This window comes from Sander vitreus, chromosome 8, assembly GCF_031162955.1.
Source record: "Sander vitreus isolate 19-12246 chromosome 8, sanVit1, whole genome shotgun sequence".
NCBI lineage: Eukaryota > Metazoa > Chordata > Actinopteri > Perciformes > Percidae > Sander > Sander vitreus.
This window is the reverse complement of record NC_135862.1, coordinates 31596314-31657261: the sequence shown is the minus strand read 5'-3', so window position 1 is coordinate 31657261 and position 60948 is coordinate 31596314. Positions and strand designations below refer to the sequence as shown.

Here is a 60948-nt window from a genome sequence, read left to right as displayed (position 1 = left end):
CGATTCATCAATGAAACCTTGTTTTACACACTACGCAATTAATACCTTCAGTGCATTCATAAATTCAGCTATTAAACACTAATTACAAATGTAACTTAGGTATATCATGTCATCTTTGCAAAATGTTGTTTCTTCCGGTGAGCAAACGCATGGATTGTGATTTAAGTCGGGTCACTTAACTCTATCAACAAAGGACGAATCCAAACTCTTGTAGTGTAGTGGACTGACGTGCGTATCGCCGAAAGATCCGAGGCGGATATTTCACAGAGCATCTTAGAACAAAATGCTGATGTAGAACTAGTGACTGAAAGCCTCTAACTGGAACAACCGACGCCGGGAACAGATTCAACCACGTTCAAATCCTCGTCGCAATCAGATATACAGAATCAGAGCAGCAAATTCAGTTTCAGCACCCGAGTTCTCCTGCAGCTTTGCAGTGATCGTTACAAACACGGCAAGGCTCGAGAAGCAACAGAGCTACCAGAGAAGGTGTCTCCAATGACAGAGGAGTGACGGTACTCAAATACACTACGACTTCCTTCTGATTATTGAGCCAATTTCTGTCAAACAAAAAGGCATTTTAAAGTAAATCATTATTAATGAGAACAAAGATTTGACTGAAAAAGAATGATCCTTTTAAAAAAAAAAAAAACTTTTTATACGTTAGTTGCTATTGTTTTGACATTTTTTGGAAGAATTAGTAAAAGTAGTTGGGGGGGGGAAAAAAAAAAAAAAAAAGCATCATTTGGATTCAGCCAGGCAATCATTTCTGGAGTAAAGGCCAGCAGGATATACAGGTAAGATTTTAAAAGGGATAGAGATGGGCAGCGCTGCTTTAATAAGAGCAATGGATTGAGATTAATTCAGCCTAATTCAGCGTGTGTGTGTGTGTGCGTGTGTATATATATATATATTTATTTATTAGGTATAATACATATCTGACGTGTCTGAAATAATCTGAAAACTACACAGTTATAACTGCCCATCTATATAGCTTCTAAATCTTGACCTTACACATGCCTAAAGGCGTTTCCTCTTTAATGTGGTTCGCTGCAAAACTGAAAGTAAAGTTGTGTCTACTATGCCAATATGGCTTTTGGGGATTTATAACCAACGTTAACGGTCACTAACAGTGATTTTATGATGCTAAAGCCAGTGATCTGGGGGGGGGGGGGAGAGACCCAGTGGTACTCCTGTTGACGACTCCAGACTGCTGAAACTGCTCACTGACATTCGAGTTCAAGAACCTGGTACTGCCAATCAGTGAATTCCCCGTTACAGACCAAGTGTATAACGAATAATGTTGAAAACATAAAAACATGCAAATGATAGCCATAAAAAGCTCAGAGCTTGTATGTTCAGAGAGTGTTAAGAGTCTGATGGTAAACATTGGAGCCAGACCGTCACCAGTGGGACCAGTTCACTGTTGTTGCTCCAAAACATTTTCTCCCACGTTCAAGGAACATCTGGATTGTTGTCAAGGACCTGCAACAATGTATGACCATCTGAACAATATAGACTTTGCTGCTTGACAAATATGGCAATTTGTTAACATTTTCGTTCTGTAGACACCAGAGTTGTTTACCTTAAATCGATTTCAGAGGGGGGGGGGAGGGAGGGAAGGGAAATCATTAAAAAAATAATTTTTGCCAATAGCAGCTAGTTTGATGAACAGTCTTCGTGTATAAATTATATTCAAATCAAAATCAAACTTCCCGTGCCCTCCAGACTGGAAGAAATGGTAAAATAAATTATTTCGATGCGTGACATGTATATTCTTGCATATGTACTGTGTGTGTGTGTGTGTCTGCGGATTCTCCGGGCGGAGCCAGTCATCTATCCCAGCAGCAGGCCAGACAGGGCGTTCAGGTCTCTCATGTACGGGTTGTCGCTGAGGATGCGGTCGATCCGTTGCTTCTGGTCGGGGAAGATGTCGTACAGCTTCCTCTTGAGCTCGGACGTTTCCCCCGGCGACCGCTGGGGAGGGGGCGAGGGCGAGGGGGAAGGGGAGCGGCGGGGCGGGTGCCACTCGGGTGGACCCGAGTGGGGCCAGTGTGCCGTGGAGTGGGGCATCAGGGAGGTAGGGGGCCGCGGCGTGGGGGCGGGGGTCCGGGGAGCCGAATGGAGGGCCTGGACGTAAACCGGCTGCTGCTGCTGGAAGGACGGCCGGAAGTCTGGGGGTCTCAGAGGGAGGGTAGTGGCTGGAGCCATCCTGAGAGGAAGAAATAGAGTGGAGACGGTGTGAACAGGTCAGCCATGTACTGCAACATCCGTACTTTTAAAGACGCAGCTCTTTTTAAATCTAAACTCAAAACTTATTTATTTAGGATGGCTTTTAATACATATTATACCATGGTCTGGGTGAATACTCAATTTTGATTGGCTGCAGGGTGTCCATAAAAAAGTGTTCTCAGACATATCTATGTACAGGACACCTACTAAAGGAGTTCCGGTGAAACTGACTGTTTACCGTTTTAAATGAATGCCCTACATTAAAAGAAAAAGGAAATGTGAATCTGTTATTTCCAACAGTGTGGCGCATCAGTGCCTCGTCCTCTTAACACCACAGGATGGCGCTAACACACAAGCTGCAAGAAGTAATTTGCACTAACTGTCTTACGCACATACCTGGTTACGCCTGAGGGTAAGGGGATAGAGATGGGCAGCGCTGGTTTAATAAGAGAAATGGATTGAGATTAATTCAGCCTAATTCAGCGTGTGTGTGTGTGTGTGTGTGTGTGTGTGTGTGCGTAAAGCACGTACCTGGTTACGCCGGAGGGTGTGACTAATACCTGGAACAATTATTCCAATCCCATAAGGTTCTTATGCAATTGTTTTATATCTATGGTCCTGTAACACTGACACCCTGCAGCCAATCAGAATCATGGGTTGACCCATGGTACAAGCGGTTTTATGTTTGGTCCTTGATGTAAAGCACTTGGGATACCCGCTGGTTGCTGTAAACAGCTATATCAAATTAGGGCTGTGTATTGGCAAGAATCTGGCGTGATACGATACGCATCACGATACATGGGTCACGATTCAATATATTGCAATATATTTCGATACTGTGCGTAAGGCGATATATTGGGATTTCTTTTAAAGTATAATTTTAGAAAAACTAATATTTAGAAAAAGACATGATGTTCATAAAAGTCAAAGACGTTTACTTTAGGTAAACAATTCAGTAAACAGAAAATCAAACTGCCAGTTTGGGATATTGGTTCCCAGGTTCTTAGTGAGCTAATGTTTATATGCTAAAGTAGGCCAAAGTTCAGCCATAGCTACGTTGTTAGCTTCTAGCAAAAAGTCAGACACTGTTAGGCGAGGACACTAGTGGTGCGTCTCAGCATAGCCATCTAGCGGTACGGGGTTTAAACACAACATAAACGTGAACCACTGTCTTACATGAATATTTTTGAACATTTTAAATAATAATAAAGATATTTCCTTTTGAAAATCGATACAGTATTGCAAAATAAAATATTGCGATACTCAAGTGTATAGATTTTTCTTACACCCCTAATATAAATAAATGCTGATTGATTGATTGATTGAGCACAAGCGCCAACAATAGCTCAACATTTATTAAGTCACCGTACGTATTCACACACATCTGCAGGCAAAACATACTTGTTGTCTTTACGCAGGAAGAGGTCTAGATGAGGTCCGTTTTTCCCAAGAGGGTCATCAGGGATCATGAAGTGGTCCTCCACGAATGTAAACTGAAGCAACCTATTAGTGAAAAGGAAAGAAATATGACTATTTTTTAATACAATACAAATGTTGGCTTTAGATAGTAAGGGCACAGGATGAGGGACTTTGTATTTTCTTAATCTGAACTCCTCTCCGTCTATGACCAGATTAGTGCAAGATCTGAGCTGTTTTTAAAGTGGCAAATTACAGGGCCACTACTAAAGTATTTGTTTAGCACTTAACCGTCTTGTCAGTGCTTACTCCCAGGCTGTATATAGCACCAAACAAGCTCTGTCTATTAAAATGTTAGCAAACCATTTCACAGCTTCAACCTTAAAAAGAGACAGTTTGGATATTTTCATGTGGGGTTGTATGAGGTACTTAACCATAGTCATTGTACAGTATAGAGCTGTACTCTACCTGACCTGGCTTCATTTAGGACATAAAAGTCCCTCAAAAACATTCAATAAACAAATATCAACTGATACAGGAATGATTTACCTACCAAATTAAAACCACTGCGCTAAGAATACTGCATGCTAAGTGTTGAACCTACACTGTCCAGTTTTAGTGGAGTTTTTTCTTTTTTTAACACTGGATTAAAACTTTATGTAGAGCATTTATCTCATTGATGAGTTACTACACATTGTGATTACCGGTGAATTCTATTAACAACTGCATTCTACAGTTGCAATTTTTAAACATGATGCCTATTTATAGCAAAATAATGTACTGTACAGTACAAAAACCTGTAAATCGCGAGCAAATTTTTAACCTCTTTCAGAGGTTGTTGAACACAGAAACGCAAACCAATCGGCCTGAGCTAGTCAGACTAGTCTAACCAGCAATTAACCTGTGACAGCAGCGTCATGTAGCGTGACACGTTTCACCCACAGGTTGAACCAATGGACCTGGTCTCCTGTAGTCCCTTCGAATCAACGCCGAGAGAGTTGCTCTAATTGTCCTAGCAATATTACCATTCTCAGAATAGAAAAAAACAAAATGAACCTGCCAAAAATTATAGTGATCTTGAAAAGGCAAGATATTTTTGTAAGGTTTTTTTTGTATTTTATTTGAACTTAAACAAAAAAATCAATCTTCTTTCTATTAGCATTAGGGGTGTACAGCAGAAGCAGAATGTTACTTTGCCCTTGAGGTTCTGTTTGTTCTTTTTTTACTTAAAGAATGTCGTTAAATCGAATTAAACTGGCAGTAAATGAACACTACACCCTTAACATTTGTCATCCAGCTGGCAGTCTGCCTCCATGGGACTTTCCACTATCATGTTGGGTAATGGAACATATACTAAGTGAATGAATGACTAACTGAGCTGTGTAGACGTCACACAATCACCTCTCTTGAATGATCTTGCGCCAGGTGTCCGAGGTATTGACAAAGTCCCGCAGGTTGTCATTGGTTACGATGATCCCGTCTGTTTTTTCTGCTAGGTGGAGCAGGAACCTAACAGAGAGAGAGAGAGAGAGAGAGATAGAGAGAGAATATGGATTAGACACTGTGGATTTTCCCTGCGTTTAAAAGGTCAGATTAAACTGGTTGCCAGCTGGGCCGCTGCAGCTCACAGAGGGGAATCCACCGGCAGAGGAACACCTTGAATGCTGAGTTTATTTTAAAGTCAATTCATTTTCACTCACCACAAACACAAATAACCTAATCCATCTGTGAGAACGGATACAGTTGCTGGTCAATCTTAAAGTTGCTGAGAGATGTGGCTTTCAAAACTCACTTCATCTGGCCTAAACACCAAAACAGAGCAGTTCTTACAGTATTTTAAATCATTATAGAACACTTTTTTTTCCTAGACATCTGTTGAAGCTGTCCTCTAGTGAGGCTACATTTACATTGCTACGTTTTGGTTTAAAAAGCCAATATTCTTTTGCTACGTTTACACCTCGCATTCACACTGCTCTGGCATTTCAGAGCCCCAAAAAACGGAGACATTTGAAAACACTTCCGACCCCGTTTTGGTTTGGAATCGGCGGGGTTGTGTTGCGGCCTCAACGGCCGCAAACGGAGACCTTTGGCTACACGGACGCCAACGTCTTGCTGTCTGATTGGGTCTCGTTCTCTGAGACTAAGCTACTAGCGTTACCATGGCAACTACCAGCAACGGGCGGGGTGTACATGCTGCCTCCTATTTGCCCGGCACGCACTTGCCCGGTATACGAGAACGTTGATGAGACGTGCGGTTTGGGCGTGTTAGTGTAAACAGAGATTAGTTCTTCTACGGGAGCTAAGAACACTTTAGGAGTTTTCTTATGGCTCTAGTTTAATTGCTTCAGACGAGACGAGACTAAATATGTTCGTCAACAAACTTTTTTTTTCCATGACGAGACGATGACAAGACTGCGCCAATGTCAAAAAACGCTGACGACGACGAAATTAACATGCATTATTGTTGACGAAAAAAAGACGAGACTAAAATGTTTTGCATAAAACAAAAACTAAGATCAAACCTCTCTTCATTTTCGTCTACAATCGTCTACTTTTTCATCATGAGATGAGAAAAAAACAAAAAAAACAACTAAAATGTTTTGACTAAAACGTGACTAAGATATATTGAGTTTTCTTTTGACTAAAATTACGAGACTTTTAGTCAACTAAAACTTGACTAACAAAAAAAAGATATGTGAATGACTAAATATGACTAAAACTAACAAGGACATTTGGCCCGAGACTAAGTTCTAAATTAAAAATAGGTGACAAAATTAACACCATATGGCTGAAAACTCATCTTAAAAACCAAAACGTAGCAATGTAAATGTATCCTTAGTGAGCTTACTCTTCTCTATTATGAAAATGCAGTATGACTGTAGTTGGAGATGGGTGCGGTGAGAGTGTCTAAAATGTTTATGATTATATGTTTTATGAAGATATTTGCGTAGGAGGTTGGCTAGTAGTTGGTAATGGAACTGAAATGCGCAGAGATAACTGAGTTCCCCCACTGCTCTACGACTCAATCTCTCACGTCTAAACTACTCTGTCTGCGTGGTTTTCAGTTGAGAAATAAAGCATTCAACATTGGTGGACTCTCTCCTCAAAGATGTCTGGTAAAGTTTAAGACTGTGTGTGTGTGTGTGTGTGTGTGTGTGTGTGTGTGTGTGTGTGTGTGTGTACCTGTCGTCGTGTGAGGATATCCTCTGGCCACACACCTCTCTGGAGGGAGTGAAGGAGAGCAGTCTCAGGTCTTCTAGCTGGTTTAAAAAATGTTGCTCTGCAATAAGAAAATAACAATTGTAGTAATATTACATGATAATAAAATAGAAAAGCAAAAAACAAAACAAAAAACAAAACAAAAAAAAAACCCGCACACACCTATTGTTCAGGTCCTGCATGCTCAAACATGCACGCATATAGATTGTTTGAAAAGTTGATTTAATGGTTTAAAAAATTGTCTAGTATTTATTACCAGAGGCCTAATTGAAAACAATTAGTTATTATATTTTCACTTTCAACTGGATACAGTAACATGTAAAGAACGTATTAGGACAGTTTGGCTCTGTAACTGAACACGGTTATAAAAAAAGATCTGTAACCCTTTTAAAACCCTTAAAGCTGAAAGTCAGTACTTCAACCTGCTAATCACTCTTTCATTAGAAATACAATGTGAGAGCAAAGAACCAAAACAATGAGAAACATATCACTGTTTTATTACTTGACTGCCCTGTACACACGTGCACACACAAGTACCTGTTGTGAGTCGGTCTCTCTTCTGACGCCACTGGGGGACAAATACGGTGATCTCCCTGTGGCCCCGCCTCCAAAAGGTCTCCACAGCCAGCGCTATTCCTCGACAGGAGAAGAACCGATGAAGACCGTGACTGGAGCGATGGGGAGGAAAAGAAGAGGGACACGGTGAGATCAAGGAGCATGTGGAGAAATCAGTGATACGTTTCAGTTTGCAATGTCTGAACTACTGAGGTCCACGACTGATGAGCAGCGTCTTCAGTGATACGACTTGGCATGGTAAAAGCTGTATCAGTAAGGAGAAACGAGGCTGTATATTAACAGCCACGCTACATAGATCTGGATCAATATATATCGCTTCAGTGATCAGCGATCCAATATAAATTGATGCAGTGAAAGTATTGATACACATCTGTGGTTTCAATGGTGTCTCTGGCAACAGAAGTAATGTAATGGCAAACCTGGCTGTTAGTAGTACTCAACACACACACACACACACACACACGATTGGTGGTGGTGACGTGAATGCACCTTTATTTTGAAATTGCCACTTCATATTTATTCTTTTTATTAAAAAGTGTGTTTTTCATTTAAATGTCTGGAGGAGCTCAGTAATAAAATTGTCAAATCATATTTTAGTTTTTTGGTGAGCTGATATAAATGTAACTGATTGTGTTATATGGGCATTAATGATATCGTCTCATATTGATCACAGGCCCCTGAATGAAATTGAATCCAAATCATTTCGTGGCATTTTGAGCCGCGGCGGGAGACAACGAATAATAATGAAACGGAGCAAAAACAACAGGGTTCTACCCCTTCAGGGTTTGAACTATGCTTCTACATTTGCACAAACGTGACACACCGGATCAGTATCGGCACCAATATTGACCCTATCAAGCAGCTTGGGAATCGGCCATGATGTGACTGAGCCACATTAAAAACTGCTTCTTTGTCAATGTTGCTATAGAAATTCAGTGCTTCCGCTATCAGTAGGCCAAGTCAGTCTGTAGTGCCACGGCAATCACTGGCCTCATACTACTCCAAACATCCAATGAGTTCCACGCAATGAGGTATACAGATTTTAAAATGTGGGTAAAAGGAAGAACTGGAATCATATTGGTACTCGTATTGGCAGACAGTATGAGTTGAGTTGGATCAGTCCATCCCTACATACATCACCTCAAGTCAACGCGTCAATAGTAACAGAATAGCTCTGGGTATCAGAATAAGGAAAAAAAAACACATTTGGAAATAAACTACAGAATAAGGCAGTGCTGCAAGTAGTGCCAAAAGTTCAGAATATTTAAAATTCTAGCAGGACAGCACTGAACGTCAAACTGGTTTCAATGGTCTCCCTGGCAACAGAAGTAATAACAAACCTGGCAGTTATTTTGGTAGTACTCAATACAAAACAGCACACACACACACACACACACACACACACAAAATCAGCTGACCCATATTGTTGGTGGTGACGTACAAAGTCTATACACGCACGTCAGACAGCTGTTGGGACAACAAATGGGTCACTAGGACAGAGAACCACAAAACAACACAAACGACAACAAACTCCCCGAGAGCAGCCTGTCTCACCGAGCAGGAAGCTGGCTGCTGCTGCAAGCAACACTCAAACCACTAGAATGATTTGTTTTCAGAGTATTTATTCTTTATTTGATGGTCTCACGTGTGTGTGTGTTAAAGGAAATGCTGTCTCATTACTACACTTCAAAACCATTGATCATCCCCTAATAAATCAATAGAGCAGACATTCAAACCTCTCTTTTTTTATGCTGGGGGGATCCGTTTGTAAACAAGATTATTTTCAGGAAAAACTCAAATTACAGTTGCAGTACATGAAGAGTTTTGTAACCATTTAGCAGCAGAAAAGCATAGCTGTCAAAATACCCTGTGTTCTTCAACAGTTTCACATTTTGACACAACCCGAGACTCATGATGCCTTATAAATGGAGCTTCTGTTGACGCTTCGTTTTTCCTTGTCACGTGTATTTCTGTCTCTACTGGTAACTTCCCTGTGCACTGGGTTACGATCTTGATAATCATTCTGGCCTCACCATGAGCTGTGGCGAAGCACAAAAACCTTAAACAATGGTACCCCTGGCACAAAAAACCCCCACTGATCCATTTCCCTAAACTGTAATAGCACATGTAACTGAGCGCGCGCACACACACACCCCCGTGTTTGTTTCACTATCTTTGTGGGGACCCTTCATTGACATAATGCATTCCCTAGCCCCTTACCCTAACCATCACAAATAAATGCCTAACCTTAACCAAGTCGTAACCCTCAAACAGCCCTTTAACCTTGTGGGGTCCAACTGTATTCCCCGGTTTTTGGACCCCACACACACACACACACACACACACACACACACACACACACACACACACACACACACACACACACACACACACACACACACACACACACACACACACACACACACACACACACACACACACACACGGCTTGCGGTCAGAGCTGCAATGCAAACTCAGGGGAAGTTCCACCGATTGCTGAAAGAGAAGGTGATGAAGGACTCGACAGCAGGAAGACATTAAGCATGCAGTACAATCACCGTGGAAACCCAGGTGTAACCTGACAAGTGACAACATCTTGGAACTCATTAGGATACGTTTACATAAGCTAATAACCTCTTTCAAACCTGCACCAGGGACATCATCATCAATTTGAAGCAGTTGTGGCCTGCTGTTGTCAATGAAAATAAGCAAACAAAACACTGGATAAAAAGATCCAGGAAAATGTTTAGAACATGTTGTTGTCTGGAGTACTGTGGTTTTAACAGGCTATCAGACTTAGAACTGTGTGTCTCACTTTGCATTACCTCATAAAAACAATAACGACATTCATCCTGTATAACAGATGTTGAGTCAGAGGTGACCTGTGCTTTCATGTTTAGGCATACTTCTGGAAAGGAGGGAGTAAGGACGAAAGGGAGGAGGGAGGGAGAGTCGGAGTGACAAAGTGTGAAAGGAAGTGTTTGCTAAAAATGAGTTCATCCGGGATGAAGACTGAGACGACACATCATCAGAAAGTGAGGAAGAAAAAAAAAAAAAAAAAAAAGCTGCACTCTATCCTGCCTTTGTTGCACAATAACTGGATAAAACAGAAACTACAGACACAGATTTTTATGAGAAAAGGCATTTCTTCCCCAAAACACCCCCGTAGTGCTCCCCCACTAATAAAGCATTGTTACAACTGCTTTCACTCTGCTGGGTTCACACACACACTCACACAAAGGTGATGAGTAACAACACTGTGTATGCGTGGGCTACGTTTTGGTACATCTACACAATAACAGTTGTAAGCTGCGACCTACGCACTGAACACAGGTAGTTGATTGAGAGTATGACTGAGAGTGTGTGTGACATTGACTGATAATGATGGCGATGTTGATGGAAAGGGTGATGGCTTCATGTGTAAAAGGAAAAAAAGCATGGTGCATATACCACAGGTGTGGTATTAGAATTCTCATCACAGGAGCTACAATGTTTTTACCCTTCTACCAGTAAGAGATGCTGCATCAGAGTAGGAAGATATAGTAATGTGCTCTGATATTTACTGATGCACTTTTAGCACCTTTTACCAGGTATTTTGTCTTTATAATGTTCAGAGGAACTGAGGGGTGATTCACATAAAAAACATCTCTTAAAAAAAAAAAAAAAGTAATCATCCCAGACACAATGAGGCCACTGGTAATAGTTATATAGATACTTGTGATTAATCCTCCTGTTGTCCTCGGGTCAAGTTTTCTATATCAGAAATGTGGGTTTCTTTCAACAAAATTGCTCAAAAAACAACATGGATGGTTCAACGCAGCAATCTTCGCGAATGAAATGTAAAAAAAGAAAAGAAAAAAAAAAAAACACGTCAAAGAATGTTGACGAAAATGACAAAAGTGACAAAAGCACCAAAAATGTTGGAAAAAAGCGACTAAAGGCATTCAAAGTCTAGAAAACAGTGGAATACAGCGTCAAACAAGGCACTAACAATGTCATAAAAAGCGACAAAAACGTTAAAAAAAAAAAAAAGCAGAGAAAAATGTGTCGAAAAAAAGTGTTGATTTTCACTTTTTTTACCCACTCTACACCCGTCTTGTGGCCTGTCAATGCAAAATTTCTATTTAGAATTGCTATGGTTACAGGTCCCGCTCTAGGGGTTCGTCATGCCTTGCAAATTGATACCAAACCTGGGCGCCTGGGTAGCTCACCTGGTAGAGCGCGGCCACAGGTTTGACTCCGACCTGTGGCCCTTTGCTGCATGTCATTCCCCATCTATGTCCCCTGTCATGACTTCAGCTGTCCTATAAAATAATGCCCCAAAAAATTATTTTACCAAAAATTGATACCAAACCAGAGATTCAGCAGTAGACTGTTTTCCTAAGTGTGTTTCTTTTTGAAAGAATGGTGAATTCCATAAGTATCCTGGTTCTGATGCTACTTTTTTAAACAAGTTAAAGCCACCTACATGTTCTCCTTGGTAAAACCGCTCTGCGCTGGCTGTTCTATTGATTTACTATGGGACAGCGGTGCCGCCCAACTACAGTAGGTGGAACACCACCCTTGCCATTGCGTACCGCTCGGAATTTCTGCGCTCAAAGTTCAAATTATTGCAACTTTGACCTCTGTTAGAGAAAAAAATAACTACAACAACAACTCTTCTTTTCTTCCTCTGTCTGTTAAATTAAACTATTTGCATAGTAAGAAACCATAACATTACTTGTCCCCACAAGATAACATGGAGTCATTGGCTATCTTGACTGGGGCCCGAGGACAGAACATGCGTCTCTCTAACCAGATAAAGGGGACGCCATCGAGTGTACCGTATTTTCCGGACTATAAGTCACACTTTTTTTCTCCATACTCTGGCTGGTCCTGTGACTTATAGTCAGGTGTGACTTATATATCAAAATATATATAATTTAACATGTTTTTAAATGTTATTTCATGCTGAAAACATTACCGTCTACAGCCGTGAGAGGCGCTCTAGGCTTGTGACAACTATATGCCTCTCCTAAAGACAACTGAGAAAGAAAAGAAGCTGTAGGCGACTGCAAGTATTAAAATACGCAGCCGAAAACGGTAATCCAGCAGCAGAACGAAAGTTTGGAGTGAGTGAGAAACTTGTGAGGGACTGGAGAAAAGGTTAGTCTTACTGCAATGAAGAAAACAAAGAAAGGTAGTCGCGCGCTGAAATCCAGATGGCCAGAGCTGGAGGAAGGAGTCCACAGATGGGTGCTTGAACAACGTGCTGCTGGGAGAGGCTCGTCAACAGTGCAGTTACGTTACGTTAACATACCGGACACCTACCGTATTCAGCCCCTTGTTCTGTGTGCTGTTGTGTAGTTTAATAACTTGCCTTTCCAGATTAAATGTCTGTTCTTGGATTTTGTGAAATTAATTTCTAAATAAATGCGATTTATAGACCATTGCGACTTATATATGTTTTTTTCCTCTTCATGACGCATTTTTTGACTGATGCGACTTATACTCCGGAGCAACTTATAGTCCGGAGTATAAAGTATAAATATAAATAAGCTACTGTTTGAGGCTTACGTCACTTTCTGTACTTATGCTGTGAGTGCTGTAAACTGACCCTACTTGCAAGTCAACAAACTTTGATATAACTTCAGTGGTTCCGTCTATCCTTTGATAATGAAATTATTCCAACAACCTCGTTGCAGCTGACGTATGACGTATACCTGCGCCTCTCTGCTCCCTATCTCACGGTTTTTAGTCTAAAAGTACCAGAAGCGAAACCAATATCCTCTGAGCTGAACTGATATTATGTGCACTGCAGACACTCAAACTAAAAAAAAGAAGTGTGATGGGTGCCCAATCACATAGATGAGAGAGATTTTAACAGATCAAACTCCAGGACGACAGAGCACGTTGCTCTCTCTGAGCTGTCGAGTCTCTCAAATCACAGAGACATTATTTTCATGTTAGCTTGGTTCTTAGTTGTTGAATCTAAAGCATTGCTTTGGTTGAAGCCTTATTTCGTCATATTGGAATCCACAGCAAAGGTTCTGATTTTTCTGCCACAGGAAAGTTCACCATTGGTGTGCAACTTCCATGACACACATTAAATCATTTCTTTACATTTCTTAACAATGTTTGGTGTGAATAGTCCTGCCTGATGTAAAAAGGCCATTGAGGACTAACCCTGCTTTATGTTAGTGCATTGTTTCTGGGCAAAGACAGCTTATATTGGGGCGACTTCTAGCTCACCCAGTAGAGTGCGCACCCCATGTGGGCTGAGTCCTTGGCAGCGGCCGTGGATTTGAATCCGACCCACGGCCCTTTGCTGTTACATCCCTCTCTCTCCCCCCTTTCCTGTCGTCAAGCTGTGCTGTCAATAAAGCAGCATGAAAGCAGCAGTTTTCCTTGGATTAGGGTGGCACCTAAATCATGGTTGCAGCTGTCGCCATGGTCCTGCTCCACGCCATGCTACACCCTGCAGTGCTCTGCTACACCCTGCTACGCTGCTATGACAGCTTATATTTGCTTATCTGTGTGTGTGTGTGTGTGTGTGTGTGTGTGTGTAGACTCACGCCATCGCCACGTTGCTGCCATCTATGATGATGTGTCTGAGCTCCTGACGTCCCGGCTCGTTTGGCAGCTTCAGAGTGTAGGGAGTCCTCAGCGACTGATGGAAACGAGCAAAGCCAGTCACGGGGGGCACTGGGGGGTCGTTTGCAGGGGGAGCCCTGGCTCCGAACCCATGAAACCCTGTGTGGCCGATGGTCTGATAGGAAGAGGCTGAGGGCCGGGCGATGGGCTGAGCTGACTGAGGAGGAAAATAAAAAAAAGAAATGGACTTGTTAAAAAATAACAGAAAGACAAGGAAGTGATTCACGACATGAATCAGGACAACACCCATCTCTCCAAGTCTCCACCATGAGTCCACACGTTTAAGACCGTTTTCCTTCCCAACATGTGTGTTGGGAAGAGCTTTGTGATATTGTAAATTAAAAAAGAAAAAGAAAAAAGAAAAAATATCATAAAATACACATGGATGAACAAGTAGATTTCTTTAGTGCCCCACATGTGTGTATAGTGTAAGTATCAAGGTTGGGCAACCAAATAAAAACACATGGAACAGAATTGAAAAAAACATCCATATTTATGACAGGTCAGGTTTATTTATGACAAGTCAAGGGAAATCCATTGATTAATACTGGGATTCCTTTGAGGCATTTTTGTGCCGTCCACTAGCTCAGCTCTTTTTTTTTTTTTGAAGATACAAATACAGTACATTTTGTCTAATTTTGTTTCGTTATTCATCTGTCTCATCCAGAAGTAAAACTATTTTTAAGCATCTAGTTGACAACCAGAAATGATTCAGCAGTAGGAATGCTTTGTTAAATTCCCTGACTTTTCCTGAATTCCAAAAAAAAAAAAAAAAGAATTCCAGTCCAGTAGGAGCCTTGGAAACTACCCCCTTAATTAAAAGGAGAATTCCGGTCCATTTCAACACGTAGCTCTGTTGTTTGTAAAGTTGGAGTGCTGTCAGCAGCGAGAAAAACGAGAACAATCGGTGTTGCCTACACCGTGTTATCCTCCTGCTACAGTTTGCACCCAGGAGGCTGAAACCGGGCAAGTTTTAAACGTGTTTTTAGCCTCTTAACATGTTCGAAATGTCATTACAAGTGCCTACCCATGTGAAGTGATTCCTCCCGAGTGAACACAGTGAATCTGACTCCCGTAGATGTGAAAGAAATGCATAAATGTTGTGCTAACTCAGCTCTGTTTAGTTCCGGTGTTGAGACGGCAAGACTTAGGGACCGTCTACAAACTACAACACCGAAAAGAGATAAAAAAATATTTTCAAAAATAGGCATATGCTTGTTTTTTAAAAGTAAGTAAGTTATAATTGAGGTAAGTTTGGAGACACTACCGTGTTTAATCATTAAATTAATAAATGTTTTTGTATAACTTTTCGGTGTTGTAGTCTTCTAGTGTCAAGCTCTGCACATGTCATCATTCTGCACAGTTAATGTCAAACATCCAAGAGAAGTAACAAAAGACAAACTCCATTTATGAGTGGGGGGGGGGGGGGGGGGGGGGCTTTAAGGTAATACCTACACTGGGGGTCGAAGCTAAGGATGTGGTGGTGGCGGTCAGCCATTGAGGCGTGCTGCGCAGCGCTGTCACAGTCTCGACCTTCACTGCTCCTCCCAGAGTCTGAGTCCCGCCCCGCGACAAGTAGTCCCGCTGTCCCCCTCCCCGCGCCAGGTAGTCCGTTCTGGATCCTGACTGGGTGTCCAGGTGTGGCACTGTCATCATCCGGGACGTCCTACTGTCCGCTGTTTTCGTCATGGGGATGACATCTTCGTCATCGTCAATGGTAATAACCTCGTAGCTTCCTGCTCCCCCATGAGCACTGGAGCTCCTCTTGATAGTGATGGCCTAAAATGAGATTTGATAAGATTTCTTTATTTATTGGCCCAATGTTGAATGGCATTTAAATATCTCTTGTTACGCAAGCGTCGAAACAAATTAGTCAACGCCATCAATTGAAAATTATATTTTTGTCATCTTTATGGCATGCGTTTCTTAGCAGATATTATCGATATGACGACTTGATGATGATGACAACATTAAATCTACCCATGTTGTCAAGCCATCAGTGTGAAGTGAGATACATTCGAAGTGACACGAATCGAAAACACTCGATGAGCTGAAATGAGCAAATATATGAGGTGACAGTATGTGGTGTGATAACAAAAACAACATTGAGTCATAAGGTATGAAGCAAGTTATTGGAACGGATTTGAGATGAAAAGATGACAGTTCAGGACAGAAGATAAAATGGGGGAGGAGGCAGTTTTAAAGAAAACTTAAATGTGTCACGGGAGTTAAGATATGAGATGGAACTTCGATGTGGGGCGATAGATTAAATGTGGATTGACAGTGGTGAGATGAAGTAAAAAGATAGTAGAGTACCTCATGTTATATGAGCTGCAATGTATCACGCAAAGAAGCAACTTAGTCTACATCTGTATTGCTCTGCGATTACAAACCTTCAAACTTAAAGCGGAACTCTCGCCAAAATGCAACCTAGGGTCTTTTTGTGAATGTACCCCGAGACAAACTTTGGTTTTTAAAGCATATTTAGGACGCAAGTGCCACTTTTAAGATTTACCATATTTTCTTTTTTTTTTCGGTCAAATGGCCTTTTGAATGGGAGTGCTAGGGGCACCTTCATGCTAGCCTCAAAATAGCTATTTTTAAAACATTAAGAAGGCTCGACACAACATGAAACTTTCCTCGAAGTATCACCAGGGGCTCTACACCTCGACGAAAGCATTGACATTGTTCGTGTACCCAGAGTTTACTAAAAAATAAGGTTTTGAACAACTCACCGTAGCTCTTGTTGTTTCCGGCTGCTACCACCTCGGCAGTCAAAACGAGTCGATATCAGAACAAGTAGCCACAGATTTAGTATATCCCTTGTGCACCGGTGTAGTTAAGGTGTAGAGCCCCTGGTGATACTTCGAGCAAAGTTCCATGTTGTGTCGAGCCTTCTTAGTGTTTTAAAAATAGCTATTTTGAGGCTAGCATGAAAGTGCCCCTATTACTCCCATTCAAAAGGCAATTTGACCGAAAAACAAAAATACGGTAAATCTTAAAAGTGGCTCTTCCGTCCTAAATATGCTTTTAAAACGAAAGTTTGCCTCGGGTACGTTCGCAAAAAGACCCTAGGTTGCATTTTGGCGAGAGTTACGCTTTAAGCCAGGAAGATAAAAATGGCGATTTGGTCTTTACCTCATCTCAAGGTCCAAGGGGTTAGAAAATATTTGGGTGTTTTATCAAATGAGAAATAATGTTGAACTGAGAAGGGGTGTACGGTACCTGCTGCGTGCTGGTCTCGCTGCCGCTGCACTGCCTCCGGTGCCCCAGGCCGTTGCTACTGCCTCCATGCTGATTGGGCTTAATGTTCTCTTTGGACCTGGCCGGGTCTACCAGCGCTCGGCTCAGCTCGCGCTCCTTCTCTCTGAATCGAGAGACCGTAGACGAGGAGGAGGACGACGACGACGGAGTGTCTGGGGAGCGCACAGAGTTCAATTGTCTCTCTTTTGCCAATCCTGTTGACCCCTCTTCACAACGCTTTGTTTCCTCAACGATTTTCTCCAGAACGAGGAAGGTATCTTCCGTCTGTCCCATCTCCTTGACGACACGCTCCACCACTTCCTGCTGGTAACCCATGGTTCTAAAGAAAATTGGTTTCAACAATGTTTAATTTGGCAGTAAGAGAGGTGTGGCAGAGTTAAAGGATAGATTCCCTTTTTTTTTTCCTTTTTAAAGCTGTCTTAAAACAATGCCCACACTATGGGCCCTATGTTAACGATCTAAGCACACGGCGTGAAGCGCACGGCGCGGGTGCGTTTAGGGCGTGTCCAAATCCACTTTTGCTAGTAATTTGACGGCTGAAAAAAGGGTCTGTGCGCCAGGCGCATGGTTCTAAAAGGTTGTACTTCGTGTCTTCATTATTTCATAGGTGTGTTTTGGGCGTAACATGCAAATAAACCAATCAGAGTGTCATCTCCCATTCCCTTTAAAAGCCAGGCGTGTTTGTACCTTGGCTCATTGCTATTATGATGGCGGATTTGCACCGTAATGTTTTTATTTGTAATCTTTTGCATATTTGTGTGCTGCTGCGCTTCCGTGTGTGTGTGTGTGTAACAAGCATAGTGTGCGCGCGTTGTGCGTGTACCTAGGTGCATTTTACTAATGCGCTGTTAAAATAACAATGAAATGCTGCGCTTTTGACTGTAGACCAGGTTTTTGTTGGTCAATGGTGCCGTCACTTCCCACTGCCTCAAGATAGCAATACGCCAAGAATGCACCTGAACACACCTCCATGTAAGACCAGCACGCCCATGGGCGCAACGGGGTGCGCTGGTGCATTTGCTATTTAAACGACGCGGGCGCTGGACGGGAAATTGACAACTGTGTCGGTCTTAAACTAGCAAAGAGACTTGCGTCGGGCTTTGTGCTGCGCTGCGCCGGGTGCAAGATAGGGCCCTATATGTACAAGCGTTATTGGTGGATGTTAATGTTCCACTTGTACATACTGGTTTTGAAGAAATATCTTCCTTACGCAATTCCAATGTACGGGTGTTTTTACACCTATAGTTCATTTGCGCCGGTCCGAATCAGTTGACGAGTTCATAAACTTGGAGCGATTTCCCCCTGGTTCAGTTTCGTTTCACAGAGAGAAAAATCCAAGCGTCCCAAAATGCGTCATTACAAAGCACGCAATGCCGACTCCGTTTATTGGTCACATAATGGTCTGGGGCGGGAGCAAGAAAGTAAATACAGGAAGAAGGTCCTGTGTTGTGGACTAGGGCATATTTCTTCCATGGTCAAACCATCTCAGTTTATTTAAATAATGGCGACATTGTTTCGCGAGCGACGTTACTACGTCTGCTCTGCTCACAGAGACATCGCTCTGCTCTGCCGGCGTCTTGTCTCCAACTTTGGCGGCGGCTGGTTTGACCACGGAAATGCGAGTGACGGCGAGCTTGACCACAGTCTATTTCTGTTAAGAGAAACGTTGCAAGCTGCTACAGTTTGATGCTCTGCTGCATTGCAGACTGCAAAGCACACCCGACTACAGGAGACGTTTAGCACAGACTTGCATAAAGTAGTTGGGGCGGTTCGAGGTCGGATCACTTTCTCACCACAAACGAAATGCTCCAGAGTTCGATTAAAAGCGCACCGACACCACCTTATCAAGGAGGTCTCAGTATACTTGTTTGGTCCATACTTTTTTATACTTTTGGTGCACAGCCGAGTGCGATTGCCGCATTCTCACCTGTCCAAATGAACCGCATTAAGGGGGAAAACGAACTCTAGTGCGATTCAACCCAACTAAATGAGGCAGGTGTGAAAGCCCCCCCTTTCACAGTTTCATAGTCCTTATTTTGTGCAAAAATCATGCTCTAATTTTCAACTAATGCCAACACGAGATTTAAAAAGCCTGAGTTAGACCAACCAGGTGAGTATTTTCCAAAGTTATGGTCTTGTTAGTATTTCACTATCCCACCACTGCTGTTCAGCAAACACAAGGAAACGTCACACTACAAAAAATACATAGGAAGAGGGCAACTTGATATGAACTCAGTCTCTTGAAGCCTCATATTAGCTTCAGCTGAACATTAGAATGTGTTTTTGCACAGAAAGAGGACTGTGGCTTTTGACCCCCGTTTAGTCTTTCTATGTACATTTGTGGTTTAAAGTGCTCATATAATGCTCATTTTCAGGTTCATAATTGTATTTAGAGGTTGTACCAGAATAGGTTTATGTGGTTTAATTTTCAGAAAAACACCATATATTTGTTGTACTGCACATTGCTGCAGCTCCTCTTTTCACCCTGTGTGTTGAGCTCTCTGTTTTAGCTACAGATTGAGGCATCTCACTTCTGTACCATCTTTTTTGGGAGTCGCACATGCGCAGTAGCTAGGTAAGGAAGGACTACTAGCCAGTCAGAAGCAGAGTATGAGGGCGTGCCGCGCTAGCAGCTAGGCGAGCATTATAACGTGTGTTACAAAGTGACGCACGTTCGTCATGGAAGTAAAGGCTGGACTACAATAGAGCTGTTTGGAGCAGTTTATGAACAGTGTTTTCTGTTGGAGATGGTGAGTCCCTTTGGGGTGGACTTTGGGCTTTTTCACTTTGTAAACCTATAAACGTGCACAAAAAGATATATAACACAATAAAGGAAAGGGGAAAAGCCAAAAAGCATAATATGAGCACTTTAAGCATTGTTTTAAAAAAGAAAAAAAGATGAACAATAAGCCTGATACAAAGAAGAAAATATACAATTTTAATACCAAGTCAAACGCCCCATGTCTACAACTACATATTTGGTTAGCAAGTAATTCCCCTAATAGCCCTTATGTAGTGATTCATTCCTTTGAAAACATTTTAAACTATTATGACCTTTACCTGAAGAAATTGACCAAGCAGCGGAGGTTGGTTTCGGGGCTTACCGCCTCCCCGTCATCTGAGAGTTCACTGGAGTCAAACATGATCGCACCGACTACTGTGTTTGCTTTTCCTGAGGAGGAGGAGAGGGATGATGAGGCAGAGGGGGTTTTGGATCGACAGCTGCTACTGCCCCCCCGGCCTTCTCTGTCCCTCTGTCGCTCCCTCTCTCTCGCTCTCTCCGGCGACTCGTCCCTCCGCTCCAGAGAGTACTGTCTCTTTGTGTCGCGAGTCTCGCTCTCGGACGAGCGCCGCTTGTGCGAGGGCCGCGTGCCGTTGAGCAGGACGGCCTCGGGACCGAAGCCTATCGCTCCGCCTGCTTTACCACCGCCGCCAATCGATGCCGCTGCGGTCCCTTTCTCCTCGAAGCTGGTGCCCAGGATGCGGTTGGAGAGTTCTGTCACAGGGGTGCTGCTCTGTGAGCGGTCCTGGTCCACCTCTGCCATGCCGAGATGCAGCGTCTGGTTGAGCTGAACCTGGCAGAGGAAACACAACATCACATCAGCGTGGTTAAGAAAGTACAGTAAGGGCTCCTGCACACTGCCTGCGTGGCGTGAGCGTGTCCGCTGCGTGGCGTGTCCGTTTTTATTTCGGCTCCCATGTTACCAGGTTAGAGCTTGAACACTGCCTGCGTGACACGCACGTCTCAGCAAAACACGTGCATGCTAGAAATAGGACCGACGCCCATTTTTCACGCAACATGCAAGTGTGTTGGAAGCGTTTCTAGGCAAAATAGAATACGAAACGATGTGTATATGCCATTTTGACAGACAGACAGAATAAACATTTGGGCAGGCCTGTGTTTGTTTGTCTTTCAAAGTCTACATTTTCTATGATCCTACTGCTATCCCATTTCTTTTAAGGTGATACCAAAACAACAACAAAAGAAACATAAAAATGTCTTCTTCTAACTGCGAAAACTGTAAAAAAAAAAGTAAAAACTGTGTCTGTCCAGAATGCTATTCCAACATCTGCTGTAGATTTCTGTTGATCTTGATGCTTGATGATTTTCACGGGTAATTTCCCCTGCTGTATAGCAGCAATATCCCAGTTAGTTACAGTATGTCATGTTTGATCATGAGCTACTCGGCGAGCTTGACGACTTTGACAATATCGCCGTCGGTGTTATCTCAGAACTTTCACAAATTCAGTCTTGAAGATCTGCTGTAGGAGAGCGTCAGCTGCCAGTTTATTCTGACCACTTCCTTGTGGAAAATCAGCAAGTGCCTCCAAAAGCCGATCCAGCAGCATCAGCTTCTTACGGTCTGATCCAGATGTAATTTCCAACCTTTCCACCTCCAGACATTGTCTGTTGGGATGCATTTGTTGCTGTCTGTTGTGAGAGTTGCAGTGTACATAAACTGCACGTTTCAGTGTCGGTCTTAAAAATGACCTGCACCCCCACCCTATTTCCTGACATAACACATGTGGCCACATTTTTATGTGCAGCAATGGTCCAGACAGGAATAGAACACTTCACCTTTTAAAACCTAAAAGCTCAAAGATAGATAGGTACAATTTACTGTCTTTCTAACTTTGCTGCGGTTATCCAAAAGGCACTCTAGGGAATTCAAGGTTCAGCTCCACAAAGTGGTTATGCTGTAGTAATGAATTATATTTAAAAAGGACATACACTGACCGGGTAGGATGTGTTTGTGGTAGTGGGGCTATGAGCCAGTCCCAGTAACTCTTCCTTCAGGGCACTGGGCAGCAAAAGAAGCTCCATAGTGTACTTATCATCCCTTTCCTCCACAAAGGACTTGAACGCTCGTTTCACTGCCGGCTCTCTGTCGCTCGGTAGACTTCGCTTTTCCTGGATACACCCACACCCCCACACCCACACACACACACACACACACACACACACACACACACACACACAGATTTTCAATGGGATTCAGACGATTGCTGTAAAGCCTTCTCCAACAACAAGATTTACTGACAAAATACATATTACAGATGTAGAGAAAAGTGAAGGTGACGGAACAGTCCTCCACTAAAGCTCTCAGGTTCATCCATCTATTAGACTAACCTTATGTATAGTATAATAATGTGTGTGATCACATATCATATATTACATATCGTCTTCCTCCTCCCGTACTCTCTCTTTGTTTCTTTCTTTCTCAACGCTCACACTGTTGTGTGATGGACAATCATTTTAATATAAAACTGGACATGTATTGCTGCTTTTTCTCTATTGCACTTCGCACTTTAAGTATATTTATTTATTATGGGATATGGCATTGTGTGTACTTATTATATTTCTTTTCTACTTGTCGGAACTACTCCTCGTGCTTTTAAATTGTCCCCAGGGGCTAAATAAAAGGTATTTGAACTGAACTGAATGAGTAACCCTACCTGGAATAGTGCTACAAATTGCTGAACTCTGCTCTGGGCCATCACTACGGGTTCGGCCCGGCCCAACAACCGCAGGCGGCCCGGCTCAGGCACCACAACTTCAGCACTTGTGTCCCGTATGAGCCTGTCCAGGAAGAGGCCCCAGGCACCAGCAAAGATACAGTGCATGTCCACTGGGTACCTCTCTTCTTTCTGCAGCTCTGGGTCACAGAGTCCTCGGACATATTCCTGCACGACAAGGCGAAGAAAAAACTGTTATGGCACTATAATTATTATATTGGACGGTGCTTTTGCAGCTTGACAAAAAGAGAAAAAAAAAGCAAACAAAAGCACACACTCTCTAATAAAAACGATCTGGTAAAAACTACAGAAGCCAAACGGGGATCTACCGTACAACAATTATTAGTGACATGCTGCTTAAAGTGTATCTGTGATTTCTGCAAATTTCAGAATGAAGCACAATAAGCAAAATGAAATGTATACATTTTATTTAAGCGAGCTAGTGCCAAAATTGCTTGTATGTGCTCCCTTTTACCACTGTGGAAAAAAAACACTGATCTATTTCCCACTAACTGTCCTAGTACATGTAACTGATTATAAACTTGTTGTCTGTATGTCACACACATACACACAGACACACAGACACAGACACACACACTGCTGTAGAGCAGTAGAGCGGACATGCTGAAACTAGACACTTCGTCCCTGATTCAGGGACTCTCCTGGCTATGGGAAATGTTCGGATGAATCAGCTGCAGGTGGGTGTGGTAACTTCCTTATAGATACTGTGTCACATTTCTTTAGCATTAATGTGTAAAAAAATGACTGAGAATGTAAAATGACTCAACAATGACGCAGTGGGATAGAAAGAAAGAAAGGATGTCAGACTTGAAAGAGAACCAGATCAAAAATATTTGGGTGTGGCTTTGAAAATCAAACAACCAATACAAGTGGTTGGTAGGTATGGCCCTCTGCAATAACCAAATGGACTGAGTTAGTGCAGCTGCTGGTACTATAACTAGAAATGCAATTCAAATGGAAATCTGGTTTTTAGTTTGGTTTACATTTTTGGAACCTAACTCTACTTGTTGTTGTAGTAAATCTTAGTTTTCGGACTTTTAAGCATACAGTATGATTATGTATGCAGTGGTTAATGACCTTTAAATCTACATTGTGTAATTTCTTTGAGTTGATTCTTAGCAAAAACCCCTTTGTTCTTTCACAAATATGTACTCATTCATGTGTAATTGCTTCCACCAACTAATCAAAGTATTCTCGTAAGCGTAGAATCTGACGTTCAGAATCATTCAGAATACATACGAGCGAGTCGCTCGAATGACGACCGCCATGTAGCGCCTCCATCTTTAAAATACATTAGCCAAAGAGGGACAAACCTCCGCATTTCGCCCTCTTACACCTATTGGCACCGTGACGAATGCCAGGGGGAGATTACTCGCCAGGGGGAAGCGAGAAAGAATTAAAATAACATCGCGACAGGCAAAGCAACAAGACCAAAGTTCATATTGGAGTGGCTAGAACAGCTGCGTGTAAACGATGGAGAGAGCTAATGTAGGGTTCGGCCACCGTAGGAGGAAGGGCTAGAAAGTCATATTCAGTTGGTTGTCATATACAATTTCACCGCTAGATGGGAGAAATTCTTACACAATGTAGCTTTAAGCATACCAAACAACTTTCTCCATTTATTCCAAATTATATTAAACAGAAGCACACAGACAGGCAGTCACATCTGCCCATTACACATGAAGTGCTAGAGCAATGAAAGAAAAAAAAGAAATCTGCATTCTGGGTTGATATTTGTCTTTTGGCAGTTAGGGACTGTCATAATGCACCAATCAAACAGGGGGGTAGGTAGCTCTAGCAATTACATTCTGGTCAGAGACTTTATGGCTATAGAGGGGAACGGAGTGGCTGTATTTTAGCTTTATTTCGAGTTATGCAAGACCAGCATTGCCATCTCCACAGCGCTGGAGTATGGTTTGGCTACACCGCCTATCTATTCTGGGATAGGGGGAAAAAAAACGATCTGGTTTGTTTGTATTTCTTTAAACCAATTACAAACGCCCTGGGCAGCGCTTAGCCCCGATGGCAGAGATAGCGAGAGGGGAGGGAGACGCGCCAGATGCATAGACTGTAAATATTAATGGACAACACATCGGGTTCGGCGAAGTGCTGCAAATGCGGAAGTGCCTTAAACCTGCATTCTATCTGAATTCCAGCAGGGGGCGACACGTGCGGATGCAAAAGGAGGTCGGTTTCTGTAGAAGTCAATGAGAAAGTGACCCACTTCTCACTTGATTTATTACCTCAGTAAACATTTTCATAATGAGTTTATGTTCTCAATCTCTAGTTTGAAGTCTTCTGCAACACAGAATGATGTTCATTTTTTTAATTACGGTCTCGCTGATTTTGAAATCTGCGATAAAGCAGGGGGTGTTTTAGGGCGTGGCTATGATGGGATTGCCAGGGAAAGTGTGTAACGTAGAGTGTAAGCAGCTCCTCCCTCACTCCTCCCTCTCGTCTAAAATCGTCACATCCGCAACCAGGATGGCTGCGCCCGTAACGGCAAACTCAACGACGGATAGCAGATCTCCACAAACCTATGGGTGACGTCACACATGCACTGCCCATTGATATACAGTCTATGGTCGGATGTCAGGCTTTATCCTGGCAATGCACATCCGTTGAGCCAGACTGGAGTCATGTTTTAAAAGTGATGTGACTGACTGGACAGAAACTAATCTGAAAATTACATACTTTTCCTTTCAGTAATGTCATATTTACCATAGGGGCCTCCGAGTCTGAGACCTAAAAGCTACTTGCATCAGTCTTCGTCCATTTAGTCAAAGCCAAAATACACTACGAAGCAAAATATGACATTCAGAAATAAGAAGCAAATACTTGGCTGCCAGACAGCACTTCTTTTTTTTTCTCAATTAAACTAAATACAGTCAGTCAAAAACAGTCAGAAGCAGCTTCAAAACTGTGGCAGATTGTTGAAAGAGAAAATAACAACCCAGGAATAGTTCAATCATGTGCTCATTCTTAAAGTTAAATGCAAACTTGTGAAACTACATTACGAGAAAGGTTGTTATGGGAATAACGGCAGTGATTTCCCAACCTAGTATGGTTATGCAGGGAGCCACTTATGACTCTTTCATCATCCTTATCAGCTGAACAGACTGACAGTAAAACTACTGTTTCCACATCACATTTTTGGGTTGACTGGCAGAGTTTGGAACAGCTGGTTATAGGGGGAGCAACTTACAAACTAAAGAGAGACTCGTGACACAAGATGCAGAAGTGTGACAGATGCTCTTGTATGGGAAATCACAAATTCCACAGATGCTAACAGCTATTTTGCATGTGTAAGTGTAGTGTATAATGTCTAAATGCATCACAGAACCAGGTGCCTTTTAAATTGAGCGCTTGTGTTTTGAGTGGACTTTTGTGTCAGATGATGTGATTTAGTCACACTGAGCATTATTTTATTAGGAGTGCTGCCACATTGTCACATGAGTGTAATGTCAAATGTGATGGTTCTTAACCAAAGTAGACAAGGAATCCCTGAAGCGACTTGAGATGGTTCTCGGGAAAATTAACGAATGCAATGCAATCTATTTCATGATGATTTGATTACTCCTTTAAAAAATTTTAGTAAATATTTCATTATATCTTTTAATGGGACAACACTGAAGAAATTCCACTTTGCTACAATGTAAAGTATTAAGTGTACAGCTTGTATAACAGTGTAAATGTGCTGTCCCCTCAAAATAACTCAACACACAGCCATTAATGTCTAAACTGCTGGCAACAAAAGTGAGGACACCACTATGTTAAATTCCCATAGAGGCAGGCAGATTTTTATTTTTAAAAGCCAGTTATTTCATGGATCCAGGATACTATGCATCCTGATGAAGTTCCCTTGGCCTTTGGAATTAAAATAGCCCCCCCACATCATCACATACCCTTCACCATACCTAGAGACTGGCATGGTTTTATTTCAGTTAGCCTAATAGCTGGTTTGATTTGCATTGAGAGATGATTTTATGGAAAGTATCCCATGCCAATGGGTACTTTACAATGATGCGGGGCTATTTTAATTCCAAAGGCCAAGGGAACTTCATCAGGATGCATAGTATCCTGGATCCATGAAATAACTGGCTTTTAAAAATAAACACCTGCCTGCCTCTATGGGAATTTAACATAGGGGTGTACTGTTTTTGTTGCCAGCGGTTTAGACATTAATGGCTGTGTGTTGAGTTATTTTGAGGGGACAGCACATTTACCTTGTTATACAAGCTGTACACTTAATACTTTACATTGTAGCAAAGTGTAATTTCTTCAGCGTTGTCCCATTAAAAGATATAATGAAATATTTACTCAAATGTGAGGGGTGTACTCACTTTTGTGAGATACTGTAACTATTGTAATCACCAGTTCATATGTATCTTTATATTTATTTATTTTAAGATAATTTTTTTTGGCCATTTCCGGCCTTTATTTGGACAGGACAGCTGAAGACATGAAAGGGGGGAAATAGAGGGGGGAATGACATGCAGCAATGGGCCGCAGGTCGGAGTCGAACCCGGGCCCGCTGCGTCGAGGAGTAAACCTCTATATATGGGCGCCCGCTCTACTAACTGAGCTGGCGCCCGTTCATATGTATCTTAATGTCAGATACAATTCTACTATAGACCAATTCAGCAACCACAAACTTCCCATATGGACATCCCAAGGTAAAACATTTTTTTTTTTGAAGTAAGGGTTGTGTAACTAATACTCGCACAATACATTGTCCTTGATAACTAGAGTACATCATAACAATGAGAGAAATGTTACCATAATAGAGTAGAAAAGTCATACAATATGTTGTAATATATCTGTGCACCTAACCGCTGATATTTATCATATCTATGATAGAGAGAAACCTAACCCAAAACAAATTAAAACACAGCAATATATTGTGATTTGTTCATACATTATGTTTGCTTCTCAGACTAAATGTAATGAGATACCACTCTTATTTTGACTGTACTGTATTGCGATTTAGCCTCCAATTTGTAACTACACTTTTAAGTGCGTTCTGTTTCAAATAATTATATAAACTATAAAACCGTTACAAACTGCACGGAGCCTGAGCTTTTTTAACATGAACAACCGCAACATGTCAGTATGCCTATATTTAAATGTACAGTACAACCACATGAACGAACAATAATCTGGAAATTGCAATGATCCGTCTATGTCTATAGGTGATATCTATGTGTGTGTGTGTTCATGATCATTTGGTGACTTCTTTGTTAACACTTGGCCAGTGACAACTCTCAGGCCAACTACACAATGACAGAAACAAATGTCGTGACATTTTTGACTATACCACAATGTCAACAGTGTGGTGATATATTGGGAAAGTTATGACTGCTACTGTTTTCATAGGACATCTGATCTAAATTATGGTGGGTGATATTATGTCTATGAAATCACCGTTTGTACTGCGGATGTGGTGGCTAAGAAGGAAGAGATATTCATTGTTTAACTATATATCTAGGCCACAACAACTTCGACAAAGTTAACTTTGCGTCACAGACGTTATAGACCAGGAAAACACAAACAAAACTGAAAATGTGTAGGCCATATCCAACTCAATACGACAACTTCTCCTAGCTACGTTATAAAAGTAAGGTAATATAGTATGCTGCTGAGACGTGTGATACAGTAAAACAGCAGAGACAGGTGCCTGATACACCTGTTCATCAGCCACAAACAGGCAGACAAGGAGCGGTATTGCCAACGGGGTGGTTAGTTGGTCTAATCTTTGATAAAAAACAACTCTGTCACTATTGACGTATCGATAGCAAATGCAAGTGAAACAGTACAGGACCTGACCTTTGCCTTTGACACGTCGTCTCTGTTTCCCCTGAGCTGCAGCCATATCTGCCGTGATGTTTTGCTACCGTGCGGCTGTCCCGTGTGGTCCAACAGACCGATAATGGTGAACGTTACTTTAAAAACCTGCTCCACTCGAGGCTTGGCACATTTCAGCTCATCTTCTTTATCCTCTAGCACTGTAAACTCATCCACGGTAGGGGTCTCTGGCTGCTGCTTCCCGGCTGACGCAGGGAGCCTATTGGTCGGCTGCTCCGGGCACGCTAGCTCGGTGACTCGTCTCATTCCGAGGAGGGGCCGCGTTGTTGACATTCCGCTTCTCAGTCCTACCGTCGCTCCAGACAACAACGTCTCAATATTCAAACCTTTCGGTGCTGTTAGGATCCTTTGGCGTTTTCATGGTCTCTTTTGGTGTTTACTCCAGGGCAACGAGGCGACGTTTACAGTGTCAAACGACATGAACACAGAGGTAGAGCTAGCTTAATAACTCGGAAGCCCCGAGTGACGTATCCGGAAAGTCCCAGTGATGACGTCATCAAAACACGACAGTTACGCGTGCTTATGGCATGGATGTATTTAAGAGGGGCTTATTTTGTTTTGAAGGCAATGAGATGGAAAAAGATGTTGTCTATTTTGTTCAATTAATCGTGTTATTGGGAATATTCCACATTTACAAGAAGAAATGGCCGGACTTTTTTCAAGAACTGCACCAATACACTCAACAGAGACAACAGAGACATTACGAATAATAAGCCATTTAAGACTGGAATTGTGTTTGATAAATTTCTCATGTACCGATGATACATTGGACCTAATATCATTTGTTTTTTACCTTTTTATTTATTTTCTACATATCATTTTTCTGTATATGCACCTCTGGTATTGACATACTGGTGTTGTACCTATGTTCTTTACTAATAAAAAAAACTAGAACTGCAAAAAATAAATAAAAATAAGAGAGGCTTATCTGCGGCGGTGGAAGAATTTCTCAGCAGTGGCGGTGTGCACCTAAAAGTTGTTTCCAATCCGCCATTAAAGAGTAGAAGAAGTAGTACTCGAGCAGGTGGCCCTCATTGTAAAGGAGAGAAGTAGATATCCATAGAATTGTTTTTATTATTTATTTGCTGCTGCTGCACTGATTGCCACAATAGACAGTAAAAGAAATGGACCAACAGATCCCGTTGCTCTGGACGAAGACCAGTGAAGGCTATTAGAAGCACTTTTCCGGTGAGCGCTGAGCGTTACTGCGCAGCCTCCAACTGAGAGAGACAACGTAAATGTGACGTGAGCAACCTGTCTGAAAGTTGTAAGTCTTCTGGTAGCTGTGCCAAGAGAAATCTCAATCATTCAGAATATTGCAGAAACGGAGAGCATAGGTATGTAAGGAGATAACATAGACACAGGCTAATTATTGCTAACTAAAATGCTAGTTAACATTAGTAATTAAACTAAAACAGCTAATGTAAGTCAAAACTGCCTGCGAGCTTCTCCTGTACTGTACGGTAATTCCTCTATGATGCGACAGTAAGTCGCGTGGTTATGACACAATCGTTAGCCTATTTTTACAAAAACGTCTGCTACGGACCCATAACGTGAGATACAAGGTAATGGAGCCTTTTATACATTGTCGTGTTTCTTTAGAAATAAACAATGGACAAATAAAGTCTTTAAACGCTTCAGATGTAAAGTTATTCACTGACAAAGTGAGGCGGGTGAGTGCTTGTTAGCATCAAAATGGCGCCATAGGAGGTACGCTATGTGGAGAGAGGCTTACCCCCTTGATTACCACGAACGAAATTTCGACAATAAAGTATCTTGAATCTTGAATGTTGAATAATTGGGGAGAGTGGAACTGAGAGAAAGAATTAAAGAGGGTGTAACAAAAGAATGGCAGAGAGAGTGGGAAAATGAAGTCAGGGGTAGACACTACTTATACAATCTGAAGTTAGGAACATATGCTTTTGTAGCCTACATCTCTGTCTACACATCTCTGACACACCAACCCGACGGCCGACCGTCGGCAGAAAAGGCAGTCGGACTGAAGGGTCTCGGAACACAGCGAAGCGACACCGACTTGAGCGTACGTTTTGTGCGCGCGCGAGACGTAATACGTCTCTGTATTGTCGGCCAAACATTTTTAACCTGAAATGACGGAACATCTCTCTAGACCATTGACTTTACAGAGCATGCTGTCGTCAGTCATTGTTTTTATCAGAGAGTGTTGATAGTAGTCAACTGGCGTTGTCAGCTCTCGGGCTTCTTCTTGTGGAAGAAGCACTGATTCGCTAGTCAAGGGCTAGCATACCAATCAGATTGGTCATTGAGTCCGACTGCCCACTGGCCGTCAAAATGGATGCCGACGGCTCCTCCGACGGACGACGGCACGGAACACACCGAACAGACTCGAGTCACCGACCTCGCCAGACTGTCCGACAGCTGATAATAGGGTTGGTGTGTCAGGGCCTTAATACATCCATGGCTTTGTCACTGAGAGGTGAAATGGCGCAGGAAGGAGTTCAGCTGGACTGGGAAACCTTCCCTTGTTCCATCTGTCTGGATCTGAAGGATCTGGGGACTATTCCCTGCGGACACATCTACTGCATGAACTGTGAAAGCTTCTGCGATGAGAAGAAAACCCACAGCTGCCCTCAGTGCAGCCAGAGCTTCACACCAATGTTAGCAGTTTTAGTGGAGGAGCTGAAGAAGACTGGACTCCACGGCGCTCCTGCTGATCACTGCTATGCTGGAGCTGAAGATGTGGCCTGTGATGTCTTCACTGGGAGAAAACTGAAAGCAAGTCCTGTCTGGTCTGTCTGGCTTCCTATTGTGAGAAACTGATTCAACATGATGACGTTTTATATAAACCTTTTATTGTTTTTGAATTGGAGGGATTTTAGTTACAATGTGTCTGATTTAAAAGGCTTATTCTGTACAGAACTAGTGTTGATGAACTGACCAAATAGCCGGTTAATTAACCCGAGTCGTGTCACTGAACAGGTGTATGCTCCGTAGCTGGTCTTCTTCTGCTACTGTGTGTGTAGTAATCTAGCTCATTAGCGCCTCCACTGGAGCTGTGGTAGAATCAATCAGGAAATGGGTTACCTCGAGCAGCACGATTGGACCGAAAGAGTTGTTGAAGAGTTGTAGAAGAACGGTTGCGGTGAGAGCTACTCGGTATGACTGTTCTCGGTGACTGTTGACTCACTTACTGAATGCTGTACTACTAACGTTGAGAGCCAATCCCATGAGCCATTGTAATGTATCAGTGCATCGAATACTTTGCGAAAAAAGGCTGTGATGTAATTGTGCTCTTTAATGTAGCCTATGTTTGTGTTTACAAAATCACCACTTTGCAGTATTTTGTGCATGATAGCGATGGGAAAGAATTATAACCTATACAGTACAAGTAGGCTACATGTAACGCTAGGCAATCTTGGTAGTTACGTTTGATATTAAGAAGGTAGGCTGTAACCGTTCAACCACTCGAGTCTAATGTAATCAAGCGGTGTCTTGGTTCTCGGCAAGTTTGAGTTATTAACCAAGCCTTGTTTCTAGTGCATCTTAGATGATTGTGTTCATGGCAATTCACACATTATCGATGGGGAAGTACATCACATGAAAATACACGTCATGTTATCTTGGTAGTCATGTTATCTTGGTAGTCATGTTAAGTTAAATGTTAGAGAAGTGAATGTTGCTACATGGTAGGTAGACTGTCACGAGGAGACCGCGCACCAGGCTACTGAACGAGACCGTAACCGAGGGTACTGCATGAGTCTAATGTAATCAAACGGGTGTCTAGGTTCTCTGCAAGTTTGAGTTATCAACCGATCCCAGAAGCCTTTATTTCTCGTGCATCTTAGATGATTGTGTACATAGAAATTCATAGGCTACATTTCCGATGGATATCACATACATATACACGCCATGTTATCTTGGTAGTTATGTTAAGTTAAATGTTTGTTACATGGTAGGTAGGCTGTCACCAGGAGGCCGCGCACCAGGCTACTGAACGAGACCGTAACGTTGCCTAATGCATGAGTCTATGTAATCAAACGGGTGTCTAATTTCTCAGCAAGTTTGAGTTATCAACCGATCCCAGAAGCCTTTATGTCTCGTGCATCTTAGAATTGTGTTCACATTACCAAGGGGAAAGTATTATATCACATAAAAATACACGTAATGTTATCTTGGTAGTTATGTTAAGTTAAATGTTAGAAGTGAATGTTGCTACATGGTAGGTAGACTGTCACGAGGAGACCACGCACCAGGCTACCGAATGTAACTGTGGCCAGTGCGTGAGTCTAGTGTCGGTCAGTATGAGTGTATGTCAGCCTATTTCAGAGACATGGAGAGCAGGACATTTGCAGTTTGAGGCTATATGTCTTTCAACATTCTCAAACACAGCAAGCGCCACTCTGTCCACACATTTCCTTATTCCCTCCTCTTCAGACCAACAGTTTGCAGATGGGTATAGCCAACATGGTGGTGAAGTGACACTGACAGGCACAAACGCATGCTGTTTTTAGATCAGAGCTCAAAGATTTAAGAATCCTTTTATTGTCAATCTGCAAAACACAGAAATGTAAAGCATGAACGAACGAATTACTTTTATTATTATAACTGTATTGAAAACAGCGTCTTTTTGCTGAAAGGTGACAATTTTGCACCCGTGAAATGAATAATTTATTATTTTCTTTTGTATTTTTTGTAATATGTACAGTATGTTGATGTTGTCTAATGTCAAGTCTCCATTTGATCATGTGATGAGACAATAAAAATGGCAAACCCTAACCGTAAATGCTGAAATTTATCATAATGATAGAACAAAAAATATATATTGTAATTTATCAGTACATTATGTTTGCTTCTCTGACTGCCGACAAATGAACTCTCAACTAATTCATTTTGGTCACTTGTAGCTTTTGTCTGTTTGTGGTCTTGACATTTAAATGGTGGACAAACACTATGCACTTTGTAATAAAGTGTTTTCAGTTCAGTTGGCATTAAAATTAAAAGTTTTTTCAGTAGGTTTGGTGCAAAATCTGTCAAAACTGACTGAGCATATCTGCAAGCCGAATGCCTGCCCAGACACACACACACACACACACACACACACACACACACACACACACACACACACACACACACACACACACACACACACACACACACATTTTGTTAGTGCAGTGTATTTGTTTCACATAAAACTTTGGACACACTTTTTGAGGTTTTTCAACATTATTTTGAGTTCCCCCAGCCTGCCTATGGTCCCCCAGTGGCTAGAAATGGTGATAGGTGTAAACCAAGCCCTGGGTATCCTGCTCCGCCTTTGAGAAAATAAAAGCTCAGATGGGCCGATCTGAAATCTTCCCTTTATGACGTCATAAGGGGAAAGGTTACCTCCTCTTTCTCTGCTTTGCCCGCCCAGAGAATTTGGCCCACCCATGAGAAAGAGAGAGACATCATGGCTTGAAAACAAGCGAAGCATGGCAGTTGGTCAAGGCCACACCCCCACCCTCCACCTTGCCCCCCCCTCTCTCCTCCTCAATAGCATTTAAACAGACACAGAAATGGTACATCCTAAGGAAAGCTCATTGTGGGACTGGCTCTAGTGGCTGTAATTCTGCACCAAGGCTGAATTTTGGGAAAGAGAATTCAGATACAGTATTAGGGGACCACTAAGGCCTATATAAAAGAGACTTCAGATACAGTATTAGGGGACCACTAAGGTCTATATAAAAGAGACTTCAGATACAGTATTAGGGGACCACTAAGGTCTATATAAAAGAGACTTCAGATACAGTATTAGGGGACCACTAAGGCCTATATAAAAGCATCCAAAAAGCATCATGTTATAGGACCTTTAAGTTACAATGTTCATACGTGCTGTGCTGTGTTTCTCAAGTCAATTTTAATGATCATAAACATGAATCAAAAATGGTAAAGTCTTGTTTTGGAAAAGTTTGTGCAGTACTTGACATACATAATCAAAAGCCAAAGTCAAGACGTCAATTACAAGACGTGCTATTTTACCATTGTCAGTATGTAAAAGTGAGATGACATTGATATCCATGTGTTTATTGCTGGTTTAATGTATTCTGTTTGTATTTTATGCCTGTGTGAGTTATGTACTTTATTACTTTATTTATTCTTTGGTCAACTTTGGTTGTTTTAAAGGGCTCTATAAATAAAGTTGGATTGATTGATTGATTCATGTAAATGATGATGGAGACACCCCAAGAAAACTGACATGAAATCAGTATAATTATTCAAACTTATTCATACATTTTATGATGGTAACCTCTTGTAACACGTTTCACAGCTTACAAAGCAAACAAGCAGCAACCACATTTTCAACATTTAGAAGATGGAAACAGAAACAGAAGCCAAGTGATGACATTTTATATGGAATTCCTTTTTGAACTGTACAGCTGCCAGAAATGGTAATTAATTCTGTACCAATTTAAAGATGCTACTATAGCAATTTTGCAGCTCTAAAACCTAAGACACCATTTTTCATATAAACCTTGTCCTATGTTCTCCCATCTCCTCTTCTGGGATCATTCTCTGTTTGTTTTGACAAGCAAGAATGATAAATGTGGCCCTTGTTATCAGACAGTATGTCCTCTGAAGAAGTAAGCAAAAGTGAAGTTGAAATTAAGCAGTTTGGATGATGGAACTGGAAGATGTTATGATAGTAGAAGTCTCGCATTGCCAGACCTTCCTCCCCAGGGCTGCGGAGGAGGGTCTGGCTAGTCCACACAGCATTCCGGGATGGGGGAAAAACGTGCTCTGGTTTATTGGCATTTCTTTAAACTCGGGAAGGAACTTTTGTTACGTTCAAAAGTTGTTTTAGTCGTGCGACAGAAAACTCAGGACAGATAGTCTAGCTAGCTGTCTGGATTTACCCTGCAGAGATCTGAGGAGCAGTTAATCATAGTCCTCATAAATCCACCGGAGTTTAAATTCCAACACAAAGAAAGCAGACGGTAACGAACATCTGGCCGATATGAAAGACATCTGGCGGAATTTCCGGTGTCACCTGAACAATCCCAGAAGTGGAACGTCGTGGATATAGACTAAGATAGTAGTAACATGTGGCCGAGTTAGCTCAGTTGGTAGAGCTTGCTCACACATCTAGAGGTTTCCTCCTCGACGCAGTGGCCGCGGGTTCGACTCCGACCTGCAGCCCTTTGCTGCATGTCATTCCCCCCCACCACCTCTCTCTCCCCTTTCATGTCTTTATCTGTCCTGTGGAAATAAAAGCCTAAAAATGCCCCAAAAAATAATCTTAAAAAAAAAAAAAAAAGATAGTAGTAACGTAACGCAAACCATGTACTCATCCATCAATAATAAACACCTCACTCAGCCTCTCTTCAACCTACCATGTGTCAAATCTTCTACTGAATTGAGGATGGGTGTCTTATTGCTTATGAATTTCATAAATTGAAAAATATGATATTTCTAAAGCTGTTTCTTAGCCTAACTTTAAAAGAAAGGGTAGTAGGGTGAGGGAAACTATGCATTTGCCACACTAAGTGTCATCCCATATGTTTTATTCAGTCAGGTTATCACAAAAGGCTAAATTTAAAAAGAAATCCTTTTTTTTTGGTAAAACCACATTCTCCACTAAATACAGTCAGAGCCCAGAAGCTCGTCATCACTCTGCTGAGACTGCACCTACACTTACAGTAGGCAGACTCCCACCTGTTTCCACCCTTACCATCACTCTTTAAACATTTGGGCCATGAGAAAATTTGACCCTGTTGACTTGAAATGTTTTTCATTTAAAAATCTAACTGCATTACCGGTATGTATGCACTTTTAAAAAGATCATCACACTCATGAAATAATGGCAAGGTACAAGAAGTTCAAAGACCATTGAAAAACACTAAGAATGGAAGGCTCTGAGCATGCACTTCCAATGCAAGTATTTTATAATAAAGTCAAACTTTTAGTCATTAGACCTTCATCAGGGCCAATATTCAAAAATACAGTTATTAAAAATAGTCAATTTGCTGCTGTGATATATCCCTTCTGCTCCTATTGCCATGCCATTATTTGTTGCCACTTCCTAAGTTCGAAACATTTCTTAAACATTTATTTATAAAGGACAACACATACCGTTTTTTTCAACCTGGACCATATTTTTCTATGTTTTTTTTTTTTTGTCTAAGTGACTGATGTGAACAACAATCTTTGACTCCAGTATTGAGCAAGATCGCTGCAGTCGGCAGCGGCGAAACAAGCTACAATGTAAGTTAATAGGGCAATTGTCCAGCTTGTATTTACCTTCACAAAAGTGCTCATTTTGCCGCTGACAGGCTCATATTAATATTCTAAGTGTCTGACGAACATTATGGAAAGGATTCCTTCAGAGATAGACCTTTAAAACCTCTTTGAGACCTTTCTGATTAACCAGAAACAGCTCTGAAGTTGCTTGCGCTAAACCCACCAGACTCCATTTAAAAAAAGCAATCCTTTTAGCGTGTATAGAGCCAACATATTTTCACATGTAAATCGAACTCTGTGTTTATTTCAACCAAAACTAGAGTTGTGATGGTTGAAAAAGTGGAAAGACGACCCAAAACGGCTTTTCATAGTTTTATTTAGTTTCTGTCGCCTTTGAATGAAGTGCATTTTATGATGCTAAAATTACTGTTTATTTACATGGAGTCTGGTGGGTTTAGCGAACGCAATTTCGCGGATGTTTTTATGTTTAAAAAAAGGATCTTACTCTTGAACAGAAATGTCGACCTCCTTAGAAATCCTTTCCATAATATTGTCAGACACTTAGAATATTAATCTGAGCCGGTCAGTGGCAAAAACGAGCACTATTGTGAAGGTAAATACAAGCTGCACAATTGCCCTATTAACTTGACTGTAGTCCTTTGGCCAGATGTAGTCCTTTGGCCAGATGTTTTGAGACCAGATCAGAGGGACTGTACAGACATTATTGGGGGGTTGGGCAGAGTGGGTTCAAAAAAGTAGGAGGATTGTGTATTAAGTCTGAGGATAGTTGGATTTCTGTGGGTGAGCAGGGGAAGGTCTTTTTTTTTTATTTTTTATTTCATTTGTCTCTTCCTAAATTTGTTGTAAAAGAGATCAAAAATAACATAAAAAAATAGATCTATATCAATATATATCAACATCGACATGATAGCTGTCTGTGCCCACGGCTCATTCATTCTGTGACAGTGGTAGTCGAATAACCTTTCATTTACTAGTTCAAAAATAGAGAATGGCAGGAATAAACAGGACATGCTGTTTTCTCTCACATGTTATGTTTGCCATACATTTAAATCAAAATAATACATTTGGCAATTTCACGTCCTATTATTGACCCTTTGGGTCTATCATTTCATTAAGCAGATAATGCTTAAATTGCTTTCTTAGATTCCTTATGCTTTGGTTCTTTCTCCCATTTGTCTGTCCCCCAACCCAATAATTTACCTACAGTCCCTAACCCATTAGTTTATTTTTTTTTCATGTGAATAATAATAATAAACCACCATGCTACATATACTACGATATTGCCGCTGTCGGGCAATTTGAAAATATTTGATTGAGCTTTTTATCTCAGACGAAATACAAATTGACTTGTCGCTGTTTAAATATTTGTAAAACCCACAGACAGACATAAAGTTAAACCAAAAACATTCATGAAAAATAATTAAATTGACGAAATATGGAGATACAAGGTTTTTGCCCGACAGTGACGATATATTGCTGATGTTTCCAGTTGACAGAGTGTAATTACTGTCAGTGATATTCAGCACTGGTATGTTGCAGCCTATAATGTAGCTGACAGATTGAAGAACATTTTCCATCTTTGTGTGTTATACTTTCTACAGGAAGCTGTGACATGCATAACTGCTGCTCAGGGCCTGGAGGCAACAGCAGCAAGGGGACAGTGAATTGTGGCTAAAACTGGTAATCTTGTGGTGAGTTGAATATATCCTTAAACAATCACTTCTACAGCATTTTTTAACAAACATGTCCCAGTAGATAAAGATCAATGTCTTCCTTTTTAAGGTCAAACACATGATGCATCGTGAATCGGTTAAAAATCCGTTAAATGTTAAAGATTGGTTGAGATAAGACATGTATTGCAATGCAAATTTAGACCGTAATCTACTTTTGATTTCACTCGTTTGACTTCAGACGGCACCACATGTTCTTAGTTTATTTGTATCTTTTTTGTGCATGTTATAGGTTTACAAAGTGAAAAAGCCCAAAGTCCACCCCAAAGGGACTTACCATCTCCAACAGAAAACACTGTTCACAAACTGCTCCAAACAGCTCTGTTGTAGTCCAGCCTTTACTTCTGTGACGACCGTGCGTCACTTTGTAACACACGTTATAATGCTCGCCTAGCCGCTAGCATGGCACGCCCTCATACTCTGCTTCTGACTGGCTAGTAGTCCTTACCTGGGTACTGCGCATGTGCGATTCCCAACAAAGATGGAACAGAAGTGAGATGCCTCACTCTGTAGCTAAAACAGAGAGCTCAACACACAGGGTGAAAAGAGGAGCTGCAGCAATGTGCAAGTCACAGTCGATGTTCAATCCCTCCACGCTTGCCTCGGTGGCCCCTCTCACGAAGAGATGGAGATGGATGCAGAGATGGTCTCGCTTGTCCACGTCATTGGGAACATAGCCATATGACGTAGCTGATAGCCATCTTCACCTTTTCCTCTGTGTTTACGCTGATGTTTTCATTTGAAAACCTCTAGCCGACAAGCAGAGTCAGCAGGAGACTGCTGAGTTTGTTTCCCTATCCTGATCCAACCCGTTCTCATTCCGAACTTGTGAAATAAGGACGATTGGACAGTGGCTGTCAGCGTCTGATGCGACAAAAAAGGCGTCTTTCAGGGTGTTTGTGTAACGCACTGGGGAGAGCAGCAGTGAGAGCGGGGTTCGCGTCCCGCTTGTCACGCTTGCTATAGTCGCTTTTTTCTTTCCTCCCGCGTGTCACAGAACTGTACGCCCACCCACGACCCTTTCCTAAACCCAAACATCCCGTTCTTCCCGTGTGTAAAGGAACTGTACGCCCACCCACGACCCTTTCCAAAACCCAACCGTCCCGTAGTTCCCGCGTGTCACGGAACCGTAAGCCCACCCACGACCTTTTCCTTAACATAACTGCGTCAAAAGGGATGGCAATAATCCCGACCAAGCGCGTTTACTTATAGCGCTAAAGGTACGGCAATAATCCCGACCAAGCGCGTTTACTTATAGCGCTAAAGGGACGACGCTAAAGGGACGGCAATAGTCCCGACCAAGCGTGTTTACTTAAAGCGCTAAAGGGACGGCAATAGTCCCGACCAAGCGCGTTTACTTAAAGCGCTAAAGGGACGGCAATAGTCCCGACCAAGCGCGTTTACTTAAAGCGCTAAAAGGACGGCGCTAAAGGGACGGCAATAGTCCCGACCAAGCACGTTTACTTGAAGCGCTAAAGGAGACTTTTAGCGTCAATAAGAACGACAAAGGCACCTGACCAAGCGTCCATATTTTACAAGATGAGTGTGAGAACGTGTTGCCTGATCAGAGACTCATAGTCATGAGATGGCCGCAGAGATCTGGTCTTGCTAGCTGGAGCTCATCGTGTCTACCTTTTCCTCTGTGTTAACTCTGATGTTTACCTTTGAAAACTTGAGACAGCTGGCTAGCTAGCCCAGGCTAGCAGAGTCGGCAGGAGGTTAGCAGGAGGCTAGCAGAGTCGGCAGGACTAATATTTGTAAAATAGACAATTCAACATACAAACATTTTCCGGAGCTGACAGAGAGGCAACTGAAAAGGTCAGCGCTAGAGGACTGCATTGGGATTGGAAACCAATTGAGTTAAACCAAAAACATTCATGAAAAATAATTAAATTGATGAAATATGGAGATACAAGGTTTTTGCCCGACAGTGACGATATACTGCTGATGTTTCCAGTTATCTGATGACATAGTGTAATTACTGTCAGTGATATTCAGCACTGGTATGTTGCAGCCTATAATGTAGCTGACAGATTGAAGAACATTTTCCATCTTTGTGTGTTATACTTTCTACAGGAAGCTGTGACATGCATAACTGCTGCTCAGGGCCTGGAGGCAACAGCAGCAAGGGGACAGTGAATTGTGACTAAAACTTGTAATCTTGTGGTGAGTTGAATATATCCTTAAACAATCACTTCTACAGCATGGTTTCATACTTTTTTAACAAACATGTCCCAGTAGATAAAGATCAATGGCTTCCTTTTTAAGGTCAAACACATGATGCATCGTGAATCGGTTAAAAATCCGTTAAATGTTAAAGATTGGTTGAGATAAGACATGTATTGCAATGCAAATTTAGACCGTAATCTACTTTTGATTTCACTCGTTTGACTTCAGACGGCACCACATGTTCTTAGTTTATTTGTATCTTTTTTGTGCACGTTATAGGTTTACAAAGTGAAAAAGCCCAAAGTCCACCCCAAAGGGACTTACCATCTCCAACAGAAAACACTGTTCACAAACTGCTCCAAACAGCTCTGTTGTAGTCCAGCCTTTACTTCTGTGACGACCGTGCGTCACTTTGTAACACACGTTATAATGCTCGCCTAGCCGCTAGCATGGCACGCCCTCATACTCTGCTTCTGACTGGCTAGTAGTCCTTACCTAGCTACTGCGCATGTGCGATTCCCAACAAAGATGGAACAGAAGTGAGATGCCTCACTCTGTAGCTAAAACAGAGAGCTCAACACACAGGGTGAAAAGAGGAGCTGCAGCAATGTGCAGTACAACAAAAATATGATGTTTTTTGAAAATTAAACCATATAAACCTATTCTGATATGTTATAATAATTACATTATCAAAGGATAGACAGAACAGAAGTTACATCAAAGTTCATTTTTATTTGCGAACACAACAAGGAGCCAGTTACAGTACTCACTGCATAAGTACAGAAGTGACTAACAAAACACTCTCTTACAACAGCTTTTGTAATACAACGTGGAATGTGATACAAAGTCTATGGTCATAACAAAGTCAATGTCGCCAGTTTATCTTCAGGCTGGGAATCTCCTCTGCCTGCTCTGCCCTCAGAAACATCCTGTGCCTTTCACAAGGACAGATGATGGCTCCATGGTATCTTGTTTAGAGTAATCAGTATAATATGGTATTCTTATGCAAACAGTTTCATAAATAACAAGAGGAAAAGTATGTAAATCATAATTTAAACATGATATAACCTCTAAATACAATTATGAACCTGAAAATGAGCATAGTATGAGCACTTTAATACTTTTTCAGCTCACTGCTTATAAAAGAAAAGTCTCTTCATGGGAATCAGGCCAATAAAAAAGAAATTGCCTTTTAATAAATAAAATTTAGATGAAGAACCATATCAAATTCATGTTTTTCACATGAGTGATGCTTTTAGATCTCACGATACCAAGAACGCCAGAAGAAATCTGGTTACATTTAAAGTAGAGGGCAGTTGACAGCCTCACACTGAATACATTGTGATTAATGCACAACTACTAACACATTAGACGTTAAAAGGATCTAAATATAATGACACGGTCAACAGATTCTTCCTCATACATACATAGGATTCTAGTTTGAAAGACACAGGCCAATGACCCATTGTTGCTACAATCCCTATTTTCCAACCTTTCATCATCATCAGCCACTAGATGGTACTGTAAGCTTCAGAATGGTATACTTAGCGCTCTTCTGTCCGTGCTCCCTGATGACAAAGAGTAATATCGACTTAAAGATGTTTCAAATCAATATTTTTCATTATTTGAGGTCCAGACCCACACAGCAAAGGCATATTGTCTTTATTAAAGTTCATTGTGCTGTATTATGTGAAGTGAGGGGGAGAAAGACAGAGACAGAGGTGACAGCAATATTCACTGTTCACTGTAGCGTACTGCTTAGTTTTACTGTCATTTTAGCAGTGTTGATGTGTTGTGTTGTGATGTCAGTCTACAGAGCTTTTTTGGCAGGATTTCTGCCAGTGGCTTTGTGTAGAATACATTATACATATCAGCCACTTTTTCTGAACAGGTAGACAAAAGAATGGCAGGAAAGTCAGTGTATTAACTCATCATTTAAAATTCAAGCCTATTGGAAAACACATCAAACATTTGACAACTAAATAAATGTCAAATTTAGGTTAAGTTGTTGTCAGTGCAAATATTAAAAGTCTAAATATAGAAAAAGGACTGCCAGTGAAAAATCACCCATTCCCTCTCTATTTCACCAGGGGGCTCCATACTGCAGTTACAGATGTACAGTATTTTTGTGTGCGTGTGTGTGTGTGTGTGTGTGTGTGTGTGTGTGTGTGTGTGTGTGTGTGTGTGTGTGAACAGCTGTGACTGCCACCTGTGAGGTGAAAGAGAGGCTGACCTGCGACACATGCTCCTCTTTGGTTCCACTTGACTGTGTGTGTGTGTGTGTGTGTGTGTGTGTGTGTGTGTGTGTGTGTGTGATAGATGTGGAGAGTGAGAGAGAGGGAGCCAGGGACAGACAGGCTACAGTATATTGGGGATCACTTAGTTAAATTGGTCTCACTACACAAAATGAGAACCCAGCAGAATCGACGCAAGTTGAATTTTGCAGTGATCGTTTGAACATCCAAAAGGAAGATTCAAGCGAATGCGTTTAAAGGAGAATTCCGGTCGATTTCAACACGTAGCTCTGTTGTTTGGAAATTTGGAGTGCTGTCAGTAGCGAAAAAAATGAAAACAATCGGTGTTGCCTACACTGTGTTATCCCCCTGCTAGCGTTAGCACCCAACAGGCTTAAACAGGGCAGGTTTTAAACGTAGTTTAAGCCTCTAAACATGCTCAAAATATCATTACAAGTGCCTACCCATGTGCAGTGAGGGAACACAGCGAATCTGACTGCAGTAGCTGTGACAGAAAGGCATAAAAGTTGTGTTAATCCAGCCAGTGCACATACCTCTGTTTATTTCCTGTTTCCGGTCAAGTCCACACTAGTCGTTTGTCAAACTCATACAATCCAATATTCCAGTCAAATTTGCTGTGTTCCCTCGGAAGGAATCACTACACATGGGTAGGCACTTGTAATGACATTTCGAGCATGTTTAAAGGCTAAACACACTTTTAAAACTTGCCCTGTTTAAGCCTGTTGGGTGCTAACGCTAGCAGGGGGATAACACGGTGTAGGCAGCACCGATTGTTGTAGTTTTTCTTGCTACTGACAGAACTCCAAATTTCCAAAAAACAGAGCTACGTGTTGAAATCAACCGGAATTCTCCTTTAAGGCAGAAGTAAGTCTTAGATCTTTATTAATAATTACTTAAATTCTGGCTGGACTTGAAAATGAATCAAAAAGCAAATAAAACCTAATAGCAGAACATTAAAGAGAGCCCAGAGGAAGCTGATATTATTAATTTGTATATGAATCAACCTGTAAGCAAAACACTTAGCCCCTCGCATCTTCCAGCAGTTTGTTTTTCAGCAGCCACTTTTCCAGTATTCTTTTGCTGATATTTTATGAGTTTTACAGGCATATTACATAGCTAATTTATGCTCAGTGTGGTAACAGATTATCTTCTGGCTGTATTTGTTTTATGTTCTGTATGCAGCATGCTTTCTTCCTTGTCCTTGTTGCTGCTCAGATTCTGTGAGAGCTCCCTCAAAGAGCAGAGGATTTCTTTCCAAAACTATGTAGCCACAAAGTCAGTAACACATTAAATGTATACTTAAATATCAATTTCATGCCAATACATATAGTAATTATCAAACATTCGCAATTTCACTCTTTCAAGATGCAAGCTGGTCTGGCAAATATAGGCTTGGTGCATAAAGATGCAATAAAAGAGCTGTAAGCGAGACACGTTGGAATACAAGCTAGAAAAGAAGCGGATTTGCTCCTGCAGTGGAATGCGATTCAGGAAGTAGTGTGCCTAAAATTTAGCGTGGCGAAATGTGATGAGTGCGGAGGTTGGGGTGTTCAATCAATCAATCATTCAATTAATCAATAAATCAATCAATCAATAAATTTTTATTTGTCACATTTCCCGTAAAATGTTCTCCCATTAGCTCCTTTAACTTGTGCATGATTCATCATAAAGCAAAATGTGTTCAGATCGGCACACAGAAAAAGAGTCACCTGGTTGAATACCACCGGTGCTCCAGGATCCAGCTAAATCTTGGCGAAAGTACACCACAGCGCCCGACATCCTGCTGGAAACTGACGCAGGCACGATGGCCACTTAGCTTAGCGCCCGACGCCTGCACACCGGCCAGCAGGATGCCCAGGAGCGAAGTCACAGTCGATGTTCAATCCCTCCACGCTTGCCTCGGTGGCCCCTCTCACGAAGAGATGGAGATGGATGCAGAGATGGTCTCGCTTGTCCACGTCAGTGGGAACATAGCCATATGACGTAGCTGATAGCCATCTTCACCTTTTCCTCTGTGTTTACTCTGATGTTTTCATTTGAAAACCTCTAGCCGACAAGCAGAGTCAGCAGGAGACTGCTGAGTTTGTTTCCCTATCCTGATCCAACCCGTTCTCATTCCGAACTAGTGAAATAAGGACGTTTGGACAGTGGCTGTCAGCGTCTGATGCGACAAAAAAGGCATCTTTCAGCATGTTTGTGTAACGCACTGGGGAGAACAGCAGTGAGAGCGGGGTTCGCGTCCCGCTTGTCAGGCTTGCTATAGTCGCTTTTTTCTTTCCTCCCGCGTGTCACAGAACCGTCAATAAGAATGACAAAGGCACCTGACCAAGCGTCCATATTTTATGAGATGAGTGTGAGAACGTGTTGCCTGATCAGAGACTCACAGTCATGAGATGGCCGCAGAGATCTGGTCTTGCTAGCTGGAGCTCATCGTGTCTACCTTTTCCTCTGTGTTAACTCTGATGTTTACCTTTGAAAACTTGAGACAGCTGGCTAGCTAGCCCAGGCTAGCAGAGTCGGCAGGAGGTTAGCAGGAGGCTAGCAGAGTCGGCAGGACTAATATTTGTAAAATAGACAATTCAACATACAAACATTTTCCGGAGCTGACAGAGAGGCAACTGAAAAGGTCAGCGCTAGAGGACTGCATTGGGATTGGAATCCCGCGGGTCCCAACACAAATGTCACGGGAGCGGGCAGTTTTGACAGGGGCTGCGGCTGGAGCAGGTGGTCCAAAAATAGACAGCGGGTCCTGGGATTTTGGAGCGCTGCTCCTCCTATACAATGTCACTTTGCCTTTTTTGCACTAGAAAAGGCCTAAGTAATTATTGCACTCGAATGAATGAATAAATGTAATAATGCACTAGAACGTAATTTCGCTACTTATTACCGACAGGTATGCATATTTATTAATCCTGCGGGAGGGGAGACGACACAACATCTGAATAAAGTAGAATTTTTCTGTGTTTCAGAGAAAGGCGGGAAACAGATCAACATTACTATTTTATAAAAGGATTATGAAGGAATGATTATGATTATACAGTGGACCTTCACTTATGGCGTGTGAACTACACATGCACTCTTAATTGATTCATTCAATACCTAACTTTAACAATGATAGTAAGGACAGGGAGAATCAGAAATGTCATAACAAAGAAAAAAAATACTGTATGGAAGACAGAGGGACAGAATGGAACAAGCAGAAGATGCATATGTGAAGAGAAAGAACAGCGAAAGAGAGGGAAAAGCAGAATGTGTGCCTGCTGCCTGTGGTGTCTGGGCCTCATGGTGGGAGAATCGAAGGTAACACCACACATGCTCACACACAAATACTCAACCACACCGGCCCACTTAACAAATTTATTTATGTACAGCTCATCTAAAGCCTCCCACCCCCTCCAAACACAGGAACACATTGACTTATTCCTTCTCCCTCTTTCTCTTGCAGGTCATGGGAGATCACAAAGAGATAAATATTGCTGGCAATAAAAGGCCTGCATCATGAATAATAAAACAGCCGTAATCTGGACCAATGATTTATACATCTACAGGCTCTGATGGCGGCACACACACACACACACACACACACACACACACACACACACACACACACACACACACACACACACAGCAACGTGTCACACATGGAGCACTGTTAAATTGAGATGAATGGTGATGCAGAATGTGGGACTGGTGTTGAACACACACCCAGTCACTTACCCATTTACACACACACACGCACACACGCACACACGCACACACACACACCCTCTCCGCCACATCCTATAAAAGAAAACAAGAAAGAAGAAAGAAAGAAAATATGGACACATGGAAAAACACACACAGCGGTGAATAAGAAGACAGAAAGAAGATATAGGAACATTTACAGACCTTTGTTTGAGTCAAAAACAGTATGCTGCTATTATGGAGACCAAAGAAAGAATAAATAATGCCTACCAGTGCAAATTCTCTCCCGCAGGTCTGTATACCGCTGATGAGGCAGGATGAGGGGTCACCAAAGCTGTCCAAGGAATGAGTTACCTGTCATATGACGTCATGTTTACAGACTGTAAACTGACGTGAGGTGCAACAACTGATCTTTTTTTTCTGGAATGATTGAGAAAAACTCACTTTCGATGGAAGCTTCAATCCCTCGCTGAATTTCTTGACTAAATCCAAACAGGAAGACGCACTGTAATTAGAGAGGCACAATGAGTTACACTGGGACTTTGGTAAAACTGAGTTGTGGATTGATGCAAAAGGATCTACAGCTCAATATCAGGAAGATGTCTCTAATATTTTGTTCATTCAGTAAGGTGTTGCTACTGTATCTGAACTGTAGTCAAAATGTTGTCTAGCACAGGGGTTTAAAATTTAAGTGAAATGTAATGTGAGCTATTAGCACAGATTAGCCACCTTTTAACTACCGTGCAAAATGCGGTTGAGCTTGTGCGCGCCAAGGCCAGTTGCACATCCATTGTCACTTCAGTCTTTGATCACGCCTCTGGGTCTATGTTGGGACCAGTTTTCAGCTACTTATGGCCCACTGATTGGCCATCAGGGCTAACCGTAATCTTGCATTGCGAGACCTATCTCCACAGCGCTGTGGAGCAAGGTCTGACTCCTCCACACATACATTCTGGGATAGGAGAAATAAATGCTCTGGATTGTTTTGCATTTCTAACAATCACAATCGTCTTGGGCGGCACTAAGCTCTGGACGCAGCAACGGTGGCTCTGCAAAATAGTCCTGGGAAGGAACTTGTTTTGGTGGAACATTTGTACCCTGCAAAAAAAATAAAAGCCACATACAATATTAATTGAAGTTAACTGTTCACACAACACACTGCATTGTTGAAGGAGAAATCTGGCACAAAATGAACCTAGGGGTTAATAACACATTTGTACCGAGTCGACCGTTCTCTGGGATATGTTTTCATGCTAATCGAATGTGACCAGTTTTAGCGCAAACCGCGAATTAGCTTATAACGCTAGTTGTCGGGGCACGGGTAAAGTAAAAAGAAATCGCTATTTCTACACCACTAACAAGGCTCAAAATAGCACCACACTTCAACGGTAGCATAATGAGGGTCCCTACATGTAAACCAAAGGTCACGATCATTTTCCCAAGATGGCGCCTGCCTGTATATGTGAACGGTACAGTCTTTATAAACTATCTTTTTAATAAACTGTCTGTACACTTACAAAGTTCTCAATGCTTCGGTTTACATGTAGGGACCCTCATTATGCTACCGTGGAAGTGTGGTGCTATTTTGCTTCATACACGCCATGGGACCTTTAAAGAAAAATTGGATTTGATTTAATTCTATGAATTTCAGGGCTGTACCCAAGATAAAGATCTAAATGCTGCCACAAAGTCTTCTCCACACTACCAGGTATAAAACCCAGGTTGGACAATAATGAATCTTTGATTTACTGGCCTAAACGTAGTCAAAATTAAATATATCAGCTCTAAAAAATATATACTGGAATCACCCAATACATATATCCACCAATGTAGAACTTAAACTCCTCCTTGCTTTGTAAAACGCCTAAAATTCCAGGACCAAATACCATAGACATGACTTCAATGTGCTCAAAAGCCAGATTTACATCTTCCTGCATATGTGCATTTTTTTCACAGATTTGTGTAAAGAGATCAAAACAGCGTAATCTAATTATAATTCATTTTTGACGGTGCAACAGCTATATTTTCTGTGCCTGTTCACTTTAAGTTTGATAATTCAAAGATTGATCTAATCAATAATAGCAATCCCAAAATATGTATACTATTACAAGTGACATTGAGCATATAGTGAATACTTTAATTTTTGATACTTTAAGTATATTTTAAGAACATTTTGCTGGTGTACTGTACTGTTACCTGAGTGTTTTCTTTTCTTTTTTAAACAAGGTATATTTATTCATTTTCAGTTATGAACAACACAGTTCATACAGCAATCACAGGTCGCATAGATTTGAACAAAATCCCTCCCACCTTCGCACCTAATATGGTAATATGAATTACCAAGGGTTACACACACAAACAATAAGAAGAAAAAGAAAAAGAATAGAAAAATAACTAGTAAATAATTGAGAAAAAAATAAATAAATAAATAAAATAAAAAAAATAAAAAAAATTCAATAAAGAAATTCAATAAAAATCAAGTTAAGTGCAACAAGAACGCTAATGCAAGCAAAAGAGGATGAAGGACAGTCAGCCGAGGTCTTGATTGCATGTTAATCCCTTATGGTTAGTAACCGAGCATCCAACCCATCTATAAAGTCTAAAAAGTAGATCCTCTCATGGTGTAACGGATCTTTTCTACCCTCAGTGATTGCAACACCTCCCGAACCCAGTGCGCAAAGGCAGGAGGGGAAGCCTCCTTCCACTTGAACAATATTAGTCTTCTGGCTAGCAGAGTGGAGTAGGCCACAAGGTTTGCCTGGGTGGCCTTTAAGTGCGCACCAGCTGGAACAACCCCAAAAATGGCAATCAGAAGCGAAGGAGTAAGCGAGCAGTGCAACACAGTAGTCAAAGCGTCAAAGATGGATTCCCAAAATGGAGTCAGTTTCGGGCAGGACCAGAACATATGGAACAGGTCAGCAGTTCCCCGTTTACATCTGTCACATTCTGGATTAAGCTCTGGATAAATTCTCGACAATCTCTCTTTGGAATAATGCAGGCGATGGACCACTTTGAACTGGATAACACAGTGTCTCATGCATATTGAAGAGGAGTGTATCCTTCGGATTGCCTGATCCCAATCTTCCTTGAAGATAGACGAACCCATATCCCGCTCCCATTGATTTTTAAGAGGTTGAAGTGGTATCTTTCCCCCCTTATTAATTGCGTCGTAGAGTTTACTAATATACCCCTTCTTGACAGGGTCGAAATCTAGAATAAGGTCTAACTGGGTTTTGGGGGGGAGAGCTGGAAAGTGACCTAATTTAGAGCGTATAAAGTCCCGTATCTGTAAATATCTAAAAAAGTGAGTTTGGGGTAGATTGAACTTTCTGGAGAGCTGGTCGAAAGACGCAAAAGTGTTGTCAATCAATAAGTCCTTTAAAGTAACTAATCCCTTGAGTCTCCAAATTGGTGAGGGATGGAGGGAAAGCCTGATTTTTTGCAATGGGAGTTCCAAGTGGGAGGTTTCTACACTTGAGCGCCTTTCTAAATTGATTCCAAATTTTGACAGATCCACAAATGATTGGATTGACGGTGAATTTTGGCAAAGGATGAGCCCTAGGAAGTGCTGAGCAAAGGATAGAATGAAGAGAAGTAAGGGAGACAGATGATGCTTCCAGAGCTAGCCAACATGGAGTTTCAGTGTCTGCGGGCTTGGACTGCCAGGCGGACAGAGACCGTATGTTGCAGGACCAGTAATATTGCTGGAAGTTTGGTAGGGCTAGTCCGCCCTCTGAGCGGGGTCTCTGAAGAATGGCTTTACGAATCCGAGGGGGCTTACTGTCCCAAATGAAGGAAGAGATAAGTTGGTCTAGTGAAGAGAAGAAACATTTTTTAATGTAGACTGGTACGGACTGGAATAAATACAAAAACTTAGGCAAGATGGTCATCTTAACCGCGTTAATGAGCCCAGACCAGCGCTCCAGATCTAATTTGGTTCGAGTGTTTTCTTTTTTTAATGCTGGACTTTTACTTAGTAAATAGATAAAGTATATCTACATTGTGGTATTATTACTTTTACCTAATTCATCCTCTACCACTAATACATATACATACATACATGTAGTGTAATTCATGGAATCATAAGGAGGAAAATACGCGTTTGCATAATCTAAATAAGCATAGGGCTGTCGTAACTTGAATGATAGCTTTTTAGTTGATATGAAGCATCCATGTTTGTTAGATGTCAGACATTTAGCACCAATTCAGTGTAGCTTTCAGAGGCATAGGAAATTCCTCTAATCACCACTTGAATGTTGAGGTTATTGTTATTTACAAGCATCTGTTATTGAGGTGTCTTCAGTATGACTGAAAGTAAGTAGAGGCCTGTTTGACACTTTTCACAGAGACTCAGGTGTTCCTGATTCCCCTCCACCATTAAGTATATGTATACTGTATAATCTATGTTGCATTGTACTGCTTTATGTGTTTACTTGTACGGAGTGAAATCTATCATTGGATGCACCGCTCTGCCAGCACTCACCGCTGTGTAGTCTTTGATATCCTCATAGATCTAATATTTCTCTCACTATTGTTCTGTGTGTAGAGACACACACACACACACACACACACACACACACACACACACACACACACACACACACACACACACACACACACTCTAACCCTAACCCGTCATTGACATAATGCCCCTTACCCTAACCTTAACCATCACAACTAAACGCCTAACCTTAACCCTTACCCTCACCCTAACCATAACCTAATTCTAACCCTAATCCTAAAACCAAGTCTTAACCCTCAAACAGCCCTTTAACCTTGTGGGGTCCAGCATTTTGGCCCCACTAAGCTGTCCGGACCCCACAGGTATACTGTATTACCAGTTTTTGGACCCCACGAATATAGTTAAACAAGAACACACATACACACACACACACACACACACACACACACACACACACACACCCACACACACACACTTTTAAATAAATAAAAACAATAAAACACAAGACAAATCACCACAACATTCAACAAGCCTCAGTTAATAAGACAAGGCCGGTAGTAAAATGTAGATTGTCAGTGTTAAATACAAAGTACTCAAAGGGACAACAGATCCTACATCAACTCATGTTTCAATTAGCAGTGAATAATGAGTTCCAGGATCTTTCAACCTGCTGTTGGTGAATACTGGAATGTTGATGATATCTTACACCGGTGGCCTGATTTGAATGGAAGAATTATACTTTTTAGAGAGAAAAACAACGTAGCCTCAATTGAAATGTCAAAGGATCTATAATTAACAATGAATGAAGTTGTATTTTTGACATAATATGTTTGTCATGATACTCCAGAACTCAGAACGGACAGGAGAGGTTTTGACATATGGCTGTTTATTCAGTAACATAGCAATGGTTTATAACATACTGTATTGTAAATATAAGGAGATATAAGGATATAGTTGCTTTTTGTTGAGAAATAAAGCTTGTTTAATCAGGCATCTGTAACAGATAAATGACTGACAGTATAATAATCATATACAATATTTCTAATTTACATTGATAGGGAATATGAAGTATGTATTTATTTATTTATTACATGTATATATTATATTATTTACATATATTCGTGAATTATATTTAAACAAATAAATATTCATTGATGATTTCTATTATTGATTTATAGATGGATTTATTTTTCATTTTTCATGACAACTGAGCAAATTCCCTCTGCTGATGAAGGCCATTAGATGCGGCTTAAAGCCCTGCATAAATCTAGTAAGTGCATCCTGAGTTTTGACAATTTAAACTGAACTGAGCCTTGAAGCTTAACATATCATCTCATGTTTTGGATTTTGTTTTAAACTGGCTCGTGAATATTTCTACATGTGTATAAACAGATAATAATTGAAATGGTACCTTACAAACTAAACTATAATTATATGTAATATATAATTCATCATACAGTTATGTTATTCAGTATTATTAATCATTCATTAATTGTTAATACATTAATAAACACTTAAAGAATATCCGTCAAGGACCAGTGTGTAGGATTTAGTGGCTATCTAGCGGTGAGGATGCACATTGCAACTAACGGGACACCCGTCCCCTCAGCCCTCTCTTTGCTAGCGTGTTGTAGAAGCTACGGTGACCTTGAGTTAATGTAAAAATGCAAAATGCCTTCTCTAGAGTCAGTGTGTTGTTAGTCTGATCTGGGCCACTCTAGAAACATGTTGATGTAACATGGCAGGCTTCGTGGAAGAGGAATCGCTCCCTATGTAGATATGAAGGGCTCTTTTTAAGCTAACGATACACAACGTCTTAGTTTCAGGTGATTACACACTAATGAAAACATAATCATGCATAATATATTCCACATTTACCAATAGATTCCCCTAAATCCTACACACTGCTCCTTTAAGTCTGTGTGTTATAAACCATTTATTAAGTGTTCAGCAGGAAACCGATGGACTGCCTACTCGGGGTAGGGAATGAGTCCTTACCCCAAAGTAAAGGAGTCCAAGTACCTTGGGGTCTTGTTCGTGAGTGAGGGGACAATGGAGCGGGAGATTGTGCCGGAGGATCGGCGCAGCAGGGGGCGGTATTACATTCACTTTATCGCACCATTGTGACGAAAAAAGAGCTGAGCCAGAAGGCAAAGCTCTCGATGTTCCTACCCTCACCTATGGCCATGAAGGCTGGGTCACGACCGAAAGAACGAGATCCAGGGTAGAGCTGAAGATCTTTGCCCGAACCCGACGGGACCCGACGGGATCCGACAGGTTCGGTCGGGTTTGGTCTTAATTTCTATCATGTTACACGGGCTCGGGCCGGGCTCGGGCTTGCGCTCCGGGTTGCGCGGTAAATGAGGTCAGGTCAGGTGATGTGTTTCGATTAGCGCGAAAATGGATACTGAGGAGGTGAAACGGAGGCTGGCCTCTGGAGGATTTATTTTATTTCTTTGTTCCAACTTCCCAAAGTGGCCTATAGCGTACGTTAGTCATGAATAAATGATGTTTAAAAAAATGTATAAATGACTCATTCTTGACAAAAGGCAAAAAAGCTGTGTGCGTGTGCACCCGCTGTAAATGGGTTTGGGCTTTTTAAATAGCTGTCAATCAAAATGTACTTGTCGGGCTTGGGCCGAATTCTTTTAAAGCCAGATTACAGCTCTAATCCAGGGTACAAGCGGCCGAAATGGGTTTCCTCAGGAGGGTGGCTGGCGTCTCTCTTAGAGATAGATTGAGAAGCTCAGTCATCTGTGATGAACTCGGAGTAGAGCCGCTGCTCTTTTGCGTCGAAAGGAGCCAGTTGAGGTGGTTTGGGCATCTGGTAAGAATGCCCCCTGGGCGCCTCCTTACAGAGGTGTTCCAGACACATGCAGCTGGGAAGAACCAGGACTAGGTGGAGAGATTATATATCCACCCTGGCCTTGGCCTATTTACCTTTCAAATAACTTCCTGTCGTAGGAACAAACACTGTTTTGTGTTGCCGAAACAAATGAAGTTCTTGATGCTTTCATTTTCAATGAAACCAACAGAAATTCCATTAAGCCAGGACAGCTGCTCTACTTCTAGTTGTGCAAACCTTGCCAATTCGTGAGCAGTTTAAAAACATGGTATTAAAGATAGAAGCCATTTTGACTTCATGTATTGCTACATTTATATTAAGACGGTTGAATGTATCCAGCAGGCTTTCAGGATGTGATTCCTTTGATGTTATACATTTTAGTGTTTGGCTACAAAAATAGACCACAACAACGTAAATTTGCTTTTACTTCTATTTAGTATAAATCACACACATTGTATTTTGCATTAGGCTCAGTAAGATCATTTTTTAAAGCTGTGTAGGAAATGACAGCTCCTTTTCATTCTCACCCACTCGCGGCCTTTAGTCTGCTTGGTTTCCTTCTCCTCCTCCTCCTCTTATTCTTTTCTCCTCACATGCTGAAAAAAAGACAAGAGGGAACGGACGACAAAAGAGGCATTAGAGCAAAAGGCAGGAGAAAAACATACAGAATTGTAACGATGCGACAGCAGAGATTAATAATGTGAAGCTGTGGGATGGGAGGGAAAGTGAAGACTGATACAAAGATATCAGACACGGAGAGAAACGGGTTGACACACATCCACCACCATCAGTATGTTTACACACATGTGGCTCATTAAAACCACCTCACCTGTATGTTAATTGTATCAAATATTGACTTAACAAAACTGAGACAAATTTGCATCGTGCCTCCGTCTTGTACGCTGTTTTCTTCTCTTCTTGAATTCTCTGCAGGAGGCACATTTCCTGCCATTTTCTTCTTCTCTTCCTCCGCCCTGCTTCTCTTCTGAATCTTATATATAATCTATAGTTCGCTTCAGTTCAGTCACTTTATTATCCCAAATGGGGAAACTTGATCTGCAGTCAGGAGTGCAAGATTAAAAAAAAACACATACTAACAACCTACGGATAAACAAAAAGACAACAGCACAAAGTGCATAAAATGTTTCCTGTACGTACAATATATAACACAATTTTACACAACACCACAGGAGCAATCTCTAAAGATTCTACATTACATGTGCAAATTAAGCTGAGTTACTGCACATCTAGTCTAGTCTACATCAACAACGGAAATTCCGCCAGATGTCTTTCATTTTGGCCGGATGTTCATTACCTTCCTCTTTCTTTGTGTTGGCATTTTAAACTCCGGTGGATTTCTGAGGACTATGGTTAACTGCTCCTCAGATCTCTGCAGGGTAAATCCAGACAGCTAGCTAGACTATCTGTCCAATCTGAGTTTTCTGTTGCATGACTAAAACAACTTTTGAACGTACATGTACACGTTCACGTACACGTTCCACCAAAACAAGTCCCTTCCCGAGGCTGTTTTGCAGATGCGCTGTTGCTCCGAGCGGAGCTTAGCGCCGCTCAAGGCGATTGTGATTGGTTTAAAAAAAAAAAATGCCAATAAACCAGAGCACGTTTTTCTCCCATCCCGGAATGCTGTGTGGATTAGCCAGACCTTCCTCCGCAGCTCTGTGGACGAGGTTCTGGCAAAGTGAGACTACTGCGCATGGAACAAAGGGTTTTTTACTCCTATTGCTCTTGAACCGGGGAACTCTGAATCTATGACCTGAGGGGAGAGTGAAGGGGGTGGTTTGTACAGTGTAATACAAACCGGGCCTTGCGGAGTACTTGCTGGTCAAAGATATACCACCTCCTCTTCTCTTCTCCCTTGCATTTCTCTCCCTTATCTTTTCTAATCTTACTCGGTCTAACCTTCCTGTTTTTCATCCCCTCGCTTTTCACTACTCATCTCTAGCCCAGCATTGTCTTCTTTCTCGTCCGTCTCTCTCTCCCGCCTCCTCCTCCTCCTCCTCTTCCTTCCCTCCCACTGGGCGATCCGTTGCAGACATGCTCGTTCGGTGCTACAACCCATTTACGGCCCTGCTGCCGTGGCCACCAGGTAATTGGAGCTGGAGCCAGGAGTGGCACAGAGAACATGGGACAGGGGGGTATATATATATATATATATATATATGTGTGTATATATATATATATATATATATATAGTGTGTGTGTGTGTGTGTGTGAGAGAGAGAGAGTGTGTTTGTCTGTTGGTGCCTGCATGGCCAAAGGAGGAGAGAGAAAACAGATGAAAGGAGCAAGAAAAAAAAGAAAAAGATGGAAGAGCAACAAAAGGTAGTGACACACACTAACCACGTGCGTGCTTGAGCACGTCAAGGCCGCCACGGTGCAACATCGTGCTTTTCACACCAACTGCAGCGTTCAGGAGAAGGAAGTTAAATGGAAAGAGTCAGAAAGCATCACACAGTTGTCAGCTGCTACAGACACAAGTCTGTGGGGAGAAAAATCACAGCAACAAGAAAGTGTCTGTAAACACACACACACTGAGGTAGGTGGGCTATTTTTGTGGTTAAAAGAGCGAGTTTTCTTTGCAGTTATTGTTTGGCAAAGCACATGCGTGTCATTAAAATGCAAGATGAATTATCAGTTGGACACCCCTACATTCTCAACTTATAATGTGTAACAATAATCTTATCTTAATTATTGTTTCAAACATATTTCCCTTTAACTTATGGAAACTGTTTTCAATATTAGATGTTTAAGACATTATGAATTAAATGGCATTAATAAACATGGACAAAACATCATGTAGCCATGAAATTGTGAAATAAAAATAAAAAAAAGATATTCATTCATCCTGCGTCTCTGTTGCGGCGTTGATTGCAGGTAATGAAAGAAAAAGAAAAAATATTCCAGCTGTTTTTATTTCAAAATTTGCCATTCTCAGCTTCCATAGTTCACTAGTTCACTACCACGCTGACAAAAAAAAGTTTTACATCTAATTGCATAATGTCCTATACTTGTTATGTACAATTAGGTCAAAATGTTATATTTTGAAGGTTATTCTCCTTTTATGTTACAAATGAATAGCTTTGCTTAGAAGGATCATGCTGTCCACCATTGTATCCAAGTCACCTGTTAGAACTATACATTACATCTGCCTCAATACAACATTCTATTAAGTAAGAATCACTGGACACATAGCCTATATAATGTGAAAGTTTGTGCTCAAGTATATGTGATTTATTTTTATAAAAATCAATGCTGACAGACTTGAGATGAGAGGAATGGGAGTACTGTCACAACATATGTTAATGGCATGACATTTTAACACAACACATGCTTTTTTTTAAATATATGCTGTGTTGAAACATAAAGTGTTGCAAAGACACAGTAGCGCTGTCACTGTGGCAGGTTTAGTAATTGATGGAAAGACTGAAAAACTAAGTGTCAGAGCTTAACGTCGGGTGACTTAAAGCCAAAAAGTCATTCAGGAATCACTCACATAAACTTGAGTTAGTTGTTTTATAGGTAAAATACCAAAGTGTCACCAGGCTTAGACATTAAAACAGAGCTGCAGCCTTTACTTTCACTCTCTGCTCTGTTTTTAATGCCGACTATAATTAACCAGCTCATAAGATACTCAAAAAGAAACTGACTCAAACATTTTGCAATTTATTATGGATATGGCAGTCCAAAACTTGTCACTGCATTTACACTAAAGGCTGATTCATGCTTCTGCGTCGAATCGATGGCAGACTCCTCTGCATCGCCGCGAACCCCCTTCCGAGCCCTCCACCGTAGCTCGACGTGCACCTCCAAAAAATGTGGAACTTTGCGTCGAGGCGAAGCAGACCGCAAGGACTGTGATTGGTCAACTCGTCCTGTGTGTTGATAGTCGGTGTTTCAAGCAGCCTACTGTGGGGAGTAGCAACATGCTAGTTCACTGACATAAGCTTTGCAAATAAACTCAGACATATTTTGGTTACAATGACGGGGTTACCCGTTTGTAAAGTGTCTATATGTCGGTAACGTTTTGAAATTAGCACTTCGCCAGCAAGTGGGCAGTTTGTGGGCAGTTGTGCTAAAGTTTGCTTGCTAACATAACATAATCTGGCTGGCAGACACTTCGCAAATAACCTCAGACTTATCACCCCCTAACGTTATGGCGGTGAAATGCACCGCGATGCAAAGCAACCCCCGACGCAGAACTCACAACGCCGGTCACAACGCTGTAGGAGCGACGCATAAAACAGCCTATATACATATGCACATGTATACATATACTGTAACAATGCAGCCTGTCTCCTAACAATTACATTCCCATACAGCTAAACTGCATTCTCAATTATGTTTTGAAGGAATCATATTTTGTTTGTGTGGATACAGTAGATGGGTCCAACAAACACGGGACTTTCACCCAGGAGACCGCTTTTCGTGTCCCATGACTTATTTTAACTAACGTCACATACCTAACGTATGTCACGTTCGTAACATACTCAACTGACCTATATATGTACTATGTATTGCTTTTATGTAATGCAATGCTTTTAGTTGTTGTAATCTGTGCCCGTAGCTTTTTAATATGTTTCCTCCGGTATCTTTAACATTTTTAACTACTGTTTGGTGAGTGTTTGTTGAAACTGACTGTATGGACTGGGAAGCTCATTGTCCATTAAGTGTCTGAACTGAACTGTAACTTAACTGATGTAGAAAACGTACTAATTTTGACCCAAACCATGATCGTTTCCTTAACCTAACCAAGACGTTTCGTTAATTATTACCACGTGTTTGAAACTGCGACCGTTTCACATCGTGCACATTAGAGCTGTAATGGGGCCTTAAAAGTTAGGCCCGACAAGGCCCGAGCCCGACAGAATTCTGCCCGAGCCCGACAAGTACATTTTGATTGACAGCTTTTTAAAAGCCCAAACCCGTTTACAGCCCGACATTATTCAAATGTGCGCAGGTACACAGCTCTTTTGCCTTTTGTCAAGAATGACAAGAATTTTTTTAACATCATTTATTCATGACTAACGTAGGTTATAGGCTACTTGGAAGTTGGAACAAAGAAATAAAATAAGTCCTTCAGAGGCCAGCCTCCATTTCACCTCCTCAGCGTCCATTTTTGTGCTAAACGAAACGCATCACCTGACCGCTCAACCCGGAGCGCAAGCCCGAGTCTGGCCCAAGCCCGTGTAAAATTATAGAAATTAAGACCTTTGTTCGGGCAAAGATTTTCAGCTCTAGTGCACATGCCACTGGTATGAGAATGTGTTAAAACAAATGTAATCTGGGAGAAAATATGTTTCCCTCGAAACAAAGTTGACAATGCACTTAAGTTGTATGGGAACATCATTTTTAAGAAAACAGGGTTGAAAAACGCACTCTCCCTTTTAAAATGGTTTAAAATCAGAATTGAATCAGGATCCAATGGTGTTGTGGTGCATTTACACCTGGATTTTACCCAATCTACACTGGCCTGTAAAGCCAGTTGTGAAATTTCTTCCAAAAATGACAGGACCTCTAGTACATGGCGTACTTCCCTTTCAGATCCAGATTTATGTGAGAAGTTGAAATTCCACAGAGGAGAAAGAAAATCCTTTTAACCACTCACAATAACACAACATAAGGACTAGCAAACATGAATACAGTGATAACTCATCCAGACACTTCAGACAGCACGTCCCCCCTCTCTTCTCCTTCCATTTTCCTCATCCACACCTCTTCTCTGTCTCCACCCCTCCCTCCCTCCTTCCCTCACTCTTTTGCTCTCCTCTTCCCTCATCTCCTCTCTAATGCGTCCATCTTTCTCTCCCTATTCAGCGCAGTAGGGGAGAGCTGCATGAAGCTCATTAAGTAAAGACCTACTGAGCTCTGTGGTGTGTGTGTGTGTATGTGTGTGTGTGTTGTGGCTGTCTGGTTTCTCCTTACGCATTAAGAATTTATGACATATAACGCCTTATATATATGCGTCTGCTACAGGACATACAAACAGATACCAGGTGAAATCCATTAAAAAGAATTGACTGATTTTGCTGGCATTTCAAAAAAGTCCATTTTTGATTAATGATGAAAATGATTATTAGACAAATATGTATTTAAGTTTCTTTGGTGAAAAACTCCTGTGAAGATTTCATTTAGTCACAACTATCTGTTTCCCACTGCAGTGATATATAAAACCCCAATGCTCAGGCTGCGTTCAGACACACCGCAGCACTGTGTCAAAAACGGCATCTGAGCCTTGCTCTACCTTTGCAACACAATGTCATATTTTTTGGCAACGCACTGCTTTGGCCAAAGCCTGCAAGTGAGAAATTCAGGTTGATTTCCTTTTAATTCTACTGTTTACAAGAGGTGTTCAGTCCATGAACAAATACATCTTTAATGCTGGGATCAGACTACACAATAACAGTCAGATAATGGCCGTATCCAAAACGAAAATGAGCAGTAAGCGTGATGAGTCGTTTTGAAAAATTGTCTGGACAATTCTTGAAAAAACCCTAGATTACATTCAGTGAAAACTCTTTTTTTTTTACATCCAACGCAAAATCCTTGCTTGCTACAATATCTTGCATGGCAGCTATGGTTAAGGTTAGGGAGAGATTTTGGTTATGGCAAAGCATTCATGTCTTTGTTGCATTATACACATACACATATTTGAACTGCTGGGTAGATTAACTTACACTTATGCATCATATTCTGTAAGATAATCATATGTCTGTGCGTCGCTGTCCTGTGAGCACAACCTATTTCTAAAAAGTCAACAAAAACAGCCCTATTTTACATTTTGTGACGATGCATTTCCCAGCTGATCCAACAGGGCTTTAGCTT

General features: G+C 41.6%; 1 protein-coding gene across 4 annotated transcripts; it reads right to left on the bottom strand.

Annotated features, from left to right (window-relative positions):
* Window positions 1-644: 644 nt before the first annotated feature.
* On the bottom strand, window positions 645-29240 carry n4bp1 (nedd4 binding protein 1). 4 transcript variants are annotated; one of them, XM_078257827.1, is made up of 12 exons: window positions 28705-29239; window positions 22798-23025; window positions 22073-22252; window positions 20401-20915; window positions 17302-17659; window positions 15532-15855; window positions 13998-14233; window positions 7405-7535; window positions 6832-6928; window positions 5050-5157; window positions 3634-3735; window positions 645-2212 (listed from the first exon to the last, which is right to left on the bottom strand). In XM_078257827.1, the coding sequence occupies exons 1-12, from the start codon at window positions 29014-29016 to the stop codon at window positions 1837-1839; spliced, it is 2967 nt and encodes a 988-aa protein (XP_078113953.1). In that variant the 5' UTR covers window positions 29017-29239; the 3' UTR covers window positions 645-1836. The 4 variants fall into 4 exon arrangements, with proteins under 4 accessions (XP_078113953.1, XP_078113954.1, XP_078113955.1 ...); XM_078257828.1 differs by having other exon boundaries at window positions 22079-22252; XM_078257829.1 differs by lacking the exon at window positions 15532-15855 and having other exon boundaries at window positions 28705-29240.
* Window positions 29241-60948: the final 31708 nt, after the last annotated feature.

Bases quoted from the DNA above. Each gene is read 5' to 3' on its own strand.
- n4bp1 (XM_078257827.1), bottom strand. From the start codon at position 29,016: ATGTCAACAACGCGGCCCCTCCTCGGAATGAGACGAGTCACCGAGCTA. The intron at 14,234-15,531 runs GTAGGTATTACC...TTTCCTCCTCAG, and splicing joins CCTTAGCTTCGACCCCCAGT to TCAGCTCAGCCCATCGCCCG. The intron at 3,736-5,049 runs GTGATTGTGTGA...TTTCACTAATAG, and splicing joins CGCAAGATCATTCAAGAGAG to GTTGCTTCAGTTTACATTCG.